At 40.4% G+C, this 72,089-nt stretch overlaps 1 protein-coding gene across 4 annotated transcripts; it reads right to left on the bottom strand.

The window, feature by feature from the left end:
• Positions 1-808: 808 nt before the first annotated feature.
• Positions 809-46,614, bottom strand: LOC142099129 (torsin-1A-interacting protein 2-like). 4 transcript variants are annotated; one of them, XM_075182288.1, is made up of 15 exons: positions 46,479-46,614; positions 41,829-41,900; positions 37,980-38,033; positions 32,321-32,368; positions 23,574-23,630; positions 19,719-19,781; positions 17,030-17,065; positions 15,850-15,885; positions 15,527-15,565; positions 13,775-13,831; positions 13,606-13,644; positions 11,874-11,904; positions 11,110-11,132; positions 7,061-7,123; positions 809-3,238 (listed from the first exon to the last, which is right to left on the bottom strand). In XM_075182288.1, the coding sequence occupies exons 1-15, from the start codon at positions 46,504-46,506 to the stop codon at positions 2,439-2,441; spliced, it is 1,446 nt and encodes a 481-aa protein (XP_075038389.1). In that variant the 5' UTR covers positions 46,507-46,614; the 3' UTR covers positions 809-2,438. The 4 variants fall into 4 exon arrangements, with proteins under 4 accessions (XP_075038389.1, XP_075038392.1, XP_075038390.1 ...); XM_075182291.1 differs by lacking the exon at positions 32,321-32,368; XM_075182289.1 differs by lacking the exon at positions 15,850-15,885.
• Between the last annotated feature and the right edge of the window lie 25,475 nt (positions 46,615-72,089).

Consider the following 72,089-nt stretch of genomic DNA (forward strand, 5'->3'; position numbering starts at 1 on the left):
GTTTAAAAGAACACAGGGCCGCATTTGCAAAGTGCAAAACGGCTGAGGCCCAGCTCAAAATGGTGATACCACGGTCTTGATTTCTACAAGTGTGCATGTTTCCACCAAACAGCATGGGTTTGTTTTTTGTTTGTTTTTTTAGATTTTAGAAGCAGCAACAAAACTAGGTGGTCAGGTCTTGTCTTATAATTTTAATGGGTCACATATTTTGTGCCTTCTAGTTGTATTAGGCACACTTTGCCCAATGTAAACAGAGCTTCAAAAAATAAAGACAGACCTGAAGTTACCTCGGTATCATGATTAATGTAAGCACTACATTGGCTAGACAGAGCAGTATTTTAGCAAAATATATGAAAAAGCTTGATTTAATGAAAGGGGTACACATAAGCGCACTTTTAATTCGGGAGATATCTACACAGTGCAGAAAGCAGGTATGTACCACAAAGTGTGCTGGGAAGACTCTTTAGCTATATCAGTGCAAAAAAAAAAACCAGATGCTTAGCTCTACACATCCACTGTGCTTTGTAATATAGCCACATGTGTAGGCACAACTGGGAACTATTCTATTTTCTGAATGGTTATATTTATAATGAGTTTGTCATTAAGTTTTGATTAAAATTGCATCCAATCTAGATGAATAATGTGGATGTGAGTCTCATGCATTTTGTGTGTGGTCACCACATGTTTTGCAGAGTGTGGTTTCAATGTCACTGATGACAGTCCCACTTAGACACTGCTGAAGGGGAAATAACTAAACCCAAATTTTAGTCAAAACAGAGATGGGTTAAATGAAATGAAAAAAAAAATCTAAATGAAAAGTATTTATTGTCATTGCAATGTTTTCCTATAAATGCTTTGTGTAGAAGTAGTTTCCATTTAAATCATAACCTGTTTGCTTGGTTATTGGATTATAACAAATACTTTGTAAGGAGGATAGCCCCTTCCCCTGCAAAATAATAATCTAGTAAAAATGGGTTTAAGAAACATTCCTCTGATGTTTATTTCCCTAGGGGCTCTATATGAATTGCATTTATATCCCCGATAGGATAAAAATACAAAAGTGTCACAAACCGTAAAAAGGAAACAAGAGATGACAGCCAAATAGAAAGGTAACAATGACAATTATTATAAAAAGTACAGGCTAAACATGATTTTCAACAATTTGAATCAAGTGACTAAAAGCCCACCACCCGTTGCAGAATGTGTGTGTAAATAAAAAGGAAATTGAATATTTCCTTGTCTAAAGATAATGTGCAGCAATCTAATTAGTCATGTAAAAGAATGCCTACATAGTCACCATCTGGTACCTACCATGTGGGTAGGAGCGTTAGATCAGGGGATTTGCTGAAAGGTGTACTTTGAAAAAGGCTGAATCCCACGGTGTCATATTAAACACAGAGTCTAAGTGCGAACCTGGAAGGAAATTTTAAAGATAAACTTGTTTTGGAGAAAACAATATATTATCTGATTTTGAACGGGAATGTTCATATCTAATTGTCTCTTTAAACTAGGGCATGCACTATATTCGTTAAGGATGTTTTACATTGTGTTGCAACTTTATTCATTGTCTCCAGCATTATGACATCTCTGCGCTGATAGATAAACCTAGCGCGCAGGTTGTATAAATTGCCAGCAGTTTCACATGGAGAGGAGTAGAAAGCCTTTAAAGGGAGAGATTGGCTGGAAGAGCTTGATGCACTTCTGTTGAAAGCATCTTATGCTCATCACTGAACTGAGAGCAACAGTTACTAGAACCATGGTATGTTATAAACAGCAATACTTTTGCAGAATATTGTGTTAGATTTCTCGTGTCCCATTGTATAAATCCTAGCTGTAAAATTACCTTTGAGAAAAATAACCTATAGCATTTACATATTGCTTACATTTTCATTTCAATGTCTCATTCTTTCCATCATGAAGTTAATTTATATTCCCTTACTAATATTATACTATTGCAGCAGAGCACAATATTTTCCAGCATATAGCTCCACGTTGCAAAGTGGAATAATCATGTTAAGGAGAAGCGATTTGACATGATATTGCAGTCAGTGATATCATCGGACTTCATCATGGATATACAATGTTGAAAAGTCCATAATATTTGCAGAAAATGTTCTTTTTCTCCTCACCATTAACTAGCGGGACTTAGGATGCAAAGTTTACCTTTTCTTACAATTCTGAACAGGAGGTCTTCAATGCTGGTAGTTAACATATAATATCAAGACAGACTAAGGCAGTCTTTTATGCTTATTTCCTTTAGAGCTAGATCTAGAAAGGATGTCACATGGAGAACACATGAAGACGTTAATTATAAACAGTTGTTTCTATTGTTGGTGTCATTTAAAATCACCTGACTGTACAAAGTGTTGTCCATATGACAGCAAAGTTGGCGATGTACTCAAAAGTGATATCAAATACCATAGAGACATCTTATGACTTCATACTTTGGATTCTGTTTCGTCACATAGTTCCTCAATTTTTTCTTCAGGAAATACAGGAAGCACCACGTGGGAGATGCGACTCCAGACTCCACTCAGCTTGTCCACGTCCATCTCATTATGTGACTTTTGTGTTGTTGAGACAATGAATGTTTTGTCGAAAAAATCTCTTACTTTCTCCTCCAGATCATTAAGTGGAATATCTGGTACAAGGGTTGAGTCTTCTAAGAGGACTGTAAGCACTAGTGCCACGTTTTTAAAATGAGCATTCTCGTGGTCACAATATTTGTATAGAATGAGCAGTGACCCAGGTGGCAGTAATTCCAAACGATGCAACACTGCTGCTCTTGCCCTGGCCTGGAATCCTGCACTTAGTTTATTGTCGATTTCCAGTTTAACGTCTTCATTGTTTTCAGATTTCCTGTCTGGTCCAGAAATTACAGTGCAACTAGAGTTAAGGGAGGAGGCATACGTCTTTGCTAGCTTGTTGCCTACACAATGTAGAGTCTTTTCTCCATCCCGGGCAGCTGTAAGTAAAATGATAGCAGGCTGCTCGTTGTTCTCCAGTTTACGGAGATGCAGCTCTAGAATGCGTTGACTTCTGGTCCACAGCGCCTGCGACTGACTGGTAAAAAGCATGGGCAGCGTTCTAAACCCGTCATAGAAATCCTTCAAGACTTGGGATTCATCTGCTTTGTTAGGGGCTAGCTTCTCCAGGATTAACGGCTTCAGAGACAAAGCGGAAACTACTATACAGACTAAAACAAATAAAACTGTAATCCCGCCACACAGATTTTTACCTACAGGAGAAACGGAGAAAGTTATAAATATATGAACTCGCCATTATCGAACGACTGATAACATTATAATGAGAGGCAATGTCGGGGTGGGGGCATGATACTTCATATGAGCTATAGGTTTTCTTTTCTCCCTCAGTTCTTCAGCAATGAAAACATCTATGCACCCTGGGACAGGGGGTGGATAAACCTGACAACCATTTTTACAATTTTAAAATGTAGAAATTTCTGCAAATAGAATTGAATTTTTAAGTCAGGCGTAGAATTTGTTGTAAATTGTGTAAAACACAAAAAAGGATGTAATAAATAATCAAATATATATAATAAGTATCAAATATATATAATAAGTTTGTATTTAACAAAGACAGACAATAGTTTTGTGCAAAACGGTGAGCTATACAACAAATTGCAGTAGTTAGTGCATATATTTTACTTCCTTTTTAGCCTTGGCTGCACACAATCATAGGCTAACCTATTAAATAAAACGTATACACCTGCACTACCATTCGAACCTTCGTCTGTTTCAAAGGTGTTCATAAATTCTACTGGCAGCTGTAAGAATATAAGGGGTTTATCCAATGCCGCACCTAGAGGACTGGCTAATAAAATAATCATGAGAAGCACTACTATAAACAAAGTACAAAAACAGAGAACTGTCTTCAGAATTCCAGACTACATGTCAACTACTGGGTCAATTGTTCAAAATCAAATCTACATCCCACAGATCAGCTGAAAATCCTGGCGCTAAAAGTGGACACCTACTGTATAACTGTCGTTATACTGGTATGGATCACCAAATACAAACAGTGATATAGTAGGCAAGTGGTATAGTAAGCAAGTTCTCACACGAGGGATTGGCAGAGCGATTTGCTGGACAATTGGAAGATATCAAGTCTTTGAACAGTCAGATGCCAACATGACATGGTGACTGAACAATAAACAGATTTTTCAGTAACATTTCACATAATTATATTCAACAAAGTGGTCAGAATAAAATCTGACAACAGTAGAACATTTTCATGTATTTCAAAACAGAAGGAGTTGTAAGATATTGTCTACTAATGTAGGAGTGTCACAAAACTATTACCTCTCATTCACACTGCAGCAAGGCATTCAAGGTGTGGGCAACAAGACTATAAACTAAAAGAGATCTGGATCAGGTGTCTTCTGCCATCAGAGCCTTCTCCAGCCTCATTAAGCAGACAACCAAAACTTATCCACACAGGAACTGAACAGGGATATATTCATCCAGGTAATATAAAGATGAGCTAGCCAGATATCAGTCTTATAAAGCAAAATAAATCTTCCAAGATTCAATTCACTCAAGACATGAGACCTCCAAGAATCTTTGAATGGGATGACAATGAACTGGAGTCAATATTTAATATACATCTTTCCTCCAACTCTAAAGACATCCAGAATGATAAAGAAGATAAAAGAGGACAAGGAACAAGTCATACCAATTTTCCCCAGTATGGAGTTTGGTTTATAGAATTGTTAACTCGAGAGGGAAATTTTGGAAGTTACTCCTGATGTGATTTGATCTTACAAGGAGCCATTTCATCCTTGCCTGTAGGGGCTTAGCTTGACTGCATAGAGCCTGATATGATGATTTCAAAATGTTTATCCTCAGAGGTAATCAATACTCTGATACTTTCTAGAGGACCTTCCACTTCCTAGAAATATAACAGAATCTGGAAAACTCTCTCAGCAAGGTGTACCTATAGTATAATTTCAAACCTGGACCATTCAGTCAAGATTTGGACAATGGTGAATAGCTTAATATGCTCAAAAATTGAAAAGTCAATCAATGTCTGTGAAATAAAAAAATTCCACAGTAGATCCCTTGAAAAAAACTAAAAAAAAAAAGAAAAAGTCTAAGCCCTCCTTTAAAATTACCATCTCCATTATGGGACTTGAACCTATGACGACTGGGACGTCACTTCCGGTTTCTTTGTCCCATTTGCCTGGGCAAAAACCGAGACGCTAGGAGTTCCCTGCCGCTGCGCCAGCCAGCTGTCTAACAGCCGGGCGTGTGTGCGCAGTTCTGTTAAGGTTTAGCCATTGAGGGCTAATTAGATATTAGGCAGCTGGGTACTCTGTCCCCCATTGGCTGGCAGTGCCAGTGTTAATAGGTAGTCCTGGGAGCACCTCCAGGACTCCCCTCTGATTGGTCACCTGTACTATTTAAGGCAATGAGGTCTAAGCCTCACTGCCGGTTATAGCGTTCTGTTCTCAGTATTGCTGCCTGCTTCTGTGCTGTGTTGGTGTTCAACCTCAGACTGCTTTCTCTGTGTATGACCTCTGCCTGTTCCTGGATTCAAAACCATTGCCTGTGGCCCTGACCTCCTGCCTGTACCCGAACTTGGAGCCATTGCCTGTGACCCTGACCTTTTGGTATCTGACATCTCCACCGGTGCTCTGTCCTGTCCAGTTCGCAGATCCCTGGCCTGTCTCCACTCGTGTATTACCTCCTGTACCTATGCGCCGCCGTGTGAGCATAAACTTGTACTACACTGAGCTTAAGTCCTGGGGGCATCCGAGTACCTGTGAGCATAACCAGTCTCTACGGGAGAGGCGGCTGCTATAGGTGAAGACCTCTTTAACTAGTTCTATAAGTTTATGCCGCACTGGTTGCCATAATACTAATCTAACATGTTTCTTCTTGAATATATGTGAAATTGAAATAAAGGGAAATGACACACATTATATGTAGTACTGACAAAGCTACAAATATCAAGATAATTCAGGAATACTAACAAATTATCAAACTATAAAAAAGGATACAAGGCCAGTAGTTCCAGATCCCATGACACGCTTGGCCAATCACGTTTCCCTGTGGGTGATGTCACATTTAGGACTCCTTTGACACTGGCGCTGGAGAAGCTTTCCCTCTCTGAGACACACCAATCAATTCTGCCCTACAGTCTTGACTCTTCTTCTAGTCTATACAGTACAGGACTGGCAGAGCACTCTACACAAGCTGAAATTGGAGGGCAAGAGCAGACATTGGGTAACACTCCTCCTGGCTAATACTCCACTTTCCACTAGTGAAGTGGGAATTATTTGTTGTTCCACAGGTAGACAATCAGTGGATATCTAGTTGGCCAAAGGGGATTTTTTACATTACCCACTTTTTTATCGGGTCACCAGTTTTAATAAATTTGCTATCTATCCTCCTCAATTTGTTGGTCGGGTTCTCAGGACATGGATGTGTTTTTACTCAAACCACAGACCTTTATCACTACTTTTCCCATAGTATTAGAACATAGACCAGTTGTCTGCAGCCATGTCTGACAAGGTAGCTACATCTACTCCAAAGGGAACCTCAACACAGACCCCCAATGCCTCCAAGGGTGTCCTGGTCAAGTTATATTTGTCTGCCCACAGCCAATATAAGCTTTAACTTGGTCAGTCAGGTCCTACTTGCTGCACTTGCCTTCTGCCACACCTTCACTCTAACCCAATCCGAGTAAACTGTAGAAGGGCTGGGAAAGAGTCCTAGTTCAATATCAAGCAGCTATGTCTTTCCTCCCCACCCCCCCCCTACCACACCCACACAGTGAGACCCAAGAGAAAGCTCATCCTTGAACTTTACTTCGGAGCCTGAATGAGCCAAAGCTTAGACAAGCTCAGATATCTGCATTAGTAGCTTCCTACACCAGAGGCCAGGTGCACTACAGTAATGGTAGCATACTAACAACTAGAGGCCCTTTGCCCTTTTGTGGCCATCATACACTCTGTTCAATAATAGTCTTAGTCCACAAGCAGCTGGTTATAACAGAAATACAGCTCCCTTTGTGGAAATACTTATAATTAACATACCTATGTTCTTGTTCAAAGACTGTGGTTCGAGGCCAGGAATATTTGGAGTCTTTTCTTTTCTTTCTACACAATGAAACATAATTTTATTGTAAATATAATTCTCTCTTCATTACCAATCAGAAATAAACTTTACTGATGAAAAGCACAGCTTATCCAGCAATTATCGATGAATACAAAAGATGCAATATCCACAACCAAGCGGCATCTTAACACAAAAAAGCTGCGTTCATTTTTACAACCACCATTGTAAATTGAAACATATACCGCAAATATTAAACTTTTAGCACAATTTAGGACAGTGGTGTAACAAAGATCTAAAATGTAATAAATTTACATTTATTAAACTGAAAACTAATATTTATAATGAAAGAAAAGGTAACTGAAGAATCCAGAATGCAAATAAGCGAACAAAGAATTGACTAATTTACAAATTCATGAAAGATAATTACAGAACAGAGATATATTGTTTAAATGAATGAATGAATGAATGTATATATATATATATATATATATATATATATATATATATATATATATATATATATATATATATATATATATATATATATATATATATATATATATATATATAGTGCAGTTCAATACGGTCGATAAATTGCATTCAAATCCTGACCATGTTGGCAACAATGTGTGAACACTATGGGCTAGATTTACTAAGCTGCGGGTTTGAAAAAGTGGGGATGTTGCCTATAGCAACCAATCAGACTCTTGCTATCATTTTGTAGAAGGTACTAAATAAATGAAAGCTAGAATCTGATTGGTTGCTATAGGCATCATCCCCACTTTTTAAAACCCGCAGCTTAGTAAATCTAGCCCTATGACTGTTTTGTCTTGGGACATGTATCTGGTTTACTATTTTATACACCGCATCTCCGATTTGATTTTCTCTTTTGTATGTGTGTTCTTTGGTCTTCCTTGTTCATCTTCATATACCCTATGCTTTGTTCTTGATTTCTATTTGTATTTATTTCCACAATAAAAGTAAAAAATATTAAAAAAATATAAAAAATTGCATTTAAAATGTAAAGTAGATCACTAACAGGCTACTTAAAAATTCATGTTAGTGCTCAAAATATTTATTACAGGCTAATGTTACCAGATTGAAATGCATTTGCAGTATCTGTTAGAAGTGTTGAAATGTTCCTCTGTATACCTATATAGGTTTGTGCCACTAGCACTTGTGTTTTGCAGAGATTACATTTCGCAATTTGCTGGTCTTCCCCTTTTAATGGGAGCCGCACAGAGTTTTGCCTATATTACACTGATCTGTGTTTGTCTACTGCTCCCTTTGTGCAATATTGTTGTTGATCTTCTTGATTACTTTATGTATAAGAATAGTTTTACAATACTGTGTCATTCAATTCATCAGGAGATTATAAACACAGAGATTAGTTATCTGTTATGTCAGTCAATTTGAAGGAATTTAGAGATTTGCAGCCCATAATCAACAGGTGTAATCAGTTTTAATATAAATGGGAATTAAATATTGAGCATTATTTCTTATGCAAATACATTATAAAATTATTAGATAATTTACTTCCTGCACTTAGTATAGTAATCAGAAACACATAAAAAACATGACACGAGATAAAATTAAACTAGGATAAAATGTAAAACATAAAAAAGCACTACTAAATATTGTATCTAAGCTACGCAGCTCTATATTAATTATAGTAAAGATTCATTTCAACCAGTTAAAGAATAGATTTGTTATAGTAGCCATAGATTTTCATTTATTTCTACCAGCTAAATTATTAGCAATTATAGTAGCAAAATACTGACACAATTAAGGACCAATTTAAAAAACAAAAATAGTGCAATTAGGAAACACCAATATGTTATAATTCTTAAACTTAACATATAAAATAGAAATCAATTAAATACATTCTACAAAAAAAATGATTCTTAAAACAAATATAATGCACACACGAGCAGAGAATACGGACGGACACTTTCTTAGCTTAATATTTCTGGAGTAGTAGTCATTCCACAATTGGGTTCCCAATTGAGTATAAAATAAAAACAAAAACCTTTATTAAAAGGTTATTATTTATTGAATTATTTAAGAGGAGGCTCGATAAAATTCTTAATGCTGAAAAATATTCAGGAGTTATAAACCTCAATTGTCACTTTTCATGTAGACTTTATATTCTAGTATCAAACATGAAGATATTTTAAAGGAGGCCCAATATTTCTTGAGCAATGCCAATAGCTATAATCCAGAATTCATTCAATTAATTATTGAACTTTTAGAATTTATTGTGGAACATAATTATTCCATCTTTGACTCAATAGGGCATGCAATGGGCACAAAATGTGGACTGTCTTTCGCTAATCTCGAGAAGTACTTTTTAATGGGCAACTTAATCTCTTCATAGAACATAAAGGGGCATATTCAATTCCGATCCGCGGTACCGCGCGTTACCGCGGAAAATGCGCACTACTGCCGGTAATACGTTATCTCAATAACGCGGAAAAATCCACGTTATTGCGGTACCGCGGATTACGTTCGAGGCCGTTCCAGCACGATCCCGCGAATCGGGATCGGAATTGAATATGCCCCAATATGTCTTATAAACCATTGCGCTGAAGTATCTCTCAATTCCACTCCATTATTTACAAATACAATTGTAAAATACATCCTGATATGGATTACATTTATAGATGATATTCTGTTCTTTTGGATGGGTAGTTTACCCACGCAGGACCAATTCCTATCTATACTGAATATTGATTAATCTGTTTGTTTATTTAACAATCTGCGTAATGGAAAATGGACATATATCAACAAATAATTCATCTAAAAGAAATGGCTAACAACAGTTTTCTCTCTTCAAGAGCCCATTTCTAAGGTTATGGAGAAATTACTCCAATGATGACACTTTTAGAGTAATATTTAAGGCGCTAGTTAACTTTTTTTTTTATATAGAGAAAGTGGATATAGTAGAGCATGGAAGACAAATAGAGACTCCCTTTCTCTCTCTCAAAATGGCTCACTGCCAAAAGAGTCAACAATTTTAGAGATAGACTGGTACATACTCACTGTCAGGATCTGCCTGCACTTCTACTGCCGTCCTCGGCATACTGCTTCTCTTAGCAGCTCCTGTCTTTGAACTACTTTGGAGTTGCTACTTTGAATGTATCGTGAAGTACCTCTAATCCACCAGAGGTGCTGCTATTATGCCTTTCCTCGTCTCTTCTCACTACCATGGGTTAACCTAATCATCTGCACCAGTTGTCTCCTTATTTATACCTGCCTCTCCCAGTTACCTTTGCTGGTCATTGTTGCTTTGACTGACACTGTTGTGCTCACTTGTTTCTCCTGTTCCCTGTGACTTCCATAAGCTGCTTGCCGACATTTCTGTACCTGGTTTCTCTCCACTCAGCCTCTTATTACCTTCTTTCAGCTTCTCTCAGATAATCTTATTTAGTGTCTGCAAATACTACTTTGTACCATTTTCTGCATTATCTGGATCATATCTGTTCAATAAATATCATATGCTTTCATCATATTCCGGGCTCCATAGCGGTTATTTCTAGCTTTCAGCATTGAAGTGTGACACTCACTCTGTATCTACCAAAGTAAGGATTAATAAGGAACATAACTACCAGGCTCTTCCCCATGTGGATATTGTAAAGCCTGCAAGAGCTAGCTTCCAGTACAGACATTTCAGGATTCTACTCAAGACAAAGAATGTTAGCATTCTCTACTTACTACCTGTATAGTATATACTATACATTTATTTATTTCTTTAGAGAGCCAAAGAAATATGAATTTAAATGTTCTGTGTGCTCCATGTAAAGAGCAGGAGACCCGCCACAACTAGCTGCGAGTTGGTAAGCTTGAATGGGGGTTATCGCTAGAGAAAGTAGCACCTGACTAATTTACAGATAGTTACAGCTGTGGCTGAGAAAAAAAACCAAAAAACAGTGAATGGAAACACGTGGAGGAAATTCACAGTCGCCCATCATAGATAAGAGGACACGGAAGTAAAAAAGAAATCAAGTAAAAGTGAAGAAATACTTGCCAGGGGCCATGTACGGATAACTCCTGAAAACAACAAGGGACAGGAGTCAGTTTATTTGAACAAGACAATGCCAAAGAGGATTGAGAGGAAATAACCCATTAACAAAGACAAATCACATTTGAGTACACTACACAGAACCCATACATACTAGCTATAAAAGTAGACTCTACTTAAAATATGTTATTTTCCGCAATAACATAACATAGAAAGGCTGTCACAATTTGTAAAATCTGAGTCACTTTAATATCATCTGAAATCTACCATTTTTTCCAGTCCCAATCACCCTGGGGAATACAGCCACATGCCCAACAGGCTGGGGCTCTGTCACCTCTGACAGATGGACCCCACGTGGCAGGTTTTCCTTTTACATTGTCTCCAGACCAGCCTGCCATAGCCTGGCGCTGGTTGTGGCTTTTGCAGGGGGACTCCACACTGTTTGTCCCCCACAATAGCGGCAACCTGCCCAGGCTATGACTAGTGGTCCATGGGTCACTTTCGGTAAATAAAGATTATTTAAAGCTTTTATTTAACACAAACTCCATCCACCATAAAGTTGATGATGATGGATGGTGTCTTGAGTATGCAGCTTAAAGTCTGTATCATGATGTTCTTTAAACATATCTTCATGTGGACAGTTACATTTTTAATTAAATTGCATATAAAAGTGTTTTTTGTAGCACACAATATACATCTGTGCTTTGACTTGTCCGACTATAATTGAGCCTCTATATATTCTATATTTAAATAAAGTTATTAAGGTTTACCGTGTGATTCTTCCCTGGGAACTGAAGCCAGCTGAAACATAAGAGAACAAGAAGAGGTCAGATATATGATCCACCACACATCCACTATCCTCCCTTTAAAGTTTATGTAATCAGTGCAAGCTAGGTAAAGGGTTACAGAGGTACTACAAACTGGAATATTCCTTTAAGCACTCAATGTTGAATTCTTGCTATGTGCAGGATAAATAACTTCTCTTTTGTTCGATTTGTTACAAGTATAACAATGAATTTTGTATAGTTGTTTTTGATAACAGATGGGGCTTTTTGGGCGATTCCATTATTATTTTCAAGTAATTTGAGTTTCACTAATAATAGGTGTTTAAATGTGTTGCTTTATTTTGCCCATTTATTTTAATACTCAATGGGGGGGGATTTAATTCTGTCGCGAGTAATGCAGCGCTAAATATATTACCATTAATACAGTAATTTTAACCCTGGTTTCTGCTCACGGCTCAGGGAGCCGCGAGCAAAAAGCTGGCGTTGAAATTACTACATTAACGGCAATTATGCGCACTCTTACCATAACTTCGGTATTAGTGCGCAGGCCACATTACTTTTTACAGTAGCGCGGCCAACTGAAATCCCCCGATATGTGTCACTTTTGCTACGTTATGAAAAGTTATAGGGGCCAGAAACAAGTGCGCATTTTTTTCACAAACATACCAGCTCAAGGTGGAGCTAAAACACTTAAGGTTTTATTTATTTTTTAGGTTAAAAGGAGCAAGCCTGGATATTTTTCTTATACCAGGTAGCTCTCTACTCTGTAGGGGTCCCCAATGATCATGTGATCAAACTCTCTTATTAAACGTTATCAACAAATAGTCAAACAGTCAGCAACTGTTATGGAACCCTGGGCTATTAATGACAGCCTGTTTTAAGCAGTGATGTGACACATAGCAGTGTTTGAGGTCCATGTCTACCCACAGTAAAAAATAAATAATAAAAGAGAGTGTCCATTCAGTTGTTAATGTAATCCATTAATACATCTCAACACATATTAAGTTATAAAGCCAATAGAATGAGAATAGTTGGAAAGATTTGCTTCAAACATGTAGAACAATAGAAACTACATTACAGTATGGACATTTTCAGCTAACAGCATTTACGCAGACAATGCTGGGACTGTCCATGGATTTAGAAACAATTGGTAACTTTTATTTGAAGCGTAATCCTCACTCTTAATAAGTCAGATAGAAATAAAAGTAATTAAAAATAAAAAAGTGGCGTATTCTTCAATTATGCTTCACGGTGACAAGCTTACTAAAACAAGACTGCAACCACTCTCTGAAAGAACGGGGAGGGGGGTATATACATCCACTCTGTTTCTTTCCAATAGGCCAAAAGTGTAGTGTGACGTGGAACCCTTGGAGAGCGCGGAGCCCCAGCAGATATCTATATCCATCTATATATCGGCAAAGTGTAAGTCTGAGTTAATTCCAGGGCCGATGCACACAACCAGGCGTTAGTGATAACTGCCAATAATGGCCCTGTTCCAATATAGGATTCAGGCAGAAGAGCCTCTGCCATCAAAATGCACAAGACGTAGAACTATTTATTATTTGTGTACAATTCAGATATTTCCTGATGATCATTTTTATATTTCACAATTGTTACAGATACAATGTGAACATGTAGGCCAGAGCCCTATGTACAATATTTGAATTAAACATAATATAATGTGATCTAATATAATAGAAATGACTACTAGATGTACCTCTTTGTTGATGGCACATTGTCTTTTTTTCATCTTCTTCTATGAGATGAAATACAAGTAAATAACATTAGAGAAGAAAAGCAGGATGTAGAGGGAATATTGTATTATAGCTTACTTATAAACAGAGCAAAGAGATTTTGAAGGGTGTTGATAGTGGTAAGAAACATACCATCAGAAAAATTGCTGCCGTAACCAGTCTTGAAAGGATGAATCGAATCTACAGTGTCTGCAAGTAAATGGATGCAAATAACCAACAATCAGTTTATAAGAAGAAGAAACACCGGAACTATGGGATATGTGCCTTTCATTTACTATCTGGTTTAATCTACATGTCCCCCTTCCTCCCCCTCGCAAGTACAAGGAATTGAGTTCAATAAAGTTGGTGGAGGCCAGTGTGTTTAGGATTAATTTATATCATAATTACAAGCATGGGAACACGACTCTGGACAGTTGTTCTCGTAAAGCGAGAAAGGAGGTGGAAAAAAAAATATGGCGGCTGTCCGGTAATTTTGTCATAGACACAGACAAGATCACCAACTGTTTCTTCCTACAGGCACTATGAGGAGCTCTGACGATAGCAATGCCAGTGAAGTGTTGGGTAATTTTTTACTAGATTTTAGGCATGGTGCGCCAAAACTGGATAAACTCTTACTCAGTAAACCCAAACATTCCAGATACTAGGTTTCATATGTTTATTTTATATAACAGCAAATAATGTTTTTAATATCAATGACTTTAATTTCTATTTTATGAATTTGTCAATTTGACGCATTAACAGGAAGGAAAGGACTAATTCCTCCTGTTGCCTGACTAATATTGTCCAACTCTGGCTCAAACAGGACACCCCTAGAAAAAGGAAGCGACTCAACAGTCCTCTTAGACTCCACATCAGTCTCTCAGGCCTTAAGCCAGAGAGTCCGATGAGCAAAGACTGCAGATGCAAATATCAGTACTTCAATCAGCCCTGCATTCAGGGCTGCCTCCCACAGTTACTACATAGCTGTCTGACTCTGCTCCACCAAAGAGAGCAATTCAGATCCCGGCTTGCCAGCTAAAGAGTCCTCGGAAATCTGCTTGAACCAACCTTCCACAGCTTTAGAAAAAGTCCAAATATGGACTTAAGGATTCCCTTGACCAGCATCGGAGGCACCCCCTCTGTACTTCTGGTCTCCAGCTATCCGTGCTGTGTGCTGCAGTACTGACAGCTGTGGACACCGCTACACAGATGCCAATGCTGCTCCGTGCTATGTTTTCAAAATGAATAAGTTGTATAAAAATAGCTGCCCCGCAGCTCCAAACCAAAAAACATGTCCTGTCACACTGAGGCACTAAACTAAACTGAATTCCTAACAGGAGAGGGGTTTAGAAGGGGAAAAGCTATTGACAACTGTTGAGATTCTTAAAGTGCCCACACACCTGGATCTCCAACACTGTACCCCAATGTTTTTTTGCTTTATTAATATTTTTTCTATTTCATCTGTTTTATGGATTAATATAGGATTACATGTAGGTGACATTAAATTTCACATTAGAGTATATGAACACAAACGTTAACATTTCAGACCCCTGATTACTTTATGGAGTTTTCTCTGGATGCAAAAGTAATTTGGCTAGTGGATTGTATAGTAGAATACAGTCTCTGGGATAAAGTAAAAAAGTCTGAATCAGTTCCTATCAAATGCGTAGAACCAGGAGTGGCCAGACAGTCTTGTTACAGTGCACAGCTTTGGCAGAGGAGTGACTGCGCCCAAAAACGCACAGGAAGTAGGAGCTAATTATTATGTTAACCATTCAAGGCTTTTTCAGTTGATTATTTTTAGATTTCCTAGGTGGTTGAGATACAATTTGAATACAGAAGTCAGAGCCATGGTTAGAATATTTAACAATATTATGTACTGTTTGCATAAAGATGCTGTTGTACCTCCTATTTGTTGACGGCTGTTGGGCTTTTCTTCCTTTTCTGAGGGATTAAATGCAATTACATAACATTACAAAGGATAAACAGGATGCAGAGGAATTATAGTTTATGCATTATCCTTATATATGGTACAAACAAACTGAGTACAGTGTTCTGTTTTTACGGATACATGTTTCACAATATGAAAAAGTGTTGGATGGTGTTAGCATGGATACCAAAAAAACTACTAATAGGAAATTGGCTGTACAGACTAGTCAGAAATTCTGTACCGAATTAACAATAGCTGAAATTAGGTGGATGTAAATATCCAGGTGTTCTCTACTCACTTTCTGGTTTGACCTTTTTATATCTATGGTTGTTTCCTGAGTGAAAAGAAGGTTACATGATCAGGGTTCACCCAAAAATTATAATTGTAATCCATATTAAAAGAACTTTACAGACTATCCTCCTACTAGCTCAAGGCAAATGAACTTGCTGCAGAATTCTGGGATAACCTGTCTCTCTTCGGCAAGGCTTCTGGTTGCTTAACTTCCCCAGTATTCCAATCACTCAATATAAGAAATAGCTTCTAAAGACATTTAAATAATGCTGCCAAAGCAGTAATCCCAGTTCACTGAAGGTCCCCCTCTCACCCTTCACTAAGGGAGTGTCTGACAGGAATAGATTATTAACATGGCCATGGATGATATCCCCATGTCTGGTTTATACTGCTAAAGACTTTACAGTGATTTGGTTTAGGAAACTCTTCGGGATGGTCAACACAAAACACTAATAAAAAAAAAAAAAAAAAAAAAAAAAAAGGCTTTCGTGTGCCTTTTTCCCTCCTACTGTTCTGCCCATGCATTTGATTCTGTATTGAGAAAACTAGAAGACTAATCTTTGGTAGCAAAAGTCAAAGGCGTAAACAAAAAACAAAAAAAAAAAAGAAACTTACATTTTTTTATTTACCTTTTTATTTTTTAATTAAAAAAAGCAAATGAATATGCATTAACACAAGATTACATGTAGGCGACATCTAAACTCATATTACAGTATATTAACACAAAAGCTGACATTTCTGCTGAGTTTTATTTAGACCAGCCTACTAATCCTTTTGAATATTCCCTTGGTGTAAAACTAATTTGACTACAACACACAGTTTCTGGGGCAAAGTAAAAGTCTAAATTAGTTCCTGGCTAGTGTATAGAACCAGGGGTGGCCAGAGAAGAGTCCAATTACAGTGCACGGCCTGGGCAGAGAAGTAGATGTGCCCAAAACGATTGAGTAACATTACAGTGAATAAACAGGAGGTAGATAGGGTGTTGTATTATATGTGCTATTCTTACATATGGGACAAACAAATTGTGTACAGTGGTCTGTTTTACAGGTACATGTTTTACAATATGAATGAATGGATACTAACAGGAAAAACATAAAAACCGTCTGTGCAGACTAGTCAGAAATTCTGTACCGAATTAACAATAGCTGCAATAAAATTAATGCAATATCCAGGTGCACTGCACTCACCATCTGGTTTGACATCCACATTTTTCTTGTTTTTTCCTAAGTGAAAGGAAGATAGCATGATCAATGTCCATCCAAGAAATATTTTGTTGTCTACAACAAAGGAAACTTGCATTCAAATGTTTGTGTGTGTTCCAGTAAAAATGGAAGTGTGTGTGTGGGAGTGGAAGTGTGAGTGTGTGTTTTTGGTATGTAAGCTCCAATGGTGGAGGAACTGAAGTGAATGTTTCAATATTCTCTGAACAGTAATATGGTGCTGTTAAATAAACAATAAAGTATGTTGTGTGCATGACATGTTAGCCCAGTATTAATGTTTGACCTGTTCCCAATAACTGATTAAAGTGTACTGATCACCTGCACACTGTGGGGGAATGTACTTGTGGGGAATGCAGTCTCTCGGTACACTAGAAACCAATAAAAGAGTAGAGAACTGATCAGCTATATATTGGGTCAGCCCACAATATGGATATCTACATTGTGTAGATGAGAGGTACACTTTACCATTGCTCTTTATAGAAAGCAAACATAATCTGAAGCAGAGTAAATTATGTAAACAAAGCAACCATGCAACAATGACAGTGATCAAACAAAAATTTAGACAAGCTATAAGGACTTTGGTTGCTAGATCTTAGAATAGAAACATCAATGTTTGCTTTTGTATTGTTTCACTACTGGTAAATTGCCTATCAACTCAACTGCGCAAACTTCGCTTTAAACTCCCTGTCCAGCCCTTTCATGTTGCTGCTGTATTGTGCAGCATAGTGCAACAAACCTATTGTGACAAGGTAGGGGGGCCTGGTGCCATCTTCCGGGGTAAATGGTGTTTATAGCAGCCGAGAGATTTCACACAAGTCCAAGAGATCGTGCAACTGGCCTCAGCCAGTTTTATTCCATAAGAAAAGATGATTTTTATAATCACAATAAATCCGTTTCTCTGTTCCATCTGGGGGACACTGCTACCATGGGTTGTGTGAATAGAGTGGAGTTTGGCACTTAACTAGTAAACTTGTTAATGTATCATGCTGACAAACCCCTCCCCTCTGCAACACCCCTGAAGCCTCTTCAGTTTAAGTATAGAGTCCCAATGAAGGGGAGTCAACCAACCAGAGACCAAACAACAGAAGAGCAGAAGGGAGGGAATGCAGTGTCTCCCAGATGGAATCAGACAAATGGATTTATCGTGAGTATAAAAATCCTCTTTTCTCTTTCATCTTATCTGGGGGACACTGCTACCATGGGGACATTCTAAAGCATCCCCCTTAAGGGAGGAACCACTCTGTCCCCGGCACGTAGAGCACTATGGCCAAAACTGGCATCTGCAGACGCAAATACGTTAAATTGATAAAGTTTTGTAAAAGTATGGACCGAGGACCAAGTGGCTGCTCTGCATAACTGGTCAGCTAAGGCTCCAATTCACAAGGCCCAGGAAGCCCCCACCGAACGGGTAGAATGGGCAAAAATACAATCTGCCACAGGTCGGTTAGCATTGATATAAGCCTAATAGTCGACATAAGCCACCTAGCAATCGATTGCTTGGAGGCCAGCCATCCTTGTTTTGAGGAGTCAAATAAAATAAATAAGGAATCTGTGGGGCGAAACTTTGATCTCCTATGATTCAGAAAGCTTTGACCACATCCAGAAACTCCATGGAGAATGTTCCTGAAGACTGTTGCTTCCCTGTCAACACCAGAACCACCATTTCTTGGTTAACATGAAAACTGGAAACCACTTTAGGCAGGAAAGCAGGAACGGTTCTGAGAACCGCCCTATCATTGTGAAAGACAAGATATGGTTCAAGACACGAGAGTGCACCCAACTCTACGAGCCGATGCAATAGCTAGGAGAAACGCAACCTTCCATGTTAAGGACCGTAATTCCGCAGTATGTAATGGTTCAAAGTGAAGCCCTTGCAGCATATTAAGGACCAGGTTGAGATCCTAGGGTGCCGTGGGCGGTACATATGAAGGTTGGATATGAAGGTCCCCACCCAGACCATCCTGGAGAAAAGCAAGAACCCTTGTGAGACGAAAGAAAGCCGTGTGGTAGGGTCGGCTCTCACACTATTTAATGTAGGTACGCCAGATGCGGTGGTAAATGCAAGCCGAAACTGGTTTTCCAGCATGAAGAAGGGAGTCCATTACTTGTGGAGGGAACCCTCTGGACCTCCAAAGGTTGGCTTCAACAGCCATGCCGTGTCACTTTATGTATAGAAAGCTTCCTCCATGCCAGGCACTGTGAGAGATCTTTTAATGCCATTGGTCTGTACATATTGGCAATGATGTGACCAGATTCCTAGAGTTTATCAAATTGATAGAGAGCCCTCCTGTTCATCCAATCAGCAGCAGAACACAGGGATAGCTTCAAAGTAGCTATAGTCATTAGATCAAAAGGAAAGGCACTTTTTTTATGGGCGATAACGGTGAAGAGATTGTACAGTATGTTATACTAGTGTTTACATGACTCTTGATGTTTATACCCACAGTGCTAAGACATACTGGTAGGGTAAATGACCTGGTGTGTTTATATGTACCTTTATCTGAGGAGTATGGATTCCCCCAATTTTGTTAATAAATTCACCTCTAATGTTAGTCTGTCTTAATAAACACTATACTTTTATATAGTATATACATTTTAAATTATACCTAGTTTTACAAAATGTACCTTCACATCCAGAACAATACCATTTACTAACCTGGAGTTTGGTGAAATTCGTCTCTTCTCACACTTTCATTATGATCACTGCTATCATCGTCATCTGCCATAGACAAACAAGAAGGGCAGTTGAGATGTAGTAATATTTCCTTCAGACACCTTATATCCACCCTATGGATTGCACATATAAATCATTCTACATAATTCTGTTAACGTGAGACGACTAGCAAATAGGCATTTAAGGCCTACGGGAAGGAGAGAGAGAGCGATAGGCGAGAGAGAGAGTGATAGGCGAGAGAGAGAGGGCAACAGGGATAGACAGACAGGAAGACAGATGTTCCAAATTAGAGCAGAGGTAAGCAACTTGTGGCTCTCTTAACTGTTGCACAACTATAGTGTCAGCTGAAATTTCTTGTTCCTGAAGAGTTGAAGAGCCACAGGTTATGACAATCGGGCTTAGAGGGTTATATAAAAATGTTATATAGTAGCTCTCCCTTTTAGCTATGTCTATGACAACGGAACCCAAATATTATATGAAATAAACAAAACCTCAAGTAAATACACAGGTGTGTGTAATAACTCAAACCTGCATTAATCCTGTTCCCAACAACTCTCTGTGAATACTGGACAATATTCTTTTTATGCCAATAAAGTTCTATTTTAACCTAACTGAAAAACTGCATATTCACAGATCTCATGAATAAAAGAAAAGAAAAAAGCACAACCAAGTAGCTGTGGATACCATTAAAGCGAGCAATGTTCAACAATCTTAGGGGGAGATTCAATTAGCCCCGATGTTCCTCAGAACGCTGCGACTGCGCATTTTTACTGTTACTACATTAAATTCTCCACTGATTATTCCTCACACCTCTATGGGGCGCTAGGAAAAATCAGCAGAGATGTCCTGTACAAATCCTGCGGCCGTGATGTTCTGAGAACATCGCAGCTAATTGAAAGTCCCCCTTAGAATTTTCTCACTGCCATGAGCTAGGTCTTGATATGCGCATGACCACAAAGGGCTTTGATATTTGTTGTTTTAATAAAATCCTTTCGCTATTGTCTCCTTTTGATGCCATACATCCCTGCCTTAGGAGGGGTCATCCCAGATACCTTAACACACTGCCATAGATTATTAGTCACCCAATGCCGCTGGTACTAGAAGAAAATCCCTGTCCTGGATAATACTGCTGGACAGGAATGGCAATTCCCAGTCTACTCCTTTGAACCCAAACACTACAACACTTATGCCTCCTTCACAAAGTTTTAAACCCCCCCAGGATTCTTAACCGTTTCAGCAAAAATAATCCTTATTGGGTTGTGTGCTTGTATAAAGAAATTATCCAATAACCTGATCAGTGTATAACAATGCTGTGACTGGATCACTTATAAGTAACTTATGGTATAAATATATTTAAAGGAAATAGCGCAGGGTGCTTATTTATATAATTGCAAATGTACTTATTTTTTTATATTGTGCATATTTTGGTAAGGGAAATCTTTATTTCTGAGACCAGGGAAGAAACTCGTTTGTTTTAACCTTGCTAGAGGAATTGATTTCTGAGGTATATATCTGATACAATAAGCCTTTGTGAAGGAAGTCTTTTGTGTGTCGTGATGTGGAAAAATGACTTGTTTGGAGTTTTGTGACTTTCTTTTGGAATGTGTATTCTGCACTGTCTGAAGAAAGGACCCATGTTAATCTCATGTTAATTAGACCTTTTGATGTGTGGGGGTCCAGCACCTGAAGGCACAGGATGAGTTAACCATACATGCTACTAGATTTTCTGCGTCTAAAAACAAGATGCAGGAAATCGCAGCAAGTTTTAGAATATCACAGATAATTGTAAATATTGTTAGCTTTGCATTTCATGTAAATTCATGTTTGGGTAAACAAATTACATCCTGATTCTAAAAATAGCTCAGACCTCAAGGGGGCTGGCTTACCCTGTGAAACTGCGTCCAAATCTGTATAAAAAGCACTGACTTGAAAATTGTCCTTCTTGTTCCATTTGACCTGCTCCCCAGTATCTTCAACCAGGGTGAGCAAAAAAAACATCACTTGCTTCAAAGACCTACTTGGAAACTTCTCTATTCCTGAGACCTACAAATTAGACCCAAAATCGAATCCGTTCCCGGCTGTTTTCTGAGGTTTGGACTCAGAATCCAGTACCACCACTCTGCCCGCTACCCAGCAGCTCTGGCCAGTGAGATAGGCCAGGGGGGATCCATCCACAGCAACCCTGATCCATAGGAAAAGGTCAGAAGTACCAGCCCAGGTACACCAGTAACGGGTACATTTGCAGCATCAGTTACCCAGAAGGAACCCGGTTCTGGATGCTGGTAAGGAGTCCAGTGGTGGCGGCATTTGTAAGCCCCTCCTACTGCAGTGAGAGGGCACATTTAGGATAACGAACGGAAATGGTGGCAAAATAAGCCCAGCTGGTTCTCAGCAGCAACAGACAGGGTGGCATAGGCGGTCCCATCCTGTCACAAATGCCCAGAGTAAATTTCTATAAGAAAATTGTCCAATTATTTGCTCAGTGCAGGTAGTGGTAAAGGAAGGAATAAGGAACTCTTCCTTGTTTTGTACATATCTGAATGTGATGGGGACAGGCACCTGTCTTGTTGATATAACATTACTGGTACAGTCAGTAGAGTTCCTATTTTGACACAGCTCCATGATCACACCAGTACAGACTTGATAAATGCTAAATAACCTCTATCTGCATCAGATCCAAATGCCCAAACCATATTGAAAAACTAAATAAAGGAATGGAAAGCCAGAAAATAAAATAAAGTGCTATTAACATATGTGCAGCTTGAGTACAACTCGGACATTCTGAGAATTAGCGCTTTGGAACAATATAACCCTGGACATAACAGGTCTTAAAGTTCACTTTTATTATACTGTAAAGTTATATTTTAAGAACAGGACACTCATGTTTAACTATATCTTCTTTTCCTTTCTATACCCTATTCATGTGGTTTTCCTCTTCCTTCCCTCTATTTCCATATTGTTTTATTTTTGGACCCTTCCCCTCCCCATAACACCATTATAAAGCAACAAAAAGCAGAACGAGTACATGTAAATATAAAACTTTTAAATTATGTATTATGTTCATGTATGTACATGCCAGATATGTATTTGTTTGCATTTATACCTCAAAATTTAAAATATTGTTTTAAAGGTTAAATAAATTGCTATTTATTTAAGCACAAGTATTATCTGACTCACATATATGATAACGGCAATGTACTCTGTGGACACTGCCAGCAAGTCTTTTACGGTCAGCAACCGGAAGCCTTCAGTACAATGTGCAATCGCAGGACTGAGAATTATATGAAAAATATATAAAGAAATATATGTTTTGGGGCTTGCCGGCATGCTCCACCGCGAACACAGTACCATTCTATTTATCGAATATGCAAGTCAGATAATACTTGTGTTTTTTTAAATTAAATAATTATCCCGCTTTTTTCCCTTCATCCATCTCCATATTATTTCATTTTGGATCCTTTCAAATGAAATGGGGTGAAGACGGGAAAAAAAAGAGGGATATTTATTTAAATATCTGGCTTTGCACTCTTGGGAGGTATATTTACTAAACGGTGGGCTTGAAAAAGTGGAGGTGTTGCTTATAGCAACCAATCAGATTCTAGTTATCATTTATTTAGTCATTCAACAAAACGACAGCTAAAAGCTGATTGGTTGCTATAGGCAACTTCTCCACTTTTTCAAACCCGCAGTTTAGTAAATATACCCCCTGGTTTTGTCTGCATTGAATCCTTGTTGCTGGCAGTGGAGGTCCAGCATATTGGGGTACTTTACCAGTAACCATTTGTGAGACCAGAGCAAAGAACTACATATACAATATTTGGCCTTTTTATTTCTTACCTGATTCAGAGCTTTCTGTATTTATCCCTGTTTTTTTATTTCTGGGTAAATTAACATCTGGAATTAAAAGACACAAAATTTTTATTAGTAAGGAGAGATGATGGACATACAAATCAGTTTTACTAACTGTCTAATAAAATATATTGGCCTAAATAAATATTTTTCCATCACAGTGGAGATTCTAAACACACAGTGGAGATTTCATTGTATCTGCATTGGTTAAGATGAAAGGTTGGACGTAAGCAGAAAAATGGACTTGAGGAGTAGACATCAGTGGGAGCAAACAGAACAGGGACATGCAGGAAACCTGCAGAGAGCCACAGCTTGTCCAATACTAATCTATATACACTGCCGCTTAAGCAGCCTGAGGCTCTACAGCTGTTGTAGAACTATAAGTCCAAGGATGGTAGTAACTGCACAACAGCTGGACAGTTTCATAAAGCTTATTCTATATCACATTTAAGCAACCTGTGTCTCTCCAGATGTCGTGAAACTACAGGTCCCATCAAAATACCCTATTTCCCAACATTACAAATTCTATAACTAGCACTGCTTAGAATTAGGAATATTTCAGCTCTGTCACCCCCGCACATTCGAAAAGGGTTCCATTAGACCCCTATCCATTATAATTAAAAATAAAGTAAACACGCCCACACCATTTCTATAAAAATATTTTAATTGAATACAACACACTCCCCACAACCTTCATTTAAATAAATAAGATAAAAAATACGTCCAATTAAATTAAAATCTGGTTCCTAGTTATTCATACAACATAATCCAGCACTGACCATGGTAAAACAATCCTGCCCCCCTTCCAACCACTAGCACAGGCTAAATAATGACATGGGAATTTTCTCTCAGTCAGAATAGCTGGATCCGCCAACCAAGCAAAACACAGGCCATGTTTCTAACCATTTCCCATCTATCGGATTGCTTGTCTGATCTACCGGTCAACTCTACTCTCAGTTTCATACATTTATCACCACTACTAAAACAGGTACAGCTGCACATGTGAATTCTGGCCTCTGTACGCTGACTGCTTTCTCAGAATCGGTTTACTATAAATTAGAGAAACGCAAACCACCCTGTTGTAAGTCATTTTAAATATACGTTTCTATTTTACGTGCTAAATTACACCTATCATAGATAAAGAGCCCATTGCTCTCAAATAATGTTCTGTGCACTTTGTAAATAGTCCAGGATTTACAACTTCATTCTTGTCAGCTGGCTATTACTAACTCTATATATATATATATATATATATATATATATATATATTTGTTGTACATCAATAAACACAGATTATTTTTTAAACAGGGCTGCAGATAAAAGGAGATTTATGGTTAGTGCTGTGCTAAACACTAAAAGCTATGTTCTTTTTTTTCTTTTTCTTTAATTTTAGTGATGGGGTCCCTATAATATTTTTCAGGTATAGAAGGACCAAGATGCACTCTGAGGACAGTAAGTCTGTATTGATTACTGGTAAATTTTGTTATAATGAACAAAAAAAGAAAAACAAATTCTGTTTGCAGCATCTTAGGACTTAGATTGAAGCTATTTTATTAAAATCTAATTTTATTTAATTTTAAGAGATTTATCCTTTGTTCTTATCATATGTGTGTGGATTAGCAAAATATTAACATGTGCCTAAGTGTGCACTTGTGAATTCTGGTAACTGCACACCTATGCACAGGTTAAACTTTAAATATTTTGCTTATACCTGTGGCATGACCACACAGTTACAGTGGTCCACTTTTGCGAGTTCAGTGGTGGAAAGTGACTAACGATGGATTACCAAGAAATGGAGGAAGGGGATACAGTTGTAGAAGGTAAGGTCATTGGAAATTGCTTTTTAATGGTAATTGAATGACCATGTCCCCCACCCCATTTTGCAGTATTTTGTGACGGGAGGGGCGTCAATATACCCATCAGGAGAACACGTGTGTCATACATTATGATGAGCAGGACACTGATGTTATCTATATCTCATTCACCAGAACTAAAGGCAATTTGGCATTTGTGGAATATTCTTGAAAAATACAGACAACATTTTCCACCACATCCAAAAAGGAGTCAGCTGAGTGACTTTCTTGTGCATCCCTCCTGTAGAATTCCAAACATGGTAGATTCAATGCCATAACACATATAGTTTGAACTGACTGCATGTGGTGTCCCAAAGCACTTTTAACTGTGTGAATATTGGCGTTTCCATTTTTTTTTCACCACCAACTATAATGTCCCGCCACTATCATCAAAATGTCACAATACCCCCAAGGGGAGAGGGCCATCTCGGAGTCCAAATATATTGTTTCAGTATGTCAACATTAGCAGAACAGTGTCCTCCCTAAGGTGGACTCCCATTAAGCCACATGGGCAGCACAATGGCTTAGTAGTTAGTACTTCTGCCTCACAGCACTGGGGTCATGAGTTCGATCCCAACCATGGCCTTATGTGTGGAGTTTGTCCCCCAATGACCTCAGAGAAATGGATTTTACCGTGAGTAAAAAATCCTCTTTTCTCTTTCCTGCCATTGGGGGACATTGTGACACTGGGGACATTCCAAAGATAGCCCTAAGGGAGCGATTGCTCTGAAACAAACGCACCAGGCGCATAAAATTTGCATCCTGGGATGTAAAACCTTGCAACCGTCAAAATCTGGAGAAGACGTGGACAGACCACCACCTCCCTTCTGCCCACCTATATGGAGAAGGTGCAGAGGAGACAAGGCTGCCTTACTATCTGGTGTGAGGGAAGCCCACAGGCAAATCACACCAGTACAGGAACCCAGAAGGTAGGAAGCCCACAGGCTACTCACTCTTTGGTGAAATGTTACTGTACTCTATTAAGTGTATGAAAATAAACAATAAAAATAAAAATCCATGGCACAGAGTCCTAAAGAAAAATGCCCTACTCCAAAAGGAACTTTAAATAAAACGATGGATCCCATGGAAGGAGCATAGTAGGGGAGGAGCTATCCTTAAACCGTTTAAGATGTAAAGTGTCCTAACTCCAATTTCACCTACTATACCACATTGTCGCAGTGTCCCCCAATGGCATGAAAGAGAAATTCCTTTTGAACAGTGTAGAACAATGGCCTGAGTAAGTTTATATGAGAAAATTATCCAAATATCTAATCAGTGCAGGAACATGGTAGGATTATATAGTAACTCTTCCTTGTGATATAAATCCGTTTGGTGGGGACAGATACCGGTCATGTCGATATAATATTATAAATGCATGAATACAAAAGTGGTTGGCTACAGTAGGTACATAGTGGGTCTCTACTAAGCCACATCTCCATGGTCTGATTTCAATCACACAAGTACAAATTTAATATCTGCAAAATAAGCTGTATGTGTTCCACAATATATATATATATTTTTTTTATCAAATATTTTTATTCAATTTTTTTAGAACATTACAAAAACACATAAAAAACAAACACACCCTAGTACCGATATACACTTGAAATCACATTAGTAAGTGTACAGAGAAAGTAAAATATAACAAGCAATGCAAAGTAGACCACTATCCACAGATCATAAATGCAATGCATTAAATGACTTATATCCCTCAATCTCATCTGTCCTGTCTACCATAGGGGAAGGTAGGTAACCATATGAAAGTTGTAGAGTAATCGTCTCTGGTCAAAAAACAATTAGGAGCTAGGTATCTATTTTGTGGAAGGGTGAATATAATAAGTAAAGAGATTCTCAACCAGGATCAAAATCAGCAGCCAGGGACTGCACTGCATAACTTGACTTTGCCCAACTAGCCCAAATCTTATAATATCTTGGCATAGCATTTCGGTATTCATAGGTAAACCTTTCATGTCCCACAGCCTCATTGACCAGGGCCACCCAGCTATCAAATTCATGTCCCTCCCGGGCCATCAATATTCTCGCAATAATGCCTTTGGCCCAGGCCAGTAGATTGCGAACATATATAGTCTTGTTCCTCCCCAGAATCAGATCAGCTCCCAGACCAAAGATACATGTATTACGAAACAAGAGTGGAACCTCAATACCAGTATCCTGTATGCCCGGCACCACCAGTGACCAAAAATTCTCGACTACAGCTCCATAACAGGTGCCAGAAGGTAGCATGGTCACCCCCACATTTCGGACAAACGGCATCGAACCTGGCAGCCATCTGGAACAGTATATGTGGAGAGTAGTATACCCTGTGCAGGAGATATAGCGGAGTTCATCTATAGCGGGTACAGGAGGTAGCCTCTCTGTCACTGTCCAACATAGAGCTCTAATTCACATCAGTGATAGGGCCCAAATCCATCTTAATCATAATCCCTCTAAATAGTCAGTAATAAGAAGGGAAAAGAACGATAGTATACAGTATGGATATAATATTAATGGAACCACCTGCCTAAGAAACGAGCAGAGGGAGTCTGGTCTAAAAACAAGGGGAATACTGCCAAACTGTGCCATTAATGCATGTCAGAGCTGGAGGTAGGTATGAAAGAGGTAGTTCGGTATGGAAAATTCTGTCTGTAACTGAGCAAAAGATTTAAGAGTACCGTTAACATATACTTGTCTGAGGGAGACAATCCCTGCGGCTCGCCACTGGGGGAACTGCTTCAACTTAAAGATTTCATGCACAGCAGAATTAACCCACAGCGAAATGTCAGGATCAATGCCTGCAGACGCCATTGTCTTACTCATGATATTCCAGACCATCAAGGTCTGTCTAAGCAATGGCGGGACTGTTCTCGTAATCCGGGTACCTAGTAAAGCAAGTACAGTTGGTCTAGTGAATCCAGTCCATTTTGCAAGCAGCCCCAGTAAATCATCCGTCGGGGAAGCTCCCAGCAACCCTCGAAGGATGTGTCAACTGTGTGGCAAGGTAGTAAGCCCTAATGTCCGGCAAGGCCAGTCCCCCTGATGCACGGGAACGACACCGCGTGGTCAACCTAATTCTTGCCCGCTTCTTCCCCCAGATCAGAGAGGATAAATGCCTGTTAATCTGAGACAAAATGAGCCTTGGGAGGTAGGTAGGGGAGTGGTGCAGTGGGTACAGGAGCATGGGCTGAGGGATCATTTTAGAGATAGTATTATTTTTAGTTCCGTCCTTGCTAAGTATGCCATAAGGCTACCACTCTTATCCCCCTGTGCATACATAGCGTGCCTAGAGAAAATAAGCCAGCGGTTGGATTTATCGATCAATTAGTCTGTCCATGCCTTCTGTGCATGTAACCAGGTCAGCCGATCAGCTGATAACCGTGATGTCAAATATACTCTCTACAAGTCCTGACAGGTCTGTTCCAATCTTGATTCCTCTGCTCTAGAAAATCGTTTGCGACACTCCAAAAGGTTAATCAGGGTGCCCCCCGAAGAAATGCCTTAAAGACATCCCAAATAACCAGAGGTTGGGCCGTTCCAACATTATCAGAGAAAAATCCCTCCCAATCAGCCACTAGGTCACTACCTGCCCCCATAAGCGCGAGACAAAATGGATTAAGCCTCCAGAAGTGGATACCAGCATTCGGGACAAGGGCAGCAACCAGCAGGATTGGAGAGTGATCAGATATGCCCCTAAAGAGATAGTTGACCTACCGCACCAGTGGAGCCAATCTTTTAGAAATCTATACTAGATCAGTTCTGGAAAAGGTTTGATGGGACATAAAGTAGCATGAAAATAGCTTTTGTAATGGGAAAATATTCTCCAAATATCAATTAACCGCATGACGGCTACCAATTTGGCAAAGGTGGAAGGACCCCCACGTACTGTTGATATTGTCTCCCACCACCTATCAAGCCCGGCGTCCATGACCGCATTAAAAACTCCCATACAAACTACTGGGACATGCAGAGAGATTACAATAAACTTGGAAGCCTTCTTAAACACTTCAGAGTTGAAACGCAGTGGGATATACACAGCTAAGAATACAAAAGAAGAATTGTCTATTAATGCCCAAAGAAATACATATCGACCGTATGGGTCCAACTGAACCTCTTCAAGTACAAATTGTAAAATTTTTCCTAACCTGTACTAAAACTTCCTGTGAATGCGTTGAATGTACAGAATGATAAGCCTACCCCACTCAAGACTTTTTTAGGGCCAGAACACGACCCCCCACCAGATGAGTCTCGACCAGGCATGTTATGTCAGGATTAAACATTTTAGTTTGTTTAAGGACTAAGGATCTTTTGACCCTGTCATTGAGTCCCCGCACGTTCCAGACAAGGGATCGAAGTCCCCCATTCATCGCCTTAGTGGAACCCATCATATAGACAATAACATTTGACTATCCCTCCCCCTCGGAACATATAAAAAAAAAAAAGAGAAGTAAGAACAGTACATCATAGAAGCATACATTGCAAATTATCAACATATATAAGCCTCCAGCATTGCGAAAATACAAGAAATAATAATAACAGGTGCATTTTTTGTGGAATAAAAAAACATTTTAATAAGTGGTAGTATCATCAGAACTAACAAACAGTCTAACCCCTTCCCTACCCCATCCCCTCCCTGTATACCTATCAAAAAACATTGGTACACTCGTTCCCATAAACAACCGACTAAATCTACAACTAATGAAGAGCAATCTACTTCTAACCTGCAGCAGGAGACCCTCCCATAATACAGACCTCACACACTGTACATAAAGAAATACTTGCTATAATTCACAAGATTAATAATAAAAACTTTCTAGTACACAAGACTAAAGGGTCCTCCCGACCCTAAACCTGAGTGATGAGCGACAGTTCCAATGAAGGATTCCCATTTCACCAAGGAGCAACACAGGCCCTGCCCCCAGCCAGTCCATCTCCTCTCCAGGTGTAGGAAAGAAGTGAGCAGGAAACAGCATGGCATGCGGGAACTGCAGGTCTTAAACCGCCTTACTTGCACAAATTGGGCAATACTTTTCTGAACATCCAAAGCAAAATCAGGAAAGACTTGGTCTGAGCCAGTCGAAGCACCGCATCTCTATCCCGATAATGCAGCAGCTTTGCTATAAATGTCCGAGCCGGAGCTCCCGGCTGTGGAGGTTGAGGAGGAAGGCGGTGAGCCTGCTCAATTGTGAACTGTGCAGTAAAAGCCTCCTTCCCAAACACAGATATCAGCCAGGTTTCTAAGAAAGCCTCTGGATTGGGGCCCTCCGCGCTCTCCGGAAGACCAACAAAGTGTAGATTGTTTCTACGCAGGTGCCCTTCAAGATCTGACACTTTTTGCTTGCAGATGTTAACCTGTGTAGTCAGCTTAATCATATCCCGTTTCATGGGCGCATTATTGTCTTCTAATGTGGATATTCGCTGCTCAGCTCCTACACTCGCTCTCATCTTCTGCATGTCTTGAAGGATAAGAGACAGATCCGCTTGAAACTCCCCAATACGATCCGCGAGTCTTTTTTCTGAAGATGTAATGGCTTGCAGTACCTGCTGAATAGAGGAAGAATCTTCTGGAACATTCCGAGGGGAGTCTGCCATTGCAGCAGGGGGTCTCGGCTCCAGCAGGTTCCGTAGATGTAGAAGTGGAGGAGCCAAACACATATTTTTCAAGTTTAGCAGCATTAGTTTTCTCCATGGTTACAGCTCCAAGAAGCAGGGTTGCAAGAAGGACCCTCGGAGAGATATGCGGAGATTTATATAGTGATTTGTGCAACAGTTCACAGGCGTGACAAAGAGCAACACAACTCAACACCCGCAGCCCAGAGGAGTTTACAGATGGATGGATAAATATGAGAGCACACATGGTTACAGCAGGTTTTGTATTCACAATTTCCACAGTGTACCAGCAAAGAGCAGCACAACTCCAAACCCAGGACCCAAAGGAGTTTACAAATGCCCAAAGAAATACATATCGACCATTTAATAGTCCAGCTCCTCTTCCCTATCACAGAAGAGCTTACATATATAGGAGGTATAGATGTCCAAATGCCCCTCAATGGCAACAGGTTTGTAGGTGCAGTGTAGTATATTGCGCCACTGTATTGTAGATGTACTGGATAAGTGACAGCACGTCCTGAGGCAAGCTCAATTTCAACGTGAGGAGGCCATATACATTCAAAAGGGGCAGTCAGGGAGGTATGAGAACAGGAGCCCAGTCTTCTAACTCCAGCCCACTGATGCAGACAGCCCCCATAGCCACCACACACACCTGGATCAATCAGTCTGTGAGACAGCAGGGAGTCAGGGGTCAGAACTGCAGGGGAGTAGACCACGAGTGCGCACCTCCGGACACCTCTGGATATCTCCTCTGTCTCCCAGAAACATGGCCGCTTCCCACCACAGAGCGCTCCGGACAGCAGAAGAGGAGGGGAATGGAACTGTGACCAGAAGCACTCACAAAGGCTGCCGGACCTCCGAACAGGGGACCCTCCAAAGCAGAAGACAGCCGCGATCACCCTGCAGGTAACACTGCCCAGGGACTTCCGAATTGGCGGTCAGCGAGGTCCATTCCCGGGGAGGAGGAAGGGAGGTTTAGTACCAGCCACAGGTCTTCTCTCTGTGCAAATTCCACGGCAGGTAGTCTGGGCTCTCTACCAGTTATCGCAGGTAGTCAGGAGCACATAGCATGTGGGATAAAGTAAAAATACAGCGCCTTCAGTGTGTGAGAAAGGATTCAAAACAGGATTTTGGCAGGAGAGCAAGCGCCATGCGTCTTACTCCATGACCGACCAAGCCACGCCCCCTCATATGTTCCACAATATTACATCCAAGTACATTAACCTTGTTGAAAATATGGCCAAGTAAAAATACTCTCAATAAAAGACTATTTCTTACCTGATTTAGATTGCTGTGGCTTATTGATATTTCCTCCTTTATTTTCAGCTACAGGTAAATCAATATATGTAATGGAAAAAAAAAAAGACACAAGTAAGTACTAGTAAATAGAAATTATGGACAAACATCAGTTGTACTAACAGTTGGGTGGTGGCCTAAAGAAATATCTTTCTATTGCAGCAGAGGTTGTGTGGCCACTTCTAAAAATGCAGGACACCTTAATGGATTCTCACTGGTTGAGGTGAAAGGTTAAGTTTTGGTAGAAAAAGGTCAACCTGATGACTTTTTCATACCAATGTCATTTGCTGATGATGCAGTTTATGTTGCTGCAATAATTTATCTTAATAACATTAAATTTAAATAGTGCAATTGAGATGTGTGTAGTAAACAGGTTTCATTATAAGATCCTTTGTGATGTGGTTATCTTTCAGTTGTATAGAAGCCTTTCAAAAGAGACAAAAGTTTCAGAGAATTACTTTTACTACAATTGAGTTTATTACTATCATTGGTACCCAGAGCATATCTACAGCATCAGTGAAAATACTGCATATGAAGCTAAAGAAATGTATGCTAATTTAGTTGGTTTTATAGTTTTCTGGTTTGCAACACGCAAGGCTTGTCTTAAAGAGAATCTATTGCAAAGTTTTATTATTTGTTCTGTACTCCAGTTTGTCAAGGAGAGATCGTGCAATACAATAACATTTCATACACACAGCAATTATTTTAAATCATTTAAGGAGAATTCTCAAAGCATCTGTTTGCACATTATGGTCACAGTATACAGACATGTTTGCCTGCACCCACCCATCATTTCTCTTAGGTCATCTGGTTTGATTTCAACAGCGCAAACATGGGGACACTAGAACAATGGGGTATAGATTGCTATGGCAGGAGCTCAGACCTTTAATTTACCTACAAAATCTCTAGCTCCTCCCCCTCTACAACTCCATTGGTGCATGGTAGTTCAGTATTTTTCTAACAAAGCCCCAAATGACAGAACCAGGAGTACAAAGCAAGAGGTAGATCAGTAAACAACATTCAACAAGAACAAGGATCCTAAGAGAAATGTGAATAAACAGCAACAAAATACAGGAACAAAGAGCGTAAGAGGAGGGTCCCAGTGTCCCTGATTAAATTCAGAGAGAAGGATTTTACCAAAGTCTCAAAGCCGTTCCTAGAGGATGGTATATTCAGAAGTTGCAGTGCTTAGTACCTTACATCCAAAACTGGCATCTTTGGACTCATAAGTTTTAATCAGTAGAATTTCGTGAAGGTGTGCAAGAATAAATGATAGCTAGAATCTGACTGGTTTTTCAAACCTACCGGAAACATCTCAGCTTGACACAGTTACCCCCAGGTAGCTGCTCAGTCATGGCCCCATGCCGCACCGTCCAAGAGGCACCCACTGATCTAGTAGAATGTGCTCTAACATTTTCAGGGACAGGTTGTCCTTCCCAAATTTAATCCTGGAGAATTACTGAAGTAATCCACCTGTCAATGGTCTGTTTAGCAGCTGGCCAAACTTTCTTGTGGACATCATAGAAAATAGGTCCTCAATACCCTAAAAACTCCCGGAGACTGGAGAGCGCCTTCTTCCTCTGGAGACTTATCCCTTTTCATGGCCGGAATATCAATGTCCTGATTTAGATGGAACTAGTCTAAAAGGAGGGTTTAGTCCCAAAAACAGCCTTTAACTAACGGAAGATGAGAAATGGAAACCTACAAGACAGAGATCCCAGCTACAACACTCTCCTAGCTGAGGAGATGGCCAACAGGAAAAGAGTCTTGCAGTTAAGGAACTTCAACTCCATCAAATCTATAGGACAGAAAGGAGGATTTTGTAAGGATGTCAGCCAGGAGCTTAACAGGTGAAAAGAAGATCTGCACTTAAGTAACTCTAAAAGAAAACCAACAGCAACCTGAACCTTTTAAAACCCTTCCAGACCATCCTGCTAGAACAGTTGTAACTGGTCCAACAAAAAACAAGAGGTAGGAATCCCCTTCAATTCACACCAGGAGATATAGATCTTCCAAACCCTGTAGTAATGCTTGGCTTAAACATGTTTGGAAGTCTTAAGCATGGACTGGACCACACTTTAAAAACAAAAAAAACACCTGCTCTAAAGATCATGGCTTCCACAGCAATGCCAGACATTCTGGGCCAGTCTGGAGCTACTAGAATCACCTGAAAGCCCTCTCACTTTACGAGAAGCTACGCTATCAGAGGGAACAGCTAGAGCAGTTGGAAATTCCAAGAACAAACATGGCATCTACCAGAAACGCCTGTATATCTCTTGTCCTGGAGCAGAAGCGATCCACCTCGTGGTTCAACCAGGATGCCATCATATCGACATGTAGTTGCCCCCACCTGTCCACTATCTGCTAAAAGATTTCTGGATGAAAGTACTATTCCCAGAAGTGAAGGGCCTGTCTGCTGAGAAAATCTGCCTCCTAGGTTTCTACCCCAGAACAAAAACCACTGCAATGGCCATAACATTTGCTGCACCCATGACATAATGCTGCTAGATTTACTCATGTCCAGGGCACTCTTGGTGCCCTCTCTCCCTGGTGATTTAGGTCAGCTTTAACTCTTCCAGTGCCTAAAAACCCTAAATCTGGAGCTGAAGCACAACAGTGCCCCATCCTCAAAGGCTGGAATCCTTTGTTACCATCATCCACTCCCAGAAGGTGAACAGACGACCCTTGTCGAGGTTGTCGCCTCTTAGGCACCAGCGAAGCAAAAGATGCACCCTTGGGTACAGCCTCAAAGTCTAATCTGTAAAGTGATGAGACATTTGTTAAATTTCAAATTAAGTTTGATTTGGAACACCATCAAACGGAACTGTGCAAATAACACTGCCTTGAAGTTGGAAACGATATTTCCTAGGACCTTCATGCACTGGTGAACCATCATCTGTCTACAAGTTACTTCACAGGTCCCTGCAGAGAGAGAAAGAACACCCTCTTCTGACGGGTGTCGAACAGAAACCCCAGGAAGATAATTCGCTAGTTAGTTGTCAAGTTGGATTTCTTGTAATTGATGATCCTACCGTGAGCTTCTAAAGTCTGGGCCATCTCCAGAACATGAGTCTGAAGCAAGTCCATGGAGTATGCCTTGATCAACAGATCATCCATGTAATGGATGACCGTCACCCCCTGGATCATAAGGCAACCATCACTGCCGTGATCTTTCGGTGCTGTAGCCAGGCCACAGAGCAGGGCCTAAAACTGAAAGTGATGGGACTGAACTGCAAATATGAGGATGCACTTGTGTCTATCCAGAATGGAACATGTAAGTACAAGGCCTTGATACCTATGGGCACAAAGTTTCAAAGACTCTACTGAACCAGTCTACCTCCAACTGAACATTTAAGGATTTCGGGTTCAGAATAGGTTGAAAGGAATAGTCCAATTTCTGGACCAGGAAGAGATTTGAATAAAAACAAAATCCTTCCTGCTGTTCTGGGACTGGAATAACTACTCCCGCTGAAAAAAAGAACTGAATGGCATCCCTTAGTGCATACGTTTTGCTTTGTCTCCAGAAAGACTGATGAAGAAGCGACAGGTTGAAGACTTTATGATAAATCATCGACTTACGGTGCGTCTCACCCAGGAGTCTGTGGTGGAATCAAGCTACTGGTCCCTAAGACAAGCAGACTGCTTCAGAGGGCTTGGGAGCTGGATGCCTAGCTGACCAAGCCTGTTTGTTTACCTCTCTGTAGCCCTCAGAGTAGCAGAGAACTGAACCCTGAGGGTCAGACTCCTCACCTTCCCCATAGGGAGCGAAATCTAGGGCATTAACAGGAAGAAAGAAACTCTTTCCCCCTGTGGCTTGAGAAATTATTTTATCTAGTTTGGGTCCAAACATGACTTCTTCTTGGACTCTACATCCGCCTGCAAAGAACGAAGAGGGCAGGGAAGGCAGAGATCGTTGAGGCTGATATTCTAGCCTCAATGTGATCCATTATCAATGTAGGCTTCCCCCATATATTCAGAGGCCTCATATATATTCTCCACCAGAGTAATTCATTTTGGTCTGTCAGATTCCAGACACTCCTTCAATTGCTCCTGCTTTCAATACCTATCCACAGCCTAATTGACCCAAGTCAAAGTAAAGCTTGGTCTAAAATAAGGCCTCTGTTGCAGTGTAAACTGTCTTAATGTTGGTCTTAGTTTTTGTGCAAGCCTGTAAGGTAGCATTGTTCGCCATCGGAATGGTGGTCTTGGATAGACGAGCTATGGGAACATACCTTAGACCGGGATTCTCATTTTGTTGCATCTTTCATGAGTCTCCCATAGGCAGGCGTGGCTCAGATTAGGCACAAGGCAACTTTGAGTGATAACTTGAGCAGGCAAAAACTTTAAGCTACTGTCCCTCATCAAGGCTTGGCCCTGGAATACTCCCTTTCACAGACATAGAAAAAAATGAGCGAAGAAAACAACAGGACAGCTGCAGTTGTACAATCCAGGAATGTGTGGAACTGCTAAAGACATAGGCCAGAGAAAAGGAAGAGCCCACATAAACCCAACACGTCTCACTACTACTTTCATGCAGATAAGAGGACAGCCGGTGAAGAGAAGGAGCTGTTGCTAGTGACTGCTCCCAAGATGGCCACTTTGTCGGTTCTGGTAAACTTGCCTTAGTGGGGGGGTGACCACTTCTTTAAACCGACCTACCCACTCAATGGGGAGCTACTAGTTTTATTACCACACCTCCTGTGCATGGTCCAGTTGCCGGTTCAAGTGCGCTGAAGGCAAAGGGAAGGTTCCTGGTCACTACCTGTGATGGAAGTGACCAGGATGCCCCTAGAGCAGGCCGTCTGCAGGAGCAGGCGTCGGCTGCGGTACCTTTGTAGCATACTCCATGACAATCAAAGTGGTAAAAATAACAAAATAAAAAAAAGGAAAGAAAAAATAACGAACACAAAATATAATATAAATTGGCTGCCATAGGAAGTCCAGAAATCAGTGCCCAGCTCCAATAGACAGTTACAAAAGACTGTATTACCAAGCATTTAATGGGGTTACAGAGGGGGAGGAGCTTGAGATTTTGCAGGTACATTTAAAGTGCAGGCATCTACCAACGCACTCTATAACCATTTTCCAGTGTCCCATATCACTGAATGAGAAAAGATATTTGCACAGCTGTAGGGGTGGATATATATGCACGACTGTAGGCTATAACCCTGTTGAAAGGGAACTGTCCAGTTTTATCAGATTAAAGTTGTTAGATACACACTCTTCTAGAAATTATAGAAATAATGGTTTAAGGAAGATAGGATCTATTTACAAAATGGACACTATGGGGCTCATAGTACAATGCAGGCAGCAAAATCTGAACTCTTATTTGGCTATTTTGATCTAAAACAGACTTCTTTGAAGAGACAACTCTTTTAATAGATTGATGGGGTCTACAGGCTATGTAGGTAACTGATTAAAGAGATGTAGAGGAGTGCACAAACTATACAAAAATCTGTTGGAAAATGAGAGGCCTTTAAATGTATTTCAGTAGGTGCCAGTAATTATGATTGTAGAGTATTATAGTAAATAAGATCATAGACTCAGAAAAAACACTTTATTATTATTTCAATGTTCATTGTGCTACCATAATAGTTTCAAAGAATACTATTTTACAAAATGATGCTATGTAGCTATTTACCGTATTTAGATTGCCTGATTGCGGGACGGACCAAAGCATCAATTTTTTCACTTCCTGCAGAAGAGAAATTAAGTCAGTAAGTTTTATTAGTATCAGTTAATTTCTTAAAGAAAAAAAACATAATTTAGGGTATCAACTTCCCTTTACTCAGAACTTGTCATCTTGTAAAATTACTAACTTCATCTGGACTTTTCTTTCCATTACGTACCCATGACTATGGCTCTCAAGTTTCCTGATTTTCTGAGGATAGTCCTACTTTTAACTCATACTTATTTTCCCATCATTTAAACTCTTGATGAATCCTCCTCTCTGGCATAATTATCACTACAACTGAGTAACCAACAAAATGTGGTTCTCTCATTATAATGACAGCAGCTGTAAGACTAACAGTGGAGGGCTGGCGTCTCTATGTAGGGGTAGTTATTCACCGGCCCTCTGTGCATTGACCTGCACTTTGTTCATCGGAAGCAAAACCTCAACATAGTGATCTATTGATTGGTGCCTATTGATCACTCGATGCTGGAAGGATCCTGGATACAACGCACTCTATTTTTGGTCCTTACGATGCCCAATTTTAGACAAAGCATTCCTTTTAGTGATCAACAAATCACTATTTTCAGGTCTGGTTATAAGAAGTTCCCCTTCTGGGGAAAGTAGTGCTTCACAAATCACAGTAAAACTACCTCTGAGTACAAGCCCCAAAATAAAAATTGCTTAAAATAATATTCAGTCAGTTTATGACCTGTAGACAAGCAGTTAACTCCCTCTTGGGGCAGAGTATCTGCAGCTTGCAGTACTTTTCTGCAGAATTCTGAGAACGTTGAGGTTGATCCATAGAGTTTAAAATGTTTCAAAAAAGTGTGTAGGGAGTTTAGACCCAGCATTTTACATAATTCTCCTGCCATGGCTTGCACTTTCTCTACCCATGCAATCTTATAGAACTACAAAGGTTTGATGCACTGGATTGCCTTTAGGAGCTGTGCTTTAAACTTTATTCTCCACCAAGTGTACTTCCAAGAAAGAGCTTATTGCAGTAACGTGGATTCTAAGAGACTTTAGGACCAGTCCTTTCACCAACACCTCCTGCACAAATTCTAGAAGCAGAACCATTTGTGCTGTTCTTTGATTCTCATCCGTCTGAAAGGCACCAGAAGGAAAATTTCTTCCAAATGATGTTTAACATGCTGAAGTATTAGGTTTCCAGGTTTTTAGCAGTTTATTTATCTCTATTTATTTGAAGAAATAAATGCTAGTTATCTTAGCATTAATTCACATTTTTCTTCTTCATTCCTTCATGGCAGCCTTTACCCAAGCATTACATCCTGCTGCTTTGTACAACTCTCTCACAGAAGCATCAGTCTTCTTTGCCAAAGGTGTAGCTACTGCTCTTGTTGAATGGGCTTTCAGTATTTCAGGTACTGGCTGCCCACTCCGAACACAGCTTGTTTAGCAGGAGCATATCAAAAAGAAAGAATTGCTATTACTGTTGCTTTTTCCTTTTTTTATTTTCCTCAGAACATGAAGAATGAGAAGATAAGGAGGGAAAATGTATCCCAGTTGGGACCTCCAAGGAAGTGATAGCGCAACGATTCCTTCTGTTCCTGGAACTCTATGCTGAGAAAGGAATCGGAGTACTTTGCCATTGTGGTTTGTTGCCATTATGTTTATTCTGGAAAAATCTGAGAAATTGCATTGACCTGCAATATACCTTGCAGACTTTTGGTCCAATTTTTTTGAGCCTTTGATAAATCTGTTCCTTGAAAGCTAGTATTCAATGTCAGACGGGTTTCATTTCTAAAAGCTTTAATAGAAGACTTCCGATCTCTCTCAATTTTCAATAAGACACTCCTTCTCCTAGATGTCCCTTTACTTTATAGTCATAAAGGCCTGGTCTATTCTGTTCTCCCTGATATGGTCTGCTGAGTCATTTGCATGGCCTAGAAGATCTTACTTCTCTGAAGATAGACCTGGCAACAGATTGCTGGTAGCTTCTGCCTGTTCTCCTGTCTTGTGGTAGCAAGTATGATTTGCCTTCAAACAATTTCTGGATTATGGTGTCAAGCTTTTCTCCAAAGAGGTAGTACCTCTGAAAAGAAAAAGTAGCAAGTCGGTTCTCTAACTGTGTATCCGCAAACCAGGGTTTGAGCTACAATGCTTTTCTTACGGATGTCATGGCTCTGGCTGAAAGACTGATGCATCACTGAGGTACTTGAATCCTCTCTGCATGTTTACCTGTGCCTTAAAAAGCATTGGACGACTGGGGCTCTCCTGTATGTCTGTTTCAAGGTTGCCTACCCAAATTCTCATCAATCGAGCAATGGAACCCATAGAAATGGATGGTTTTTAATGCTCATTCCTGTGGTAGAATTTAATGGAGACAGTTCTCTATTTTCCTGTCCATAGTATTCTTACGAGGGCTTACATTCATCCAGAGGAATTTTGTGTTCTATGGGAAAGACACAAAATTGCAACACCAATCATTAGTGCCATACTTACTGTGGAATGTGTCTTGAAAAAAAATACCTTTTTAATGATCCGTCTTCTATTGAGAAATTCCAATTCCCTAGAATGTTTTTGAATACATGATTAACATAACATTTTCTTCTTCCTCTGGGCCTTGATTCAAATATACTATCTTGCAATGATGGTGCATCTACGTCGTCCTCAATCTTCGGGGTTCTCTGAATTGACTTTATCAGTATGTCGAGTGTGTGTATTAAAAGCCTTTTCCTCCTTATTCGCTTGTACCAACTCCTCGCTGGATGAACAATCCTCTTCTAAGAAAGGTGGTAGGGAACTCCTATCACAAACTCCTTCACCTGGATCTTCCAGGCCTCAGAGTATTATGTGGCTTTTTGACTACAGTATCAGAATAACACTCAATGTTGCTATCTGTGCAGACTCTGTTCCCAACAGCACTGTTATGCACCGAGAGCCGCTGGAAGCCACATAGTATATGCTCCATGCATGCTAATGCCCGGCAGCACCTGTCAGCGCCACTCACCAGCACGGTTATAAGGCGCAGGTGGGCACTGGCGTGTTCACTGCCTCCGACTTCCATAATAAATAATCATTTAAACTGCAGTTAGTTCATATTTTTTTATTTTTTTTTACTTTTTAATACACCAGGAAGCACAGAAACTGCAGAGAATAACAGTGATCTCTGCTTTCTAGTCTCCCTCTCAACGCAGAATGCAGGTGGATTCAAGCACAACTCGGGAGGCACTGCACAGTGGCACCGTTGCTATTAGTCATGCACAGCGACGTTACTAAAAGGAAAGGGGAGGAGGGGTCAGGGAAGTCTTTAGAGGAACTTTTAATTATTCTCAGTAAGAGCAGTTGTGCTCTTGCACAATCAGCAGAGTGTGTGTGTATTTTTGACCAGACACTGAAGGGAGCCACACAGTTGTATTGCCTTGGAGAGGAACAGAATGTGCCTGTCACTGGAGCTGACAGGCTATTATTTTGCACTTTGCACACACACAGGCCTTCGTTGTGAGGCTGAACCCTTGACTATGATTTGTAAAAATAAATGTGTATTTATATAGCACCAATCAAATCACATCACTCCGTGCCCCATTGGAGCTGTCAGACTAAATTCTCTACAACAAACATACAGTTTTGTTAGCTGTCAATTAATCTACCAGTAAATTTCTTTAGAGTGTGGGAAACAATCCACACAAACACGGGGATAACATACAAACTCCACACGAATAGGGCTCTTGAATGAAACCCATGACCCCCAGCACTGTGAGGCTAACCACCATGCTGCCCCTATCTATTTCTATCTAGTACAGGCCTATTGCTGCAGAGTGCTCAACATTTGCATTATGTTATGTATATACAGACCTGGCCGTTCAGTGTTGGCCGAGACTTGGGGGGCCAACTTGGAAAGCTGTTTTCCTGTATCCTCGCTGGTCCCTAAATGAAAACAATGATTAAAAAAGTACAAGTCAACAAAACTGCAAAATGTGACACGGCACATAAAAAAAAGTGAATGTTAAAAATGTGCAGCCCTCAATTGTAACTAATATGTTATCTCCTCTATTCTAGCAGCAGAATTTAAGATGATATTTCCTCCATTCTAGCAGCATAATCAGCCTGTATGTTATCAGCTTAATTTGCACTTCCTCTATCAAAGGTTATTGATGATTGGCTGCTATATTGTGTTAAGATGACATTTCCAAGTACTTTGTTACCAGTGACGATAAGACACAAAACATACTTACGATGTACCTGTGATGCAATTATGACAGATCTAAAACTAATAGTATCAAAAAAGATTTGTGTGGGGGAGGAGGGTGTGAAAAATCCACCTAAAAAGTTTTATTATCCTTTTCTACAAACGCCATTCTTCAGAAAAATCTGTGATGTCCTATTCAGTATAATCAATGTCTTTGGCGTCACTGAAATCAACTCTTAGTGTAGGCAGAAGCTCCTGTGACACTGATCTCATGATCAATCACAGCCAATGAACTGTGAGCTGACAAATTGATGATGTCACTGAATGTTTCTCAGGGGCACAGTGACATTCTCCTGCCATTACATAACATGTAAACTCATGTATAGGCCTTGCAATATACATACAGGGTATATAAAAAGGGAATTGGTCCCCTCACCCAAAATCATCATAATGTATGGAAAGGTGCTTCTCTACTGTGACTTACCCATAAACTAGAAAAAAAATGCAGTAGCACACTTTAAGCATAAAAAGAGGATTTGTATACTTACAATAAATCAGTTTCTCTGATTCCATCTGGGGAACACTGCTACCATGGGGTTGTATGAGGGGACTCGGGAGTTGGCACCTAAATAGTTAAATTTTAATGCAATTGTTGACAGAACTCCTCCCCTCTGCAACACCTGTAGCTCCTCAGTGTAATTGAAAAGCACCAAGGAAGAGGACCAGAAACAACAAGTATTAAAATCCTCTTTTCTCGTTCCACCAATCTGGGGGACCTTGCTACCATAGGTACATTCTAATGCAGCCAGAAGGGAGGGAACACTCTGTCAACTCGGCACACACAATCTTGCGGCCAAAACTCGCATCAGAGGACAAAAAAAACATTAAAATGCTAAAAACAAGTAAAAGAGTAGAAAGAGGACAAGGTGGCTGCCCTGCAGAGCTGTTCTGCCAAAGGCCGATCGGAACGAACATAAGACTGCCTGATGGTGGACATTATTCATATGGCGACGGTCAGTTTCGTAGCTGGCCGGTCCCTCTTGTGAGCCTCATACAAAACAAAGAAGGAATCCGTCCGCCGCACAGCGGACATTCTGTCCATGTAAATCCGTAGAGCACGGAAAACATCCAAGAGCGCTAAGAAATTCTGACCAGAAGAGGCAGCAGCCTCCTGGAAGACCGGGACCACAACTCTTGATAAAGGTGAAATATGGAAGCCACCTTGGGCTGGAAGGATTCCTCTGTGTGAAACACAGCCATGTCATCATAGAAACTAGATAAGACGAATGGCAAGAAAGAGCACCAAGTTCCGAGACTATCCTTGCGAAAGCGATGGAGAGAAGAAAGACCACTTTACAAGTCAGGAACAAGAGCTCAACTGACTCAAACGGTTCAAAAGGAGAAGTCAGAAGGATTCCAAGAACTAAGTACAGCTCCCAAAGTGCCGTGGGTATCAAGCACGTAAGGACCTGGATGTGCAGAATCCCCTGCAAGAAAGTATCCACCTTGGAATCCCTGCCAGCAGTCTTCAGAAACAGATCAAAAGGGCCAACACCTGCACCTTCAAGGAGCTACGTCGAAAGCCTGCATCCAATCTGTCCTGCAACAAGGCCAGGAACCTGGATAGTCAAAAAGCCACCACATGACAGGTCCTTTGCTCGAAACAACCGACTTTGTGGCAATTGCGTATCAGGACCGTTTTTCTGTCCCTCAACATGGTATCCACAACTTAGGATGACAGACAGCAGCCACACATTAAAGCGAGACAAGGAAGGTCCTGGTGTCGTAAGGGAGCCTGGAACAGGAGAACCTGTCAAAGCATTGTGATACTGAACGCCCACAGCATGGTCATTTCATCCACCGTGCACACCAAAGGGTCCCTGATCCTAGGACAGAACCTGGGCACCTGGCGTTTGTGGCGAGATGCCATGAGGTCCATATCCAGAAGACCCCACTTCTGGATGAACCAATGAAACACTTCCGGATGCAGAAACCCCTCCCCTACAAGCATGGCATGCCTGCTAAGGTAATCGGCCTTCCAATTTTTCGGTGGTAAATACAGCCGAAATTGTCTGGACGATATCCGGGACAATATCCAGGCAGCAGCTTTCATCAATCTGGCACTCCTGGTGCTGCTCTGCAGATTGATAAACGCCACAGCCGTGGCATTGTCTGACTGAAAGCGAACTGGAGCACTTTGAAGGAGCGACTGAGCCCCCTCTTCCAAATCAGCTTCATACAGAGAAGGATTGAAAGGCAACGCACACCAAGGACCCTCCTCATCATGGCCTGAAGAGAGTGCACCTTGCTGTCTGCAAGAAAGACCTTTTGCGTTCTGGTATTCAAGATAAGGCTGACAATTTGGCTGACATCTGCTGAGAGGGAATAAACAGACTTCTGGAAGTTCAAGATCCAGCTATGTTGTTCCAGCACTTTTATGGTCAGGGAGGTTCTGCTTTGATGAGCAAATCATCCAGATGATGCATAATGCAAAGGAACGTAACCGTGCCACCATTGTCATCATGATCTTTGTAAAGACCTGTGGCGGAGTGGAAAGGCTGAATGGAAGTGCACTGAATTGAAAATGGGAGGAGTTTCCTTCTGCAAATCTGAGCAGAGACTGATGCCCCTCCAAGATAGGCACATGGAGATAAGCATCACGGACGTCAATGGAGGCCAAGAACTTATTGGGTTTCAATACATTGATCCCTGACCTCAAGGACTTGATGCAAAACCTGTCCAACTGGAGATGTAGATTTAGGGCCTTCAGGTTGAGAATGGGGCATAAGAAGCTGTCTGTCTTGGGAACCAGAAAAGTGTTTGAATAGAGATTTCGGCCTCGCCGGGACCGAACAGAAGCAGAAAAAAGCAAAGCAATCGACTGAAGACGCTTCTGAGTCAGAGACAGCTAAGAGGATAAACGGATCTATGCCGTTTACGTGAAGGCTGTGGTCTAGGGATCTCAAGAAACGCATTTAATTTTTCTAGCCCTCTACTAAGGAAGAAGGTGCCACCTGGGACTGCCCCTATGAGACCGGGGGAGATGGAAAGACAGAAGGACCCATTCAGACATCCTCTGGAGCTGGCAGAATGAGAACAGTGGTAATAGGGGCCACTGGTATAAGAGTTGGAGCGATAACCACAGCCAGAGTCAGTATCTCCGCAAGATGAGTTATGACCATCATTCGTTTCAGTGTACACACTATTGCAATATAGGGCTGATTGGCACGATAACCTGATGAAAAGCCTGTAGTGTGTACCCAGCCTAACTCATATGAAGCAGAATTTACATATTATTAATAATATTATTAACATAAATAAATATTACATATTTACATCTTAAGCAGTCCTCCTAACCAGGAGTTTCATACCGCACAACATTCCAGTAGCGAAAACTGGGGAAAAATTAAAACTTACCCTGTTCCACCAAAGCTTTGCCCATCAAGACAATCAGGACCGACTGACAAATATTGTGAATGCTGGAAGGTATGTGGTTCTACTGTCAACAGTAGTTCAGTTTAAAGCACATCTTATAAGTCTTTCAAAACTAAATTGCAGAAAAACTTAAGTGTGGTACATGCCTTGAGGATGCCACAGGTTTTATAAATCTAGTGAGGCAATCATTCCAAAGAATGCAAAATTGGGTGCAAATGTGATAAACACTGCTTAATATACATAAACACCACTAAATATTCAAAAAAATAATATACTATAGATGCTATTGTTATGTCTTAAGAGATAATTTTTGGGAGTCTATGAACAAGCATATTCATATAAATCAGACAATTTGGAGAAAAATAAAGATGAGGATTTAAGTTCAACATTTGTAAGGTATGGCTGTAGTACTTCATGTGGCATAGGGGCATAGTTAAAATCATTTTAATACATTTTTCAGGGACACTTTACTACTTGCTGTTTAGTATTGAAAAATAGGAACGTTCTGGGGCCAAATCTCTAAACTATGTAACTGTCCATGGATATTCAGAGACAGTTACTATGACAGGGGGCGAACCCCATACTTCAATTAATTCCTCGTTTATTGTGTACCAGAAACCTGAATAATTTCCAACTTAAATAATAGAACTAATGACAGTCGTGATAATGTAACTGATGCTTCAATTAAACATGGCTTTATTTGATGTTATGATAATAGAGGAAGGATGGAACTAATAGACACCAGTTTCGTTTTTTTATACTATGAGCGCAGCTCTCAGGTTCACCAACATGTCCCGTTGAATGACACAGTAGTGAGCTGCATGCACCGCTGCGAGTTATGGTGCGGGATCTAATCCTCCTCTCTAGGACAATTCACTCACCGGCTCTTTTTCTATTTCGAGTCTCCATCTTTCCCGCCTCCTTACTCTCTATCAACGGTACCTTCTACCACACGAACACTGCACGGGGTGTATTCTCTCTTACTTCCTGGTAAAGAAATGCTACCATAGGGATAGGTTTCCGAGGGACAGTTAATCATGCTACACCGGGAGTGAAGCCTCGTTACACCCTTCGTTAGCCACTTCCGCTGCACAATTGTAAACAATGATAGATTATAATAATAGACCAGATTCTTCATCCGTTCACTGATTTTTGTTGTAATTATTATCTACAAGCCTGCAGACATGCATGCATATGCCAGTAAACACAGATGTGGGTATTTTCTACATCAAATATAAGTGTCACTTTTTGGTTGTCTGTAATGTTTGCAGGTATGGTATTGTTGCTGATGATACAGTACATTGTGATTTTAGTTGTTCTGGACATTAAATGTTATTTACGAATTGCTGTGGTCACTAAAGATCATTTAAACAATGCAATGCAAATGCTCTTTTGGGATATCTTGTGCCAAGCTTTTGCACAAGTGTGCCTAATCTTAAAAGGAAGCAGGTGGATTTTTTTGCCCAGGATCATCGTTGGGGTGTAAAAGCGTACTTGCCTACTTTTGTTCACGTGAGGTCCAAGGGCTTAGTACAGGGGTCACGATGGCCTGATTTACATCAACAGAGCCCTGGCCGTTAAAGTGGGGCGGTGGGTTTAGGATCATGTGGACTGCAGAGAATTACTTCCTCAAGCACCTGCCTCTCCTATTTCAGTAGGAAAGTGGGATCAGGGCCGTAACTAGGGCTGTGCGATAGGGACGATCGCCAAGGGCGCAGCGTTGAAGGGGGGCACAGTTTATGAATATTTTGGGTTTGTTTGGTTAAAATTGAGGGTTAGGGGGCTGGCATTTTTGTTTCTCGCCCCAGGCACTAACATTTTAAGTTACTGCTCTGAGGGGGAGGAATCTGGGAAGATAGCCTTCTATCCCGTGAGTCCCCAAAGTTTTTGAGTATTTAGGAAATTCCTGGAGAATAAGCAGGTATGTGCAAAAGTTTATACCAGCCGATTGGAGAAATTGGGCAGATCAAGGGCATTCCTTGCTGAGTGCAGATGTATGTCTACATTTGCATTTAAGTGCACAAACAAGATTTAATGTTGCCGGATTGGATTATTTAAATGAGAGAACAGAGTAGAATCATCACAGACAGGCTATATATCCCATTGAAGACATATATGAGGCTAAGTTGAGAAGTATTTTAAGAAGAAAAATGTAAAAGTTGAATTGAATAAAGGCAGTGGTCCTAAAGTAGTAGTAGCTTTGATGTGATGTTTTTTGCTGTTTCCAGTCTTCGCATGTTGTGAATTTGCAAATCTAGAAGCAGTTTGTTACAGAGGTGGTGTGCTCAAAGACCGTGAAGTGGGTGTGAACCTTTGAATGTGCTCGTTGGATAAGTAGTCACACTTGTGCACATAAAGAAGTATTGCAGGTCCATAGGTTTTGCAGTTTGCGGGTGACCATTATTGTCTTTATTGAAATAAATTTCAATAGTGGAATGGAAGTTTGTGCAAAATTATAGAGTGAGCATGCCTAGGCTGCAGTGGTGGATAAATTCCCATTGGAGGTGATGAAATCATGAACCTCATTCTGAAACATTTTATAATCACCAATGGTAAAAAGACTACCACAGCAGCTAGGACCCAGAGTAAAACACAATGGGTGGTGGTGGAATTTTGCCTATAGAGTTTTTGCTTTCTGTGTCATAAATGTCCTAGGCATTTACCCACTTTCATACTGTAGAGCTGTTGCATCCCAATGACCAGACCATTTCCACATTTTGCGGTATGTCAGTTCAAATGGGCAGATTTTTTTTTTTTATTTTAGTCCAGAAAGTGAATTTTGTATATGTTTTTGTTTTTTCAGGACAGATAGGGCTTTTTTTTGGTAGCACATTATTGTTATGGAAATACCTGGCAGTTAATAAGGCCCCTAAAACCACTTCACCTATAGCAGCCCCCTTTTTTCTAGAAAGATATATATTTGCAAATGCTCAGTTGCCCCCAGGACTTAATCTGTACTAATTTGGGTTTATTATTTTATTAATTTCAGTGTATTTGAGGTGATAAACAGGAGACAGTTGGAGACCAGAGGGCCCAGTATAATAACAGTGATAAGAAAGAAACACCAGGTATCCGGCAAAAGACACCAAATTACTATCAGGCAAATTCCAATGGCAAGGTCAGACAAGCATGGTCAGGGGCTGACAGTGGTCCAAACAGAATCATAAGCAGACAGACAGCAGTTAAAGGCAGAGTCCAGAGAACAGGCTTAGGTCACAAGGCAGGTGGCAGACAAGGCAAGGTTCAATAATCTAATCAATTTCTGTCACAACAGAGTTCAGCACACTGAATCAGACTAAACTATCACCAGCACAGGAAGTGGTGAGAGAGAGAGCAAGGTTGTTCGTAGAACCACCTCTGCATGTACACTATATGGACAAAAGTATTTGGCCACACCTGTTCATTATTGAATTGTAACTAATATTATGTAGGTCCCCCTCGGGGCACCAAAACAGTTCTGATCCTTTGAGGCATGGACTCCACAAGACTTTTGAAGGTATCCTGTGGTATTTGGCACCAAGACGTTAGCAGCTGATCCTTTACGTTTTGTAAATTGCAAGGTGTGGTTTCCATGGCCCGGACCTGTTTTTCAAACACATCCCACAGATGCTCGATCGGATTGAGAGCCGGGGAATTTGGTGGCCAAGTCATCACCTTGAACTCTTTGTCATGTTTCTCAAACCATTCGTGAGCAGATGGTATAATGATACTACATTACATGGTCAAACAGTGCGCTTTTTATACAGATTTACATAGATACCCTGGCAGGTGGTAATCCAGCCTCCTGCCCCTCTAACCAATCCAGGTGCTTCATGTAGCCTGCACATAAATCAGCCTGGAGGGGTTTAACACCATTTTACATTGTTGCTAGCAACACCACGTCTGAGGTTTTATATTGAATGTTTACCAACAGGATATAGCCTTTTCTCTAATCATACTTTTAACGCAATTTAACTTGCAAAATTCACATTAATCTGTGATTACTTGCATCCTGAGTCTTACAAACATAGGAAGTCTACCAGCAAGTCTATTTACCCCCTCCTGTGCTTTCAGGCTTAACAGATGTGTTAGTCACTCAGCAATGAAACAGTCGAATTAACATGAGATTACTTGACTCCAGGCAGTTTCAAAAACACATCCCCTCCAGACATATGCCTAGTTGGGATTTTCTCTAGCAAAATTACAAAACCCAAACATGACATACTGTCTCCGAAATTAATACATTTCCATACAAAACACATACCATTATAAAAAGTACTCTTGCAATGATATACATTGGTGCCTGCACCACTAATTGAAATAAATTTCTACAATAAATTATTTCAACATGATCCAGCCACAGCCACTAATTCTGCAGCGCTGTACAGATAACTCACTTTCATCAGTCCTTGCTGCATTGGAGTTTACAGTCTAAATTCCCTAACATGCACACACACACGCAGACCGAGAGAGACTAAGGTATATTTTAATAGCAGCCACTTAACCTACTAGTATGTTTTTGGAGTGTGGGAGGAAATCGGAGGCACCCAGAGGAAATCCACGTAAACATGGGGAGAACATACAAACTACAAACATACAAGGCCATGGTTGGGAGTCAAACTAATTACCCCAGTGCTGTGAGGCAGAAGTGCTAACCACTAAGCAACCGTGCTGTATGGGTCAAAGTAAAATCCACATGAATGCTAGGACCCAAGGTTTCCCAGCGGAACACTGCCCAGAGCATCACACTGCCTCTGCAGGCTTGCCTTCTTCCTATAGCGCATCCTGGTGCCATCTCTTTCCCAGGTAAACGCAGCATACACCTAGCTGTCCACATGATGTAAAAGAAAACATGATTAATCAGAACAGGCCACCATCTTCCATTGTTCTATGATCCAGTTCTGGCGCTCACGCGCTTAATGTAGGAGCTTTCGGCATTGGACTGGGGTCAGCATGGGGACCCATAGTAGACCCATATGCAGCAAGCTGCGATGCATTGTATTTTCTGACACCCTTCTATCATATTCTACTACATGTATTTAATTCATCCTTATGTTAAAATATAACCTTTATTAAAGTTAATTTAAAAAGCGAAAATGTGGATTAAAAAGTATACTGATAGAAAGTGATCTTTATTGATAAAAGCTGGAAACACTACCATCCTGTACCTATATAATCCTGCTTCATGGGTTATATGGTATGAAGATGTAAATTAAGTTAACCTGCAGTGCTATAAAGAGGTCAATTAGATATATGACCTGCAGTAGCTTGAATAAGCAATACAGCGAAACGCGCGTCGGCGTTACCGCTGGAACCACTCTTTCCTCACACTTGAAGAAATCTAAATCTTGCAGCTATACCCCATTATACCCAAAGATAGAGGGGACTAGTAGGCAGATAGCAATTCACACCCCATAACTTCAGTTATTTAGAAACGAAATTCACGGAGAAGACTACTAATAATCTTATTAGACCTCCAATAGCTGTAGTGAGAGAGTTGATTATACTATTAATCATACTCAATGCAGTGTGTACATTTTGACTTGTTAATTATATAAGATAACAAGAGAATGGGACAGTTAACATGACTCAATTTTTGTAACTAGATATCCAGAGCTATTATCAAGTAGACTGGTATATACTATTTCATACTATATATCCATTTTTGCTACTGCAGGTCATATATCTAATTGACCTCTTTATAGCACTGCAGGTTAACTTAATTTACATCTTCATACCATATAACCCATGAAGCAGGATTATATAGGTACAGGATGGTAGTGTTTCCAGCTTTTATCAATAAAGATCACTTTCTATCAGTATACTTTTTAATCCACATTTTCGCTTTTTAAATTAACTTTAATAAAGGTTATATTTTAACATAAGGATGAATTAAATACATGTAGTAGAATAACTAATTAAAGAGGATTCAGTGCACCTAAATAAAGAAACTTCTGTCCTTTCCTTTTCCTATTGTTGATATTGTATGGTTTCCAGGTAGCACCCCAGCTAAATTGATTTATATATAATTAAATAGTATACATTATTCAAGAACATTTTTCTACCAGACTGGGAAAGAATCCTACAGTTGGTGCGGTAGAATAACCCCTTGTTACACCCTTCTATCATAGCCAGCATTAACATTTTCAGCAATTTGTGCTAGAGTAGCTTTTCTGTGGGATTGGACCAGACTGGCTAGGCTTCACTCCCCAAGCGCATCAATAAACCTTGAGCGGCCATGACCCAGTTGCCCGTTCGCCTGTTGTCCTTGCATGGACCACGTTTTGTACTATCCACTGCATACCGGGAACACCTCACAAGACCTGCCTTGTTGGAGATGCTCTGACAATTTGGCACTTGTCAAAGCCACTCATATCCTTACGCTTACCTGCTTCCAACACATCAAATTCAATATGTTCACTTACTGCCTAATATATCCCACCCTTTGACAGGTGCCGTTGTAATGAAATAATTAATGATTGGTGTATGCTGCTGATGGAGGAGGACGCATCTCGAGGTGTGAACAGCTCTGCATATGGGTGGAAATGTGCTGTTTTTCTGTGCTTCTTTTTTAGAGAAATTTATACCCATTGTTCCTACAACTGTGCATCAGCCCTTATGCGTCTACCAAGAGTTAGTTAGAAAAAAACAATATTCTGAAATTTATCTAGACAGGTTAATAAACTGATAATCTTTAAATTACAAGTATATTTATGACATTTTGTCATATGTTTGTAAATCATGTAGAACATGTTTAGAACCTCTAACAGATATATCTGCTTGTACAGCTGATGTATAGCTCTTGATCTACATCTCTCAATGCCATGGTTCATTATTCCCTTCCCTTTAGTCACCATATATCATTATGCTAAAGGTCAGGCAACTCCCTCCTGAGTCTTCCTGATACAAGTTTGATCTTTTACTCAGTTCTGTTTCTGTGGTAGAAGTGGGTGTAACAGGTAACTTTTGCACAGAGAATAATAGAAAATCATTTTCAATATTGAAAGGAGTTAAATAACTTGCTCTGTACATCCTTTGACAATTGGAATTACTGCAGAGAGGGGAGGTTTGCAAGTTCCTGTAACTCAGGTATGTGTCAGTGTCTGTCTGTCACCAAACTATTATTTTTTTTTTCACTGGAGCAGAACCCACCCCCTCCAGACCATGAAGAGTCTGTGCCTGGCTTCTGTATGGAAAATTATTTAGGGCTCATTCACACACATATCCACTGTTAATGCGCTTGTCATCCATCGGTTAACTCCTGAAAACCACATTAAAAGTAGGATGAATGTTTTCTTACTTCTTCTAATTAAGATGGCAAGGCTAATGCATGCTACATGTACAATGGATTTTATTAGTAAAAATGCAACACTTTAGAATCACATAGAAAACGCACTAAAAGCGTATGTTAGTGTTCAAGTATTTTACCCATTTATTCAGCGCATATGTGAGCGAGCCCATTACATTGCATTACATTAAAACAAGACTGATGGGACTTGGCATAAAAAATCCTTAAAGGGTGAGTAAAAGCAACATCAGCCTATAGTAAAAAGCGACATCCAGTTATCACAGCTCACTGCTGTTTAGAAAACAATATAATTTTATGTAACAAACATTTTATACTAACATACAGACAATCATTTGATATGGACGTGATTATGATGTGGTTCTGCGACATTAAGCTTCAGATAAAGCCACTTTTCTCCTATTTCCACTGTGTGATGTTTGCTAGGCTTGCTTGGATTTGGTGTTGACCAGTGGATCCAATGGTAACTTTACTGGTCAGCCAGAGCCAGCTTAAAGCTATGTCTGACACTTCTTTCTTTGTTGATAATCTATTCCTGCAGATTTGTATGTATGATTTATTTCTATGCCCAGTAATGTATCCATCAGAAATAAGTGGGTATAAATACAACTGAATGAAGGGCTAATTATATCCAAATAATTTACATTCTAAACTGTAAGTTTGCTGACTACACAAATAAGGTGTAGTTAGTAAAACGTAGAGATGTGCTTGTACTAATGTGAGTGTGCTTGACGTTAAGGCTGGGCATACACTACAGGTTTTTCACCCGATTATCATGCCATTAACACGATAAATGACCAATCGATATCACATTAGTCACCATGCTTTGTTGTTCCAAAGCACATCGTATCGTTTGATTTAATTTTGTAAATTGAGCAAAAATCTCTATAAACGATGGAATAATGCCGTGCCAGTTCTGCAGTGTGTATGCACTCACGACCAACATTGTAGACAGTTCCACATGGAGTTTACAGAGGCATGATCTTTTCAGCTGATGGTTATGACAGATAAAGAGCACAGATCTGAAGGGAAATCTTGTAGAACGTGTAACTGTGTACACATGAATCGGCATGCTGATCGGGACTTTCGATTGGTGGTAAAATCATTAACGATATCACATCGGGAGAAATTTTCTGTAGTGTTTACCCAGCCTTATGTTGAGCAGAAGAAACACTAGTGCTTGGTCTGGCTTTCTACTACACAAGTCTGAATAGTACGCAGAGACTGAATTTGAATTTGTGAATAGTAACTGATGGCCACTTGTGATGTCCCGAGGACATTAGCACTGACAAACCTTGTGATTCTATGAGATTGTTCAAAGGCAGATGACATTTTTGTTTCTAGTTTTACTTTCTAGTTAGATATTTTGCCAAATAATATGTATTAATGTGTTTCACTGTGAATTAAACTGGTATATAAGGTCTTAGCAGGATTAGGTTTCTAGGAGGGTTTACAGGTGTGGATAAGTTATGAGAGGACAAAGTCACATAGAGGGAGGTGAAAGATAGGTAGGTCATGTGTATAGGTAAGGGTGTAACGTCATGAAAGGGACATAGAGAACAAGTCAATAAAGAAGGGTCAAGTTGTGTCTGGCAACGAATGGTTGGAAGAATCACATGGATGTGATCCTTTTGTTACAGATGTATGTGATATAGGGATGTAATCGACTTGTAGATGGAACAGACATTCACATAGAGTATTAATATTAGTAGTAGAGATGAGAGAAGTTGTTGCAACATTTTGTGAGAATTCAGTTTTTGCTGTGGTGCAGGTCATATCAACATACACAGACCATTTACAACATATTACAAGTAAAAAAAGATACACAGTGATGAGATTTTGAGTAAAGATGTTAATATGTTGCAGATGGAAATAGGAATAACATTTTATTTTGTCTAAAAAATGTGGGTGCAACGTAACAGTGTCCAAATGTTTATAAATGATCTCATTGGAGTTATGGAATCAAGACCTCTATTGTTCCTAAAGCCCAATAAGTCTTTAGCACTAAATACCCACACTGAGATATACTTTTGGTCCTTAATTTTGTACAGCTGGGGATGGATACAATCCTAAAGTTAAATCTGTCTCCTACATAATTTGTCCACCATTGCCAGCGATATAAACTCCTCTTTATATGACACCCTCCATAAAACCAGGGCAAGTCTAAATGGCGTGTGAGTATATCATTTGCGTTTCACATGTCTGCCTTAGTATTTCTGAATGCTCAATAAATGTCAATATCACTGTGTCCTTTGAGCTGCTTTTTACATACCAGTCTGTTTATTGTACTCTTGACAACAATGTAAATACATCTCATAAAAATGATCTTATCAGTAGTTTCTGTTATCACTGTGCATAGTACCTTGCTGTGCTGTTTATATGATGCCTATTGGTGCTTTGTGTGTTTAATTGGTTTCTGCAATATTGGAGGACAATTCTGACATAATACTACTGCTATTCTAGCTTGTCATTGGAAGTTAGGTATAATGTGGTCATAGACATTTAAGTGCCTGCTCTGTATTCCCAGCTGATATCCCCAGCAGGAGAGAGGACAGTGTCTAGCTGTGAGCTGTAGCAGGCAGTAGTTACTGGTGGCCTTATCTGTCCTGAAAGATCTTCCTCTTTCAAACTTCCCCTGATGCCGCTATCAAAAGCAATGATCTTCATTTAGCACAAGTGGAGTCAACTGTCTCAAAACACAAGTATATCCAAAATAAAAAGACACCTTTTGCCACTTACAAGTGTTAATATGTAAATTTGCAGACCAGGGAGAGGTTATGGTTTTTCACATCTTGCATTGTTCTGTTATAAATCATTTCAGAAATCCTGCAGTGTCTTTCAATGGGCTTATTGACAGATAGACTTATGTTCTCTGTGAAAATACACCCAACTCCTTTTATTCAATTTTTTTTTTTTAAATACCTTTATTTTGCTCTAAATGTGCCTTTATTATATATGATATTGCTTATATTACATGGAATTATATTATTTGCTATATATAAGGGGCCTGATGTAGATTTGCATGCAAAAATAGCGTAATTTATGGGAAAATATTCTGTCTTTACTCATTGAGATCTGTGTGGCTCAGCATAAAAGACTAAATGAATGCATATGAGTAATGCATGATGATATGCTATTAAGTGTACCATTATGTTCATGACATGCCAGTCATTATCATCATTTATTTATGTAGCACCAGCAAATTCCGTAGCGGTTTACAATTAGGAAAAAAGACAGTAATAAAACCATAATGGGTAATACAGACAGAGAGGTAAGAAGACCGTAAGCTTGCAGACATGTCCACCAGCTCTAGCCTGTTCAGCACGGGGCTGAATTCTCTCGGCAAATCGAGACCACAAACAAAATGAAATGAAATGAAACTCTAAAAATGATACTGAATTAAATACACAGACACTTCGATAAAGTCTTTTATTTAAAAAGACAAAAAGTCCCACAACTCTCTACTACAAATTTATTGCACACCATATTCCATTGCGGGTCTTCTTCTGTCTTGAAGCTTGCAATCTATTTGAGGAAAAACAAAACATATGGACGCTGAAGAACTGCTTCTAGGGAGCCACAATGCAAATGACAGGCTCTCTGGCTTTCAGACCAATACAAAGTGGCTTTGCTGTGATTGGTTAGAGTGTCGGAAAGCTGCTCTGTATTAGCAGTGTCGGACTGGGGCATGAAGGGCCCACCAGGGGACAGCAACGCTAGGGGCCCACCAGAGGGGGTGTGGCCAACCATCAAAGAGGCGGGACCAGACACTAGAGGGGGAGTGGTCAGCTCACAAAGGACAGCTAGCACAATAGTGTAGTATATAAAGAATGCAGTGTGTATAAAGAGTACAGTCTTGATCTGCACCTTAGATTGGGCAGAACAGTCACCAAAAATCGGGATTATCCCACTAGACCATGCTTGACTAACCTGTGGCACTCCAGGTGTTGTGAAACTACAAGCCTTAGCATGCTTTACCAATATATAGCAGCCTATTGCTGGAAGGGTATGCTGGGACTTGTAGTTTCACAAAACCTGGAGTGCCACAGGTTAGCCAAGCCTGCACTAGACTCAGAACATTTGACAGACTGTCCTACCTGTTCTTGTCACCACCTGTGGCTGCTGGTTTCTTTAGCTGCGGCTTGTCTGGTTCCTGGAATGTTGAGGGGTCCTATTTGGAAAAAATAATGGGTACATTTAGAAAATTCCAACCAGCCCCGGCGTTAAATCAATAGGACCCACATTTAATACTTAGGACTTCCTCCAGCCCCAACATAAAAGTAATAGTATTCCCATTTAATAAACCTATTTCCCTCCCAACAGACAGCCCCTGCAATAAATTAATCACATTTACATATAATAAATATACCTATTTCCTGCAACCGTCACTGCCATTAAATAATTCATATTCACATTTAATAAATATACCTCATGCTCCTCAAACTCAGCCCCACATTCAATTAATAGCGCCCAAACCACCCCATCTTAAATTAATAGTCCCCACTATAAAATTAAATTGCCCCATCTTCACCCTACAAAGAAAATAGCACCCATTATTTAGCCACCACCTACCACACACACATTACATTGCCACAAGCCCGTTGTGCCATCACACACACATTACTGCGCCCCTTCATCACCATGATGTGCCTCCTTATAATCACACTGCACCCTCCATGCTGCTTTTGCTCCCCCCTTCTCCTGGCTCCTCTTCACACACTGCCATACTGTCTGTGCTCCCCCTTCACACTGCCATGCTCCCCCTTCAGTTCCATGCTCCCCCTTCTCTGTTCTATGCTCCTATTTCTGTTCCATGCTCCCCCTTCTCTGTTCCATGCTCCCCCTTCTCTGTTCCATGTTCCCCCTTCTCTGTTCCATACTCCTATTTCTGTTCCATGCTTCCCCTTCTCTGTTCCATGTTCCCCCTTCTCTGTTCCATACTCCTATTTCTGTTCCATGCTCCCCCTTCTCTGTTCCATGTTCCCCCTTCTCTGTTCCATACTCCCCCTTCTCTGTTCCATACTCCTATTTTTGTTCCATGCTCCCCCTTCTCTGTTCCATGTTCCCCCTTCTCTGTTCCATACTTCTATTTGTGTTACATGCTCCCCTATCACTTACCTTTTCTATCTGCTTCTTCCTTTTCTTCTCCTCTGTCTTGCCGGCGCTCCTCACTGAACGTCGGGCGTGATGACGTCACGCCCGGCATTCAGTGCGGACGGAGCCAGCGCTGCGGTCACGTGAGTTTTTTTTTCTTTTTTTTTTTCTATTAAAGTTTCTAGCTCCCCCCACCAACGAAGAGGGGAGCGATTCAGGGTCGGGGCCTACCGGTGGATAGTCCGGTCCACCGGCGGGCCAGTCCGACCCTGTGTATTAGTAGTGTTGAGCCCACACATGGAGTTTTAACACTAATTGCAATTAGCTACATTTCATCAGTGAACTACAATGCAGCAGTGGTGTCTTTGTATTTTCTTTTACAAGTGCACTACAGGTCCCAGGGGGCCCTGTATGCCGGGTAATGCTGACCTTTGTACTACTACAAGTGCCAGCATGCTCTGGCAGCCATAGGTATGATGACACTTGTAGTTCTACCACTGCTAGTGTGAACCCTACTGGTCTGGGGTTGTGCGGTCACTTACTTGGGGTGCCTGTTGTCATATGGTTCCAACTCGCTGTCACCTTCCTCTTCTGCTCCGGCTTTGGTATGGGAGTGACATCCGTGACCAGAGGGACCCCTGAATGTTTACATGTTTATACACAGATATAGTAGAGTGGACACTAGTCGCAGTGCAGTGCAAGTTTACATGAATATTGGGCACCAGGCCAACTTAGTTCAAAAACAGACATGGCCTGAAATATAAACTTTATTTCAACACCTCCTCCTTCAACACACCAGCATAATGGTTGCAATGATGTATCTCTCATGCCAATTCTTTAGCAGGTGTAAAATTGCTACTTTACTGCACAGTCTTTTAATTACAGCAATATGAATGTTGTCAGATTACATTCCAGCTGCTGGGAGCAGTAGTGTCACGTCAGCTCACATTCCACAGCCTCTCTAAAATGTTTACATTTCCATGCAAACAGGTTTCTCACATGTCTCTGTGTAAACCATCCCAAATCTCCAGTAACTCCCCAGCTCTACCCCTCAGTGGAGTTATTCCAATTAGCTTTTCACCATCCCAGTATCCGTGAACTTTCTTTGGGTAACCGCACTGCCCTAATGCAGTGACCCCAACTGACGGTATGGGGGCACTTCCCAAGGGGGCCTCTACTGATGGGCTCTCTTTCCTCAGCAACTTCCACAATACAGCCAGGCTGCCTCTGCAGAGACAGTTGGTCGTCTATATAGGGGCCTTAACATATTTTCCAAATTTAGAGCTTTGCATGTAAGAAGGTCTCTTTACACAGGGCTTCTTTTTCCTTCATTATGATACCTGTTTCATGTAGCTCCTACTAGTGGGACTTGAACTCTCTCCTCTATCATGGCTCTCTCTCCAGCAATGTGTCCTCCCCTTTTCCAATTTGCTGTGCTTCATGTCAGCGCCACACATCCTCTATCCCCCCGTCTGTGGTGGGGTTCCCCTTCTATAGCTACTTCTCTAGGGCTTTTATAATATGCTGTCTCGCGGGATCCACAGCACATATACACCCTTTTTCTGTAAACTGGGTTTCTTACATGATGGGAGTCTTGCCGTGCACCCCCCTTACTTTGCCGGGGACCCAGGCCCAACCTCCTACCAGCCGAATCCCAGCTTAAAAAAATATCTGCTTCTTCAAAGACTCGGATCCCATGTGACCCAGCTGTAGGCAGCGCTGGCGCTTTTGCGCAATTCTGCTAAACTCCACGCATCCAGTGACGTGGCTGTCCATGTCACTAGGGGGCCACTAGCCTCACTATACTAAACATCCCAGCCGGTGACATTGCCTGCTGTCACCGTGGGGGCGGGGCATAACTTGTAATGCTACCGGCGTTACACTAGCATACCCAAGCAGCTTATGGCTGCTAGGGCTTGATGGGAACAGTAGTGCACCAGCAAAAAAATACTTTTATCTATTTTTTAACACTTTTATTACCCCACACAAGGGGTATGGGAAGAGACCTAGGACCTGACTAATCTTTCATGCAAGTTGCATTTTTAAAACGACCACGGCACTTGAGCGTATGTGTGCTCATATTTAAATCCCAAGTGGATCTCAAGACTCTTTTCCATTTGAATCTGGATATACGTACCCTCTACCTAAACAGTGCTTGTCATATGTTAACAGACAGAACAGACTGCAGGATATGCACATGTATATTTGCAATATCAAGTCCCATCAGAGCGCATGCAAAACCCCCAAAAATATATAAAAGATATTACCAACTCATAGGGGCGTATTCAATTGTCAGCGTTAACTCTGCAAAACGAACGCTCGAAAAATATTACCGTTTATACGGTAATTACTCGCTCAATTTCAGCTCGCAGCTCCCTGAGCAGCGAGCTGAAATTGAGCAAGTAAATTACCGTATGAACGGTAATTACGCGCAATATTACCGTATAAACGGTAATATTTTTCGAGCGCTCGTTTTGCAGCGTTAACGCTGACAATTGAATACGCCCCATAATGCTATAATGATGAATAAAAAAGTGTTGTTTTTTTTACATTAAATACATATTTCAGGATGTTCTTAATGCGTAGTATACAAACAATCCGTTTTTATTGTTTCTCTTGCATACACATCTAGTGACACGTATACGTGTAGCTTAGTAGTGCTGAGGTAGCCACTGACTGGTATTGACACAACTAGATTGGGAGGCGTGGAGTCCAACGCACTCCCGGTTTTCACCAGGGACCCCCGCAAGGAGGTATGGGCTTCGCTGCGTGAGGTGCGCAGGTCACGGTTTTCCCAACTAGTCACCAGTGCAATAAAGAATACACAGGATGAGCGAAGTATAGAGGGTGAAACAGCCGAGGCGTGGTACAAGGAGAGATCCAAGAAGAAAGGTCAGAGTAAGCCGAGGTCAGGAACTGTCAGACAAAAAGGTACCAAATCACAAATCCAAAAGGGAGGTCAGGAAACGAGCCAGAGGTCAGAACTAAGCACAAACAGGAACAGGGGGAAGGACACTGGAACGCTGGAGACTGGTGAACCAATACTCTGGTAAGGAGCCAGTGAGAGATTCCTAAATAGGAGGAAGTGGCTCCTGATTGGGGAATGAAGATTTTGGCGGTCAGAGCACAGCTGACCGCCAATGGAGCCACGGAGAAAGTGTCCCGTTGCTAGGTAACGGGATGCGGCTGATCTGCGCATGTGCGTGCTGAAGGGAGTCGATACCCGGAAGAGCAACGGGATGTGTGCAGGAAGACAAACAGGCGGCCGTTCCCCGGCACCTAGGAGCAGTGTGGGGGCGGCGCCTGACAGTAGTTTCTCATACAAAGACGATGCTGTGACATCACCATCAGTCGGCATTTACACCTGCAGCTGATACAAATGATACGGCTAAAAACAAGTACTTAATGTACACAGTAGATTTACGCCTGGCAACCTGCTGTACTCTGCATCACACCAAATATGTTATGTTCAGTATTGGTACAGTGGGCCCTTATAAATGGATTTGATTTTAGTGAACAGTTGTTCTAACCAGCATTCAGGCTATTATGACAGTACATGAGACAAAATATAAGTGTTTACGTGGCTCTGTTCAGCTAGAGACACAATAACAGGCTGTGTCCAACAACAAAAGTTGGACATTGACCATTTCTGTTTACATTTCTTATTGTATTTTTATGCATATTTTATTATAGCAACAAACAAATCGCTGACCATTATATCCTGTTCTAGTTCTAGTGCATGTCTCCAATAGCATTCATAAAAATACAATACCTTTATGAAAACTGCCTCACTTTGTATATAATGCTTGGATGAATAATTTCATTGTAATTACTGAAAATGAGGGAAACAATTTGGCATGGGCTGGACTTTGTTGGTTATTTCAGGTGTCTCAAATAACCTTGTAAAACTAAATGCAGAAAGTCCACTCATATATGGGATTATTTAATAAGAGAAATTCTTAAAAATGTGTATTGCTAAATAGTTTGAATTGGACTTGTAATGGCTGTATATTAGGTTATACTGTACCATGAAGACTAGTAACTAGATATTGCTTTACATTAAACTTTATATTTGTTTTTCCTTGCAGATTCAGAGAAGACAGAGATTGCAGCGTGCAAAGACAACTATAGCAAAGTAGGATCACACGGAGAGAACAGGGTTTTCATCACATGTCTGGATAATAAGATTTTCTGTTATTGCCTAGAAAACGTGGAGGACAGAAAAACAAACTAAAAAGTATCCACTAAATAAAGTCATCAACAAAAATCATGGACCCACCAGCAGTCCATCAAGAAGAGGTCCAAAATGATCCAAATTTAGAGCAAGCATTGTATGTTAACCAGCCTCTGAATGAACAACCAACTAATCCAGCACAGCCAAGTTTAGAAGTTCGTCAGCTCTTATATGACCATGTAACTTTAAGTTTTAAGTTACACGCAGAAGAAGATCATTGTTCACCAAATGCTTCAGATGGTATGAATCTAGAATCTTCACTGGACAAAAATAACAAAATCAGTGATAACAAAACTGTTCTCACAGGAGAACTCACCAAAGATCCAAAACAAATATATGTAGATAACCAAAGTGCTGAACAGCCTGTAATTGACAGGCCAACATCAGACTCATCAGACTCACCAGTGCAGCCTGTTGTAGACAAACCAACTGAGGAGAAAACACCACAGGCTCCTATTGCAGTGGAGTTGACTGCACAGTCAGAGGGGCTGGAGGCACATGCATCTATACAGTCTGTTGTAGAAAAAACAGCAGGGGTGCAAAACAGAGACCCAGAGAAGGGTGTGGAAACCCAACAGCCTGTCATTGAAAAGCCAACTTCAGACTCATCAGACTCACCAGTGCTGTCTGTAGACAGTGACACACCAACTTGTGAGACAATTACAGAGGTATCTGATGCAGAAAGGTTGATGGCACACGTGTCTAATCTGCAAGAGGAGCCTGTGGCACTAGAGTCTGAACAGTCGGAGGGGCTGGTGGTACAGGCATGTGTACAGTCTGTTGTAGATGAAACAGCAGCGGTTCGAAAAAAAGACCCAAAAAGGAGAGCGAAGACCCATAAAGTGAAACAAAAAATCAATGATAATATAACTGGTCTCTCAGGACAACCTACCGAAAAACAAAAACAAATAAATGTAGACAAACAAAGTACTGAAGCTCCAGCCATTGAAAAGCAAAAGCAAACTTCAGACTCAGACTCACCAGTGCTGTCTGTAGATAAACCAACTTGTGAGATAATTACAGAGGTATCTGATGCAGAAGGTTTGATGGCACATGTGTCTAATCAGCCAGAGGGGCCTGTGGCACAGGGGTCTGAACAGTCAGAGGGGCTGGAGGCACAGGTATCTGTCCAGGCTGTTGTAGATGAAACAGCAGGGGTTCAAAACAGAGACCCAGAGAGGAGAGTGATGAATCAGGAAGTGAAACAAGAAATCAGTGATAATATAACTGGTCTCTCAGGACAACTTACCGAAAAACAAAAACAAATAAATGTAGACAAACAAAGTAGTGAAGCTCCAGCCATTGAAAAGCTAACTTCAGAGCCATCAGATTCACCAGTGCTGTCTGTAAATAAACCAACTTGTGAGAGGAGAGTGGAGACTGAGGAAGTGAAACAAGAAATCAGTGGTAATATAACTGTTCTCCCAGGACAACTTACAAAAGAGCAAACACAAATAAATGTAGACAATCAAAGTACTGAACAGCCTGTCATTGGAAAGCCAAATTCAGAGTCATCAGCCTCACTGTTACTGTGTATTGTAGACAAACCAACTGGTGAGACATTTAAACAGATCTCTGAAGGAGGGTCAACAATACAGGGGTCTGAACAGTCGGAGGGGCTGGAGGCACAGGCATCTGTACAGTCTGTTGTAGATGAAACACCAGGGGATCAAAACAGAGACCCAGCGAGGAGAGTGGAGACCCATGAAGTAAAACAAGAAATCGGTGATAATATAACTGTTCTCACAGGACAACTTACAAAAGAGCAAACACAAATAAATGTAGACAATCAAAGTACTGAACAGCCTGTCACCGGAAAGCCAAATTCAGAGTCATCAGCCTCACAGGTGATGTGTGTTGTAGACAAACCAACTAGTGAGACATTTAAACAGATGTCTGAAGGAGGGTCAACAGCACAAGGGTCTGAACAGTCAGAGGGCCTGGAGGCACAGGTATTTGTACAGGCTGTTGTAGATGAAACAACAGAGGTTCAAAACAGAGACCCAGAGAGGAGAGTGGAGACTGAGGAAGTGAAACAAGAAATCAGTGATAATATAACTGTTCTCTCAGGAAAACTTACTGAAAACCAAAATCAAATAAATGTAGACAAACAAAGTACTGAAGCTCCAGCTATTGAAAAGCAAACTTCAGACTCAGATTCGCCAGTGCTGTCTGTTGTAGACACACCAACTTGTGAGATAATTACAGAGGTATCTGATGCAGAAGGTTTGATGGCACACGTGTCTGATCTGCCAGAGGGGCCTGTGGCACTAGAGTCTGAACAGTCAGAGGGGCTGGAGGCACAGGTATTTGTACAGGTTGTTGTAGCTGAAACAGCAGAGGTTCAAAACAGAGACCCAGAGGGGAGAGTGATAAATGAGGAAGTGAAACAAGAAATCAGTGATAGTACTGTTCTCACAGGACAACTCACCAAAGTCCCAAATGAAATATATGTAGATAACCAAAGTGCTGAACACCCTGTCATTGACAAGCCAACTTCAGATTCATCAGACTCACCAGTGCATCCTGTTGTAGACAAACCAACTGATGAGAAAACATCACAGGCTTCTATTACAGTGGAGCTGACTGCACAGTTGTCTGAACAGTCAGAGGGGCTGGAGGCACAGGCATCTGTACAGTCTGTTGTAGAAAAATCAGCAGGGGTGCACAACAGAGACCCAGAGAGGAGAGTGGAAACCCAACAGCCTGTTATTGAAAAGCCAACTTCAGACTCATCAGACTCACCAGTGCTGTCTGTAGACACACCAACTTGTGAGACAATTACAGAGGCGTCTGATCCAGGGGTGTCGATGGCACATGTGTCCGATCAGCCAGAAATTACAGCAGTACAGTCAGATGGGCTGGCACCAGCATCTGTTCAGTTTGTTGAAAACAAAATAGCAGGGGGTCAAAACAGAAACCAAGGGAGAAGAGCAGAGACCCATGAAGTGAAACAAGAAATCCCAGATAAAATTACTGTTCTCACGGGTCAACTTACCAAAGACCAAACAGAAGTAAATGTAGATAAACAAAGTACTGAACAGCCTGTCATTGCAGACTCAGATTTACCTACGTCCTCTTTTGTAGACAAAACAATTGATGAGTCAATGCCAGAGGAGTCTGACACAGGGGGATCAAAGTGGCTGGAGGCACAGGCATCTGCACAGTCTGTTGTAGATAAAACAGCAGAGGCTCGAAACAGAGACCCAGAGAGTAGAGTGGAGACCCATGAAATGAAACAAGCCTTAGGAAGGTCATCCTCTAAAGTTGTTGAAGAAGTGATTGTAAACGGGGACTCTTCGGGAAGCATGTTGGTACCAGTGGTCAATGGTAAGATACCATACATAGATAAGTTACTGTGAGAAATAGATTAACCTATAATTGCATATAAAATAGCACACCATATTAGAAATTCTGTGGTGCACTAGTGGTTATAAATTGTGCTTATGAAACAAAGGAGGGGACAAAGAATAGCAGAGTACGACTTAAAAATAAATTAAAGGTTTTTCTTTTTTAAAGTCATACCATAACTATTAGTATCTAGTATTTATATAGTGCTGACAATATGAAATGAGGTATATGGGGCTTACTGAAGAGAAGTTAATAGAAAATGTAGACGAGATACAGACAGACCTTTCTCTTCAGATGGGGGGGATCTCATGAAGGGAAGGCAGGTGCTTTAAAGCAAAGGAGGTAAAGTGACATAGACAATGCATATTGTAAACTGTTAGAAGGTAAAGCCAAATGAAGTACTAGATGTAGTACTAGATAGATATGACAAATAATCCTCTTTAAATGAATGTTGGTGTTAGACCATTTGTGTTCTGTTATTTAATTTCTTTTGACATTTAGTAAATCCTTTTACTCCCACATATGTAATTGACACACTTTGAGATGGCACAAATAGAACCCTGTCACTTGCAGAAGTAGTGAGGAATTTATGGGATCTTGGTATATTGTAAAGAAGATGCCACAGGCCAAGAAAACAGATTACACCTTCCTATCTTTGATTAACTTTAATCTAGAATTACAAAGAAAATAGAACCATTAATAAGTAATGTTACCAATTTAATACATGGTATACGTTAATAAAAATTAGAGATGCTCAGGCTCGGTTCCCAGAGAATCGAACACACCCGAACTTTCGCTCGCCCTCGGAATTGAAAACGATGCAAAACGTCATCGTTACATCGTGGGACCTTGGGTCTCGCGAACTTTGGATTCTATAAGTATCGCCCTCCACGGCGATCCAGCGCCAATTCACAGAGGGACACAGAAGGGGTAGCACAGTTCTTGGCAGTCTCTAGTGCAGTTGGGCAGCGTCATAGGTAGAATAGAAAGAGGAGGGGTAGCAGTGTTCTTCAAAGTCTCCAGTGACATTCAGGAGAGCTCCATTGCTATTGTCATTGATGAAATAGAAATAATAGGTCTGGCAGGCTTGGTCTTCTAAATCTGCAGTCACATTGTACTGTGTTATATAGGTAAAACACAAAGACGAGAGCTCCATTGCTAATTGCACCACTTTTCTTTACTGACACTGCTGTGTGGCAATGTTTACTAGATGTGCTAGGAACTGCCGTGTGTTTGAGTCATTGCTTTGTCGCTTAGCATCCAGTCAGGTCGCTGCAGTATTTGTTTGAAAGTGTATGAAAGTAATATTGTGACCTGTGAGGTGGTCAAAATTGACTGCAAATGACTTGAAATGAGTGTTATTGAGGTTAATAATAATATAGGGGGGGAAGCAAAAATATGTGATTTTAGCAACAAAAAAAATAGGGATTTTAGAAAAAAATCGGGAACCAAAACACGAAGTTAATCCAGATCCAAACCCAAAACCAGAACACGGGGGTCAGTGAACATATCTAATAGAGATGATCAGGCTTGGTTCCCCGAGAACCGAACACACCTGAACTTAGCATATCCGAGTACCAAGCCGAGCTGGCTCTGTACTTTCGTGCTTTTTCGGAAATAAAAACGAGGCAAAACGTCATTGTTACGTCGACGGATCTAGGGAGTTTTGAAATCTATAAGTGCTACCCTCCACGGCCATCTAGCGCCATTTCACAGAGGGACACAGAAGGGGTAGCAGAGTCTGTAGAGCAGTTGGGCAGCAACATAGAATAGAAAGAGGAGGGGGTAGCAGTGTTCAACAAAGTCTACAGTGACATTCAGGAGAGCTCCATTGCTAATTGCAATTACAAATACTAAGCCTGGCAGGCTTTTCTTCTGAATTTTCAGTCAAAGTGTACGGTGTTATCAAAATGGATTCACAGCAGTACAAAGAAGAGTAGGAGCACCAATCAGCTGCTGGCACCAATCATGATGATAGTAATCCCTCTACGTCACCTGGTAAAGCCTATGTAAAAGTGCATAGTGTTTTTAAGTCAGAGAAACAAAAATGTAAAAAAACACCTTTTACCTTGGTCAAGAAAAAGAGATCTATAATCCAGGCAAAGTTATCTGCAGAAAAAAATAAAATTGCCAACATGCCGTTCTACACACGCAGTGGCAAAGAAAGAATGAGGCCTTCGCCTTTCTCTATGAGTGCAAGTTCTGCAACTGTCACTGAGGCATTTTCTTGTAAGGTCAGTTGTGACCAAGCAAGACCTTGTCATTCGGACTCCAAAAGTGGTGTCCAAATACTTTCACGTGGTAAAGCCGAGCTGGAAGACAACAGTAAGGCATTAGAGGAAAATGTTCAGATTCAGTAATGACACAAATCCCTGTGGAGAGTCAATCCACGAGTGCTATGTGTAATTGTGACCATTCTGATAGTGTACCCATAATGAAGGCCCCTTTCAGCATTTCTGCAGATGTGTGCCTGAACAGCCCGAGTGTATCCGGTGACACACCAATTGAGGATGCCACTTTGGAATTGGACTTCTCTAATGGTGGATTCCAGCGGTGATGAATTAATAATGTGTGAGGATGATGTACACACTGATGAGGGTGAGGATGAGGCTGAGTAAGATGACAACAACATCTTGCCACAGTAGAGTTCATTATCAGCACTGTTACATTAGGTGCCTTAAGCCCATTGTTAGCTTGTTTTGTGGGGGCCCAAACAAACCAAGCACTTCAGCCACAAGGAGTGGCACTTTTGTGGCTGAAGTGCTTGGTTTGTTAAAGTGTGCATGTCCTTTTTAAGATCCAACATAAAGGTGGGTGGGAGGGCCCAAGGACAATTTCATCTTACACCACTTTTCTTTTCTGCCACTGTGTGCCAATGTGTACTAGATGTGCTAGGAAATGCCGTGTGTTTGAGTCATTGCTTTGTCACTTGCCATCCAGCCAGGTCGCTGCAGTATTTGTCCGAATGTGTATGAAAATAATATTGTGACCTGTGAGGTGGTCAAAATTGACTGCAAACTACTTGAAATTAGTGTTATTTGAGGTTAATAATAATGTAGGAACAAAAAAAAAAAGAGCAAAATTACGTGATTTTAGCATATTTTAGGAATTTTTCTAAATACAGATCCAAAACACATGAGGGCGATTTTGCCAAAACCAAAACACGAAGCTACTCCAGATCCAAAACCAAAACCAGTTCACGGGGGTCAGTGACCATCTCTAATCTCTACTAAAAATGTGTACATACCATGGAGCTATGGAGAACCATCCACAATTAATTAGGATTCAATCTATTCTCATTCAATGGACAAAGGACTTCATTATTTAATTATTTTATTTATGAACATTTATTTATATAATGCTAGTGTATTCTGCAGCACTTAACAAATAGCAAAGTAATAAAACAAGACTGAGGTCAAAATGTATCAAACTGCGATATATTCAGATTTTTTTTTTACTATTTTGGCTGCAAGTTTACTGAAGGTAAAACCAGGCGTACTGGGTTGCAAAACATATATTTTCCAAGCTAACCCAACAGGTTTTGCCATTATTAAACATGACCTTTAAATTCTGCAGGAAAAAACGCGATTTGGGCAACTTGCAACTTTTTTTTTTGCCTACCATATTAACACACAGATAGAGGAATGGAATTGTATTGAGATAAAAAAAAACTTGTGGTACAGCAGTATAGTTATAGAATTATGTATTTTATATATTATCTCATTCTTTTTTACATTTGCATTCCATTAATTTGTATCATTCATCAAACTATATAATTCTTTATTTGTATAACCTTCCCCCTTCCAGAGGAAACTGTCTTTAACATGACAGCTGAGCTGTTAATATTTCAGGAATTCACCCAATATACTCAGTATTAATCAAAGGTTCCCTAAAAGTCCAGTTCCACCCTAAACTAAAACTTTGTTTTTGGATGGAGTGATATAATATCATATAAAATACAAAACTTCTCCCCATCCCCGATCAATGTAATACCGGAGCATATTTTACCTAATATTTTATTTTATAGCTATATTAAAGAGAATATAAAACAATCAAACACTAAGATTGATATCAAAACCTGTGCGTTACTAAACTAAATTATAGATATGAAATAACAAAGTTAAGTACACATTTTCATATAGAATATATATTTCCAAGGGGGGTGGTCCGCACACCTTGATTTCCAAATATATTAAAGATGCTACACTGCTGTGACTATAAGAAGTAATAGAGTGTATATTGCTGTAGAGTTTAACATACAGTATACCTGTCTCTAATTATGTATAAATATGGTCTTTTTGCTTAAAGTGCACCTGCATCTGTATTTTGGATTGTGTGAGTGTATTTGTATACACATACATACACACTCTTATATATATAAAGTTTACTTAAAAGTATTTTACTTACTGTATGCAAATTATCAGTGATACCAAGGTACGCCCCTTTAAATTACTAAAGTGTGCACAAGTGAATAAAATCATTTGAGAAAGTGCTGCCAGGCCAATAAGACCACTGAGTATGTGAAAACAAATAATAGTCCAGCGTTCTAAAACAAGCAATAAACATAAAATCACTATGTGACAGCATATACAGAAGTAGGAGAATATTGTGCAAATTATAGCTATATTGGGGTAAGCTCAGCTGCCAACATCCAGGCATCTTCTGTAGGTGAGTCCCCTGCCTGTGTAACAAATGTAGGCAAGATGTCACAGTTAAAACCTTCCTGAGTCTCCATTTTCAATGTAAGCAGCAACCTATGAGAGGGATCTGACAAATATATATTTATATATATATATATATATATATATATATATATATATATATATATATACTGTGTATGTATTACAGTTTGTAAACTCTGTAATATCTGTCTTTTGATTGGGTATAGATAGGTTTAAGTTTTTGCTTTTTTGTCTTTGGTGCAGATGATTTGTATTGTTTTACTTCTTGTTATGGAGATTCAGTAATGCAATGTATCTTGTTTGTCCATAGGTATTATTGCAGGTCTTGTTGGTATCTTAATCTACTACTTCTGGAGAGGACCCACACAAACTTCTAAATTCGAATAATTCGAGGATTTATGGTTGAGAAATGGAAAAATGTTGCAGAAGCATCTCAATAAGTCCCATCCACCTGAACCTGCTACGTTCATCCTCACTGCAGCCCAAGACGGGGAACACACTTTAATACTGTCTACCAAGGACCTATGACATTTCCGTCAATGCCAGTTGGTTAGAGGTTCAGGGTAACACCACCAGATACATATCAATGAAGATTTTAGTTCAGGATTTAAGTCTACTGCTTGGGCACGATTATCACTTAGAATCCCTGCCCCCTAGTTCCTTGCTCATCCTTTACAAATACTGTGATCATGAGCATGCTGCATTCAAGAACGTGGCACTGGTGCTCACAGTACTCTTGGAAGAACAATCACTGAACACAGACTTGTCTCTCACAGAACTGGAAGAGAAAGTGAAAGATTTCCTATGGGAACGATTCACTACCTCGGACAGCATCAGATCGCACCACAAGATAGATAGTGATAAACTGAGTGTGGTGTGGAGCCACATTTCTCACCTTGTTCTCCCTGTACTGCCTGTGGAAGACATAGAGACTGGCGGCTGTCCTTTGATCCATATGGAAGAATAAACATGGCAGACTAAAGAATATAATATGTAATGTTGGACAGTCCTTCAAGTTTTTACCATTCACCTAAATGTGCCAAGTTCCAAATAAAATGCTTACCTAGCTGTCAGATTCACATAATGCAGTGTTCAAGCAGCTGAAGTTTGACATCCTCAGCTAGCAATGAAAGAGGAACCAAAGATGCACCAAATCGGAAGTTTTGTTTAAAGAAATCATGAGTTTATTTGCACTACCGTGACTTAATCAAAATAGCTATTTACTATTGCCACCAGCCAATAAGATTGCAGTTAAGAACTACATTGTATATTTATTATAATGATTTTTCAGCCTCTTATTTTAAATGAAAACCTAATAGAGAAAATTTAGCTTTAAAAAAATATTAAAACTTTTTGAAATAGATTTTATTGAGATTTTTGCAGGAAATTGTAAAGGGGGCAGGGGTACATAAGGGAAGAGAGAGATGGGATGAGGGTGCACATTGTCTATTTGAATAATAAATAGACATAGCATTATAGACAATCATATAATTTTACAGTACAGAAATTGTCAATAGGAGAGCAAACTTAGAAGGCAACGGGGGTGGAAATATGGTCTAAGGGATGGGGGTCAAGGAGGAGGTAACCAGGGGATTGTTTGTAAGGGTAAATGGGAACCAATTTATAAACATAGTGTTTGTAGTAAACAAAAGATGGAAAGTTATTTATGGTAAGATCACCAGGTGTTCCAGGTATTGGAAAATTAGAGAGGGCGGTCATTTATAATACTGGTGATGTGCTCCAACTTATGTGTTTGCCATATTTTAAGGATAAGGGCTTGGGGAGTCTAATTTACTACATATTTTTTTAGTTACAAAACAAATAAAGAAGTTCCTACAGCGTTCCA

This window comes from Mixophyes fleayi, chromosome 8 (assembly GCF_038048845.1).
Source record: "Mixophyes fleayi isolate aMixFle1 chromosome 8, aMixFle1.hap1, whole genome shotgun sequence".
Taxonomy (NCBI): Eukaryota; Metazoa; Chordata; class Amphibia; order Anura; family Limnodynastidae; genus Mixophyes; species Mixophyes fleayi.

Excerpts from the sequence above, each read along its gene's own strand:
- LOC142099129 (XM_075182288.1), bottom strand. The coding sequence starts at position 46,506 with ATGGAGACTCGAAATAGAAAAAGAGCCG. Across the intron at positions 13,645-13,774 it reads CGGCAGCAATTTTTCTGATG|AAGAAGATGAAAAAAAGACA; the intron begins GTATGTTTCTTA and ends TTCATCTCATAG. Across the intron at positions 11,905-13,605 it reads AATGTGCCATCAACAAAGAG|CTGGCTTCAGTTCCCAGGGA; the intron begins GTACATCTAGTA and ends CTTATGTTTCAG.